Raw genomic sequence first — 72,089 nt, 5'->3', positions numbered from 1 at the left:
CCCAAAATACCCCAAAAACCAAAACAAAACCTCCCAGCAAGTCACATAACCTGAAACAGATATGGGGAAAGCAGTAAATAGGGGATCAGGGCTATAACTCTCAAAACGACTGACCGGGTTATTACATCCTCTACCTCTTAAAACAATCGTTCATCCTCGAACGAGCATAGAGACATACCTGAAGTGGTGAATAGATGAGGATAATGGCTGCGCATATCCTGGTCAGTCTCCTAAGTCGCCTCCTCGACTGGCTGACCCCTCTACTGAACCTTTAGGGAAGCAATGTTCTTTGACCTCAGCTTTCGAACCTGCCTGTCCAAAATAGCTACTGGCTCCTCAATATAAGATAGATCCTTATCCAACTGGACGGAGCTGTAATCCAGCATATGGGACGGATCACCGTGATACTTCCGGAGCATAGAAACATGGAATATCGAATGAACTCCTGCTAGATTGGGAGGCAAGGCAAGCTCATAAGCAGCCTCTCCAACTCGCCGTAACACCTCAAATAAACCGATGAACCTTGGGCTCAGCTTGCCCTTCTTCCTGAACCTCATAATGCCCTTCATAGGCAAAACCTAGAGCAAGACCCGCTCTCCAACCGTGAAAGCAACATCGCGAACCTTCCGATCCACATAACTCTTCTGTCTGGACTGGGCTGTGTGAAGTCGGTCCTGAATCACCTTCACGTTATCCAGGGCATCCTGAACTAAGTTTGTGCCCAATAATCTAGCCTTGTCCGGCTCAAACTAACCCACTGGAGATCGACACCTCCTACCATATAGAGCTTCATACGGTGCCATCTGGATGCTCGACTAATAATTGTTGTTGTAGGCAAACTCCGCAAGTGGAAAGAACTGATCCCAAGAACCTCCAAAATCTATAACACACGCACATAGCATATCCTCTAATATCTTAATAGTGTGCTCGGACTGCTCGTCCGTCTGAGGGTGAAATGTTGTGCTCAACTCAACCCGGGTACCTAACTCCTGTTGTACAGCCTTCCAGAACCATGATGTAAACTGTGTACCCCGGTTGGAGATGATAGATACTGGTACGCCATGAAGCCTGATGATCTCGCGGAGGAAAATTCGAGCTAGCAACTCGGAAAAATAGGTAGTCATCACATGAATGAAATGAGCAGACTTGGTCAGCCTATCCGTAATCACCCAAACTATGTCAAACTTCCGCTGAGTCTGTGGGAGTCCAAGAACGAAATCCATAGTGATCCACACCCATTTCCACTCCAGAATATCTATCTTCTGAAGCAATCCACCTGGCCGCTGATGCTATACTTAACCTGCTGGCAATTTAGACACCGAGCCACAAACTATACTATGTCCTTCTTCATCCTCCTCCACCGGTAATGCTGCCTCAAGTCCTGGTACATCTTTGCGGCACCCGGATGAATGGAGTACCACGCGCTGTGAGCCTCTTGGAGAATCAACTCATGCAACCCATCTATATTGGGCACACATAGCCTGCCCTGCATCCTTAATGCACCATCATCTTCAATAGTGACCTCTTTAGCATCACTGTGCTGAACCGTGTCCTTAAGGACAAGCAGATGAGGGTCATCATACAGATGCTCCCTGATACGATCATAAACAGAAGACCGAGAGACCACACAAGCCAATACTCGACTCGGTTCAGAAATATCCAATCTCACAAACTAGCTGGCTAAGGCTTGAACATCCAACGCCAATGGCCTCTCTTCTACTAGTAGATATGCTAAACTCCCCAAACTTTGTGACCGATGACTCAAAGCATCGGCCACCACATTGGCCTTCCCTGGATGGTACAAAATGGTGATATCGTAATCCTTAAGCAGCTCCAACCACCTCCGCTCATGCAAGTTAAGACCCTTCTGCTTGAATAGATGCTGCAAACTTCAGTGATTGTGTAGATCTCACAAGGGACACCATACAAGTAGTGCCGCCAAATCTTCAAGGCATGAACAATAGCTGCTAACTCAAGGTAGTGGACAGGATAGTTCTTTTCATTCACCTTCAGATGTCTAGATGCATAGGCAATCACCCTACCATCCTGCATCAACACTGTACCGAGACTGATCCGCGATGCATCACAATGTACAATATAAGACCCTGAACCTGTAGGAAATACCAATATTGGCCTGTAGTCAAAGCTGTCTTGAGCTTATGAAAGCTCTCCTCACACTCCTCTATCCACCTGAATGGAGCACCCTTCTAGGTCAGCCTGGTCATAGGTGCTGCAATAGATGAGAATCCCTCTACAAAACGACGGTAATACCCCGCCAAACCAAGAAAACTCCGGATCTCCATAGCTGATGATGGTCTAGGCCAACTCTGCACTGCTTCCACCTTCTTCGGATCCACTTGGATCCCATCACTCGATATTACATGACCAAGAATGCCATTGAGTATATCTAGAACTCACACTTTGAAAATTTCGCATATAACTTCTTTTCTCTCAAGGTATGATGCACTGTCATCAGGTGCTGCTCATGATCCTTACGAGTCCGGGAGTACATTAGAATGTCATCAATAAATACAATGATGAATGAGCCAAAATAGGGCCGGAACATACTGTGCATAAAGTGCATAAAAGCTGTTGGGGCATTGGTCAGCCCAAATGACATCACAAGGAACTCGTAGTGACCATACCGAGTCCTGAAAGCAGTCTTCAGGATATCTGGCTCCCAAATCTTCAACTAATGATAGCTTGAATGTAAGTCAATCTTGGAAAATACTCTGGCACCCTGTAACCGATCAAATAAGTCATCAATACGAGGTAATGGATACCTGTTCTTCACTATAACTTTGTTCAACTTGTGGTAATCAATACATATCCGCATAGAACCATCCTTCTTCTTCACTAATAAGACATGAGCACCCCAAAGTGATACACTAGGCCGAATGAAGCCCTTATCAAGCAACTCCTGTAACTGCTCCTTCAATTCCTTCAACTCAGGAGAAGCCATACGATATGGAGGAATAGAGAGGGGCTGAGTGCCCGGCAACAAATCAATGCCAAAATTAATATCTCTATCGAGTGGCATGCCCGAAAGCTGGAAATACATCTGGAAAGTCGCTCACTACTGGGACTGACTCAACTGTAGGGGCATCAATACTGACATCTCTCATATAAGCTAGATACGCGTCACACCCCTTCTCAACCATTTGTTGAGCTTTAAGAAATGAAATAACTCTACTGGGAGTATACTCTAAGGTACCCCTCCACTCTAATCGCGGTAAATCTGGGATAGCCAGCGTCACGGTCTTAGCGTGACAATCAAGAACAACATAATGGGCGATAACCAGTCCATGCCCAAGATAACATCAAAGTCTACCATACTGAGTAATAATAAATCAGCTCTGGTCTCAAAACCACTAAGAGCAATCAAACACGCCCGATACACGCAGACCACAATAATAGAATTTCCCACAGGAGTAGACACATAAACAGGGGAGCTCAAAGAATCCCGAGTTACACCTAAATACGGGGAAAAATAAGAGGACACATAGGAATATGTAGAGCCTGGGTCAAATAATAGTGATGCATCTCTATGAAAGACCGGAACAATACCTGTAATGACAGAGTCGGAAGCAACTGCCTATGTACGAGCCGAAGAGCATAATATCTGGCATGGCCTCCCCCTCTAGGGCGACCTCGACCTCCCCGACCTCAACCTCGAGCTGGCTGAGCAGGTGGGGCAGTAACTGGTGCTGGAATCATAGCCTGAGGAAATGGTGGAGCACGTAGTGGCTGGGAAGTCTGTGGAGGTGCACCCTCCTAAGTCTGGGGCAATCCCTCACCATATGGCGAGTGTCGCCACACTCAAAACAACCCCTCGGAGGGCGTGGCTGTTGTGACTGACTCGAGCCAGGTCTGCTGGACTGGCCGCTAAAAGCACCCCGAGCAGGAGGTACATTAGATACTGGCGGTGCATAATAAGGCTCCGGGGGCCTAGCAGGGGCTGGAACACCACTGGCAGCTGGAAGAGCTGAATGAACGGGGTGACTCACATAACCCCAACAATGTCAAACTGCAGCTGGGGCACGAGTATCGCTATAAGTGCCAGACTCACGAGACTTATTGGCCTGCCTCTCCTCTCTATCCCGGGCAAGCATGCCCTCCAATCTACTGACAATACTCACAACCTGCTGATAAGATATATCCATCTCCAACTCCCTGTCCATACTAATTCGGATACTGGGGTGGAGTCCCTCAATAAACTATCAAACCCTCTCTCGAACTGTGGCAACCAAGGCCGGTGCATGTCGGGCCAAATCATTGAAGCGTACTCCATACTCTGACACAGTCGTAGCACCTTGGCGCAGCTGCTCAAACTCTGCGCGTCATGAGTCCTTGAGGCTCTGAGGGACATACTCTCTCAAAAATATGTCCGAGAACTGAGTCCATGTAAGTGAAGCTGCCGCATCCGGACTACTCAACTTATAAGCACGCCACCACTGATAGGCTGCTTCTCTAAGCTGGAAGGTGGTAAAAGAAACCCCACTCGTCTCCGTTACGCCCATAGGCATCCTTTGATACTCCTCCAGAAAACTCTAGGCATCCTTTGACGCCAATCCACTGAAGGTAGGAGGGTGGTACATCTTGTACCTCTCAAGTCTGAGCTGCTCCGCCTTAGAAACTGCTGTCCTAGTCTCGTGCTAAACCGAAGCTACCGATTGCATAGGGATGAACTCTGGGGCCTGGTCAACTTAGACCCTCGGCTCAGGAGTACAGGCTGCGGGAGTCTGTGCCCCTCCCCCGGCCTGAGATATGGCAGGAGTTAGCAGGATCAATCCAGCCTGGGCTAAGGTACTGAACATGCTCATGAACTGGGCTAGAGTCTCTTGAAAGGCTGGTGCACCAATAGGCACCTCCGATGCCTGCCCTCCAACTGGAGCTGCCGGGGGATCCAGTGTCGCAGCGCGCACGGGTGCTCTGGCTGCACTGCATGGTCGTCCTCGGCCTTTACCCCTGCCCCGGTCTCTTGCGGCTCTAGCAGGGGGCGCGGGTGCCTGTTCATCAGATCCTCCGGTACGGGTCCTCACCATCTGTGAGAAAGAATAGAATACAGAAGTTTAGAATTTTTTTATGTCAACAAATTTTGCACGACAAGGAATCAAAGAAGTATAATTTTTCCTAACAGTTCCATAGCCTCCCGAAGATAAGTACAGGCGTCTCCGTACCAATCCGCGAGACTCTAATAAACCGGTTTGTGACTCACGACACCTATGAACTTAGAGCTCTGATACCAAATTGTCATGACCCAAACATCCCTCCGTGACATGTCGTGACGACACCTAGTCTTTACGACTAGGTAAGCCTAACAGATTGTGAAAATATCAATAATGGAAGCAAAACTAAACAGCTAACTGTATTAGATATTGAATAACCAATAATACTGCCGCTCGGCATATACAATAACCAAAATACTAGACGTACACAGTTTTTCCAAAACTCGGAACATCGTGAATCACAAACTACAGAATGAAACCTAGTATCTCTATGCATCAGAGTCTAAGAAAAGAAATACAGAAGATAATGGACATGGGGAAGAGTAGAAAGGGACTCCGAGGTCTGCGGACGCAAAAGATGTACCTTGAAGTCTCCAAAGCTATCTCGACTCACTGATAATGCGGCTGGTAATGAGTACCTGGATCTGCACACGAAAACACGTACAGAAAAGTAACATGAGTACACCACAATTGGTACCCAGTAAGTGTCAAGCCTAACCTCGGTCGAGTAGTGACGAGGTCAGGTCAGGCCCACTGGTATATAATAAATAAGTAGGAGAATATAACAATATAATAAGAGACTGGAATTTAAACAAAGAGAACATAGCAAAGTAGCAACGGAGAACACAGGGATAAACAACAGGGGATCTCCCGAGATACTGTCTCGTAGTTCCAAAATAAAAATGCAAGGAGATCTCCCGAGGTACCGCCTCGTAGTCTCAAAAGTAAATATGCAGGGAGAACTCCCGAGGAACCGCCTTGTAGTCTCAAAAGTAAATATACAGGGAGAACTCCCGAGAAACCTCCTCGTAGTCTCAAAAGTAAATATGCTGAGAGAACTCCCGAGGAACTGCCTCGTAGTCTCAAAAGTAAATATGCAGGGGGATCTTCTGAGATACCGTCCCGTAGTTCCAAAATAAATATGCAACTCAAACAAATGAATATAACAATTACAACAAGAAACCTACAATTTAGACTAAGTACAAGTCAAGAAAGAAGCAGGACTTACTAAACATGCTGATAAGAGTTCAAATAGGTAATTAGAACACGTAGACATGCTATTCTAAGCTAACAGGATAACTACACATGCTAGTATACTCAGATAAGATGAAAACAGGTTATTACTCAGTAAAAATCATGTTTTCTACAAATAGCCTGCGTACGCACTCGTCAACTTGTGTACACGGTGCTCACATATCATAACAACACCAAATCCCAAGGGGATTTCCCCCACGCAAGGTTAGGCAAGCCACTTACCTCGAACCAAGCTCAATCAATCAGTAAGAATGCCCTTTCCTCGATTATCCGACTCCGAATAACCCAAATCTAGCAAAAGCAATTACATATCATAAATACAACTATAATATACTAATCTAATTAATGAAATCAAGACTTTATAAAAATTCCGAAATTCGTCCTAAAAAGTCGACCCGGGCCCATGTCTCGGAATCGGGCAAAAGTCACAAAATATGAACACCCATTTACTTACGAGTTGACTCATACCAAAATTATCCAAATCCGATATCAAAATCCAAATCAAAACTCATAAACTTGGTTGAAGAATTTCTCCCATATTTCCCAATATTTTCAACCCAAATCCAAAATTAAAGGATGGAATTAATGATAGATTAGTGGGATATAACCAAAAACAATTGAAGAATCATTACCCAATCGATGTCTCTGAAAATCCCTCTAAATCTCATCCAAATCCGAGCTCCCTATCTCAAGTTTTGCTAAAAATGGCTTAACCCTCGATTTTGGAATGTTATATTCCGCCCAGGTGCTCACACTACGCGATCGCGGAATTTCCCACGCGATCGCGTAGAACAAAATTCCAAATGGGGTAGAATCGAGTCTATTTGCTATGTGATATATGTGTTGGGGGCAGCATGTATGCAAGGTAACGGGTGTATATGTGTTGGCAATAGGATAAGCATGCAGGTATAATTAGCCTTACTTGTGCCATGTTATCTTTTGTATTTTGTCTTCCATGCTTTTTATAGATTGTTTAATTCTTTAATTACTCGTATTCATGTTATTTCTTACGTTTATATTATTGTGATATTGGGTGTTGAGATCGTGAAAATTGTTGATTGGTTATTGGCACTAATTGTTGAAAGATTCTCATATGACGAGTTGTTGAAATACTATTGTTGATGTTGAATTTTCTTCCCACCTTGCTTGGTATAATGTTTGTGATTTCTTTGTGAGGAATAGTGAAATGTGCGAAGAGTGTTGTAATGCCTTAATTAGATATTGATATTATTGCTTGAGTGAATGTGAGGATAAAGCACGAAGGGTGATGTCGTGCACTTGCTTTTATCTTTATATGTGAGGATGAGAGTAAAAGCACGAAGGGTGATGTCATACACTTGGTTTTATATTATTATGTGAGGATGAGAGTAAAAGTACAAAGGGTGATGCCGTGCAATTTTGTTGATTTCATTGCTCTTTACTTTAACATTTGAAATGTGGACTTTGTTTTGTGGTTTCGTTATTTACTTTTGAAAAAGGCTTAATCAGCGATACCTTACTTCATGTTTCCATTTTATACCCTTTACTTGTGTACTTGTTATCCCTTTTACTTGTCATTATTCCGTTGCAATAATTGATTCTTCATATATTATTTCACTATTTCTTGATATATAACTGCACGGATTTATTGTAGGTGTATTGTCTTAGGCTCGTCACTACCTCGTCGGGGTTAGGATTGACACTTACGGAGTACACTAGGTCGGTTGTACTCATTATACACTTCTGCACATCTTTTGCAGATTTGGATATCGGTACCACCAGAGTCCCGAAAGGTGCTTAGCAGATACCAGGCAGGCTATTCGAGGTAGATCTAAATTCCATTCGTAGGTCTTGAGTCATCTTCTTATTTCCATTGTACTGTTTTCATTCTTCGGACAATGTTGTATTTTCTTTTAAAACAGTGTATGTAGTAAACTCTAGAAGCTCATGTACTTATGACTCCACATCTTGGTATGATTTGCGTTAGATATTAATTTTGTCACGCCCCGAAATCGGGGAGCACGACCGGCGCTCAACCAAGTGAACCCGGCCGAGAAAGCCTGTTAGATTTCCTTCTACCCAATCTCATCCATGAATAAAGAGGAGATGCACTCCATTAATCAAACACTGAAAAGATTTCATTAACAACTCCCATTTAATTTCCATTAGTAGCTTCTTTCATAATTTCCAAAATATTACAAGTTTATAGATATAATGGAAAACATGTTTGCTAAATACCAACATTTCTAGTTCAATTCCCCACATCAAACACCACCCACAACCTGTCTTCAATTCCCCACATCAAACACCACCCACAACCTGTCTACGGAGCCTCTAATTTCAACCGAAGAGTAGTATGGAAGTGGCGGCAATAAGGCCCCAGCTATACCTCAAAACACAATGTACAATATCAAATGACATCAGGCCCGGAATAGAGTAGGGGTCACCAAAACCTGCTGAATAGAGAGTGACTGCTAACGAGGACCAAAGCTGCCCACTAATGAACTACCTATATCCATTGAAGATGCAGCGCCCCCGGCAAAAGGGACGTTAGTACATATAGAATAGTACTAGTATGTAAATCTAAATGTCCATTTTCAAAATAGAATGCCAATATAAGAAAGGGAAAACCATAGAAACAGCAAGTCACAATCAACAATATCCAAATGCCCAGTTAAAACATAACAATTGTAAAAATGCGAAAATAATATATATATTTTTGGTTGGGAGATCATTAGCACTGATATACCGTTCACAATACCACCATACTTTTAGCATGGAGTTCGATCATGACCCGATCGGCTAGGCCGTCTCATCCGAGACATCAACCACAATCACAATTTTAATTACAATTTTCAGCACAATCACCACCATGTGTGCGGCATGGCGTCCGATCACGACCCGATAGGCTAGGCCATCTCACCATAATGCCATGTGGATCGACATCATCCTTTTCTATCAATCATCTCATCCCAATTAAGGGGAAGTATTTTCATCATATCAATCTCATCCCAAATAAGGGGAATAATCACAATCCACTCCTACACCGGCACGTGTAGTTTTGGGGTTAGGTTATTTCAACTTACCCTTCCTCGGTGACTAACGATACTCCCAAAAATATTTATGATTTGCATACAAAGGAAACAACAATACAAATGCATTTACCTCATAAACTTTCACACCATTTATAGCCTCATTGGAATTTTCATCCACCTACAACATCATTATTTCATATTCCACACTTTCATAACTTTTCTTATCATGGATCAACATCATAAATATCAACAAATAGAATATTCCAAAAATCACAAATTTAGGTTCATTGATAATGAAGACTTTAAACACACTAGATTTCTTCCCAAGGAATGGAGTAAAATGATTGGCAATCGAAGCACAAGTTAAAATCATAAACGAGTAACATATCATATATTCTTGAAACACTTTTCCCAAAAGGGCAATACACAATTTCAACTCATGAATACATAAGAGCTCAAAACACGTTGGAAATACTTACAAAGCATAACATTAGTTGAAACAACCACATTTGGCCACAACTTGAGTACATAAGCTTTTAAGCAAATCTATTTTCAAAGTCAATTTGGAACAATTGAATCAAGGTTCATTTCTTGACCTTTCTCACATCACTTCATTTCATTGGCACCATTGGCCCCAAGTATAATTTCCATTATCGGCGGTGGCCACACATTACATCTTCAACCCATTTCTTTCACTTTCAAGCATCCTTATAGATTATCAACAACAAGGCATTGCAAATCAAGACTTTAGGTACACATCTAAGCAATTGAAGTTTTAGACGCATGTAGTATTCTTTTCAAGTTAAGCATAATGGACATTCATTTGAAATACGGCTCAAAGCCATAACATTTTAATATATATATCATTCTTGAACACATTCCCGAAGGATAACATAATATGATAAGAACATTCGGAACATATTTTGAATACATAATTCTCGACACTTGCTTATTCGGGACAATCGAATTTATTGGGAACAACTCGGAACATGGGAATAAGGAACTTGAGCCAAGGATACTTAAAACTTACGGGAACATCATGAAATTTATTTCTAAAAGAGTAGTTTAGCCAACATACCTCAAATTCGTCCCTTAATGATACTACAATGATCCACTATACTAAGCAACTTCAATCTACAATAACAACATCCAATGAGACCAATATTAGTAACAAATTCCATAATTTAGGCCATTTAGGCACTTTATCAAACACCTAGTAGGCATGAATCTCTACATCTCCTAACCATAGAATTAGTTCATCCAACTACTACCATGTAAGGCCCCGTAAACTGTTTTGCAAAATAATATTAATACAGTTTTGGGTTCAACAATGCATCGAAAAGTAAAGGAAAAATGTTTGGCAGAATTACGCATTTCTGCGGTCCATTATGCGACCACAGAATCACTCTGCGGACCGCATAATGGCCGCAGAGTGAGGAAGTGGTTGGGCCAGTTTGGATGAGTTTTGCGGTCTACTATGCGACCGCATAACCGTTCTGCGGTTCATTATGCGACCGCAGAACAGGTCTGCGGGCTGCATAGTGACCGCAGACATGGACAGTTTTTTGACTGTTTGGTCACCGATTATGCGACCGATATGCGGTCCGCATATTGGTTATGCGATCGTAGAATCTATTTCGTAGCTTTATTTTTAGGGTTTTAAACCCGACCCTATTTCATTAAAACACACCCCATGGACCATTTTAAGCATTTTTTCTTATATTTCTAGAGTGAGAGAGAGAGGGTTCTAGAGGAAGAAGTGATCTTCATCAAGTTCTTTTTCAATTCTCACTTAAATCTTGAAGATTATCAAGAGAGGCACCTAGGTATTCTTCCTAAGAGGTAAGATTCTATCACCCAAACTCTTAATTTCAAAATGTAACTAGAATGGGTCATTAGTAAGGTAATTCATGGGGATGGGAGTGCTTACCTTGCATGCGTGTATCCTTGTAGTATGTGGGAAGATTGTGAGCTAATAATGGTAGAGAGTGGGTTGGTAAATGATGGAATCTTCCACAAAAGAGCCTTAAAACATTGATGCACACCTAGTGTTTGATAATATGCTCAAATGAGCTAAAACGGTGTTCATCTTCCTGATTTTGGTTCAATTTTGTTATATTGCTAAAATAGATTGAAGTTGCTAATATTCCAAAACGTCTTAGAGTTTTAAGAAGCTCAATTGAGGTATGTTGGCTAAACCCCCTTCTTCTTAAAATCGAATTCCATAGTGTTCATATAATCGGAGAAAGTTCTTGATCATTATCGAATTTGCTTTTCCTAATGTGGTTGTGTTGGAGGATGTTTGTTCAATGTTTATGCTAAATTCTTGATCATGTCATCTTTCCATTTTAGAATATGTTCAAAATGTGGAATATGTGTTAATGATGTTAATACTTCATGTCAAGATTGAAATAAAGGTTGTTATGCCAAATTGTATGAAAAGCCTCTATGTGTCTAAGATTCCCAAATAGCTCATACATGAATTTAATGTCTTGAATGGGGAGCCTTACTTATTTTGATAATGATATTAAATGTGGGAAAAGGGGGTCTGGAACTATGAAATACGGCCAAGTACCAAGAATGACTTTGTAATCATAATCACTAGTGTCAATGAATCGAAAGTACATGAAAGAAGTACGATGTGAGATGATTGACTGAAAAAGGTAATGTCTCAAACGAGATGGCCTAGCCGATCGGGCCGAGATCGGACTCCGTGTAAGAGCACAGTGGTATTATGAATGAAATTGTGGTAATGTCTCCAACGAGATGGCCTAGCCGATTGGGCCGAGATTGGATTCCGTGTAAGAACACGGTGGTATTATGAATGAATTTGTGGTAATGTCTCCAACGAGATGGCCTAGCCGATCTGGCCAAGATCGGACTCCGTGTAAGAACACGGTGGTATTGTGAATGGAATTGTGGTAATGTCTCCAATAAGGCCGCCTAGCCGATCGGAGATTGGACTCAGTGTAAGAATACGGAGGTATTGTGAATTGTGGAACATCAGTACTAAAGGTCACCCAACCTAGTAATATGGAAATTGTCTTGAAAATGTATATGATCCTTAACTTGTTATTTTATTATTTATTTGAAGCCCTTATTGAATTCTTGACTGTTCCTCTTATTTTATTATTCATTCTACTGAGTTGGTGTTTAGCTATACATACTAGTACTATTCGACAGTACTAACTTCCCTTTTACCGGGGGCGCTGCATCTTTAAATGGATGCAGGTGGTTACATAGCAGACAATGCGGATCTCAGATAGTGTTGCATCCTCTTCTCAGCGGACTCAGTGAGCCCCATTTCATTCCGGGGTCATGTATTGTACCTTTTGTTTATATTATGGTCACTTTTTTAGGTATAGCCGGGGCCTTGTTGCCGGCACCATCTTTACTCTCTTTTGTATCTTTAGAGGCTCTGTAGACACTATGTGGGTTGTATGAGGGTGTTGGGAATGTTAAACAAGTTATATTGTGTTGATCACTTGTTCCACTTGAACTTTAAGAAATGTGTATTTTGGGGCTTAAAAGCGCAATGATTGATGAAATAATTTAGGGTTGTATGAATGAGATTCTTATTGAATAATTAATGAAATCACATCTCTTCTTGATCATGGGTTAATTGGGTAGAAAGTATCTAACAGGCTTGCTCGGCCAGGTTCACTCGGTTGAGCGCCGGTCGCACTTCCCAAGGATGGGGCATGACAAACTTGGTATCAGAGCCTAAGGTTTTAAAGTGTCCTAGGATGTCTCAGAGCCGTGTCTGGTAGAGTCCTTCTTATCGGTGTGTTGTCGACCACATCTATAAGTTGGAGGTTACTTGGACATTTAGGAACAATACCCTTCTTTGATATTCTGGATCATGCGATGAAACTAATTGTGCAACTGTTCCTCCTCTAACTCGTGTATTCCTTTAACTTTCAGTATATGGCACCTAAGAAGAGAGCAGGAATTGGACAAGGAGCCATTGCCACCCTAGGAGTGGAAGTTGACCCTTTATTTGATGATGCGGGTGAACACTCGAGGGGTAAGGATAATCCCCCGACTACTACACTACCTGATTCCACTACACAGGCCCATGACACACCACTTCCTACACCTACTGAGGGTGCGACGGTTCCTCCACCTAGCATTCTGATTCTACCTCCAGCCTCAGCTTCCGACTCTGGTATTTCTGATGGGGATCTTAGGGGAGCTATCCAGATGCTGACTCAGATTGTGGCTTATCAGGCCCAAAGGTCGAATGTTGCACCCACATCCTTTAGCCAGCAAGGGAATTCTACTAGTTCTAGGGTTAATAGATTTCTGTAGTTGGATCCTCCGGTGTTCACGGGTGCTAATCTCGAGGAGGACCCACAGGACTTCATTGATGAGATGCATAAGACTCTCCGGGTTATGCGCGCTACTGAGATGGAGGGAGTGGAGTTGGCCGCCTACCAACTGAAAGGGGTGGCATATTCTTGGTATGAGCTGTGGGAGGACTCTTGGAGGAGGGGAGCCCTCTAGTGAGATGGAGTGAGTTTGCGGATGCCTTTATAGACCATTTCTTGCCTACCGAGACTCAGGCAGCCCGTGCCATAGAGTTTGAGAATCTTAAACAAGGGAGTAGAAGTGTATGGGAGTATCACATGGAGTTCGCGCGCATGTCAAAATATGCCATTCTTATGTTGCCTACTGTGGAGGCTAGAGTGTGTCGGTTTGTGCAGGGCCTTAGCCCCTAGATTATCAATGAGGCTGCTACAGCTGCCTTGAATTCAGACATGAACTATGGGAAAATGGTAGCATTTACTCAAGCTACAGAGTACCGCAAGTTGAAGAACAGAAGGGAGCGAGAGGGTACCAGCAAGGCCCGATCCGCGGGCAACTTTGGGGAGTCATTTGGTGGGGGAAGATCAGCTTTCAAGGGAGGGTCATCAGGGCCAACCCAGTCTCATGCTAGTCTTCAGCTAGTGCACCACTAGCAGGGCACAGTCAGTAGTAGAGGAGTCACTTCAGGCCCAATTAGGGTAGCAGGGGACCCCACCATCAGGGCCGATCAGGAGGGAGATTCCCGCAGCAGCAGAGGCCCCCATGCCCCAGGTGTGGAAGGATGCACTCGGGGATTTGCTACATAGACTTACCTATATGTTACGGGTGCGGATTGAGGGATATTATTCAGAGGGACTTTCGTTCATCCTGCAAGGGTATGGGCAGGGGCACAACACATCCATCCAGTTCTGCAGTTGCTACATCTTCAGCACCCTCTCCAGCTCGAGGCACTCCGGCACCAGTAGGGCGTGGTGCAGATAGGGATGGTGCGCAGAGTTCAGGAGGACCCAGCCATTTCTATGCTATGAGCGGTCGCCAGAATGCAGAGGCTTCTCCAGATGTCGTCACAAGTATATTGACTGTCCAAACTCATGATGTATATGCTCTTATTGATCCCGGTTCCACCTTGTCCTATGTTACCCCTTTTGTTGCTATGGAATTTGGGATAGAACCGGAATAACTTCCTGAGTCGTTCTCTGTATCTACTCCGATTGGCCAGTCTATTGTGGCCGCATGAGTTTATAAGGGTTGTGTTGTCACGGTGCATGGTCAGGACACCGTGGCCGATCTCATTGAATTGGGGATGGTTGATTTTGATGTAATTATGGGAATGGATTGGCTTTATTCATATTTTGCTAAGCTCGACTGCCGAACTAGAACTGTGAGGTTTGAATTTCCAAGTGAGCCAACTGTTGAGTGGAAGGGGGATAATGTGGTGCCAAAGGGTAGGTTTATTTCTTACCTTAAGGATACCAAAATGAGTAATAATGGGTGTATCTATCATTTGGTCCGGGTTACGGACACCACTATTGAGGCACCTACACTCGAATTTGTGCCAGTTGTGAATGAATTTCCAGAGGTCTTTCCTGATGAGCTCCCTGGGATTCCGTCAGATAGGGAGATTGATTTTGGGATTGATGTGGTGCCAGGCACGCAGCCTATATCTATTCTGCCCTACAGAATTGCACCAGCAGAATTGAAGGAAATAAAGGAATAATGGAAGGATTTGTTAGAGAAAGGTTTCATCTGATCGAGTGTGCCGCCATGGGGCGCACCGGTTCTCTTTGTGAGGAAGAAAGATGGATCACTAAGGATGTGTATTGACTACTAGCATCTCAACAAAGTCACAATCAAAAATAAATACCCACTACCAAGAATAGATGATTTGTTTGATCAGTTACAGGGTGCTAGATACTTCTCCAAAATTGATTTACGATCCGAGTATCACCAATTGAAGATCAGGGAGCAGGATATTTCGAAAATAGCTTTTAGGACCCAGTATGGGCATTTTGAATTTCTGGTGATGTCTTTTGGTCTAACAAACGCCCCAATGGCTTTCATGGATCTTATGAATCGGGTTTTCAAGCCTTTCCTCGACTCCTTTATGATAGTGTTCATTGACAATATTCTGATGTATTTATGAGGTTGGGAGGACCATGACGATTATCTCAGGGCAGTGTTGCAGACTCTTCATCAGCACCAATTATATGCAAAATTTTCAAAGTGTGAATTTTGGCCCGAATCTGTCACATTCTTGGGTCATGTTGTCTCTAAAGAATGAATAAAGGTTGATCCTCTAAAGGTTTCAGCAGTAAAGAATTGGCCTAGACCTATAACGCCCACCGAAATTCTTAGTTTCTTGGGCTTAGGAGGGTATTACAGGAAGTTTGTGGAGGGGTTCTCTACTCTTGCCTCTCCGTTGACTAAATTAACTCAAAAAGCAGTTAAGTTCCAATGGTCTGATGCTCTTGAAAGGAGCTTCTAGGAGTTGAAATCGAGATTGACTACATCATCGGTGTTGACCTTGGCAGAGGGTATAGATGAATTTGTGGTATTTTGTGATGCTTCAAAGATTGGGCTTGGGTGTGTGTTAATTCAACATGACAAAGTTATAGCATATGCTTCTAGGCAACTAAAGAATCATGAAAAGAATTATCCAACACATGACTTAGAACTTGCAGTGGTGGTTTTTGCATTAAAAATTTGGCGTCACTATTTGTATGGGGTCAATGTGGATGTATTCACGGACCACAAGAATCTTCAATATATTTTGAAACAAAAGGAGTTGAATCTGAGGCAGAGAAGATGGCTTGAGTTACTCAAGGATTACGACATCGATATCTATATTACCCGGGGAAATCCAATGTTGTGGCGGATGCTCTTAGCTGGAAATCCACGGGTAGTTTAGCACACTTGGAGGTATATTAAAGGCCATTGGCCAAGGAAGTCCATAGATTGGCTAGTTTGGGAGTTCGTCTTACGGACTCTAATGAAGGAGGGGTAATTGTACAAAATAGGGCTGAATCATCGCTTGCTGTGAAAGTAAAAACGAAGCAATACAACGATCCATTTTTGGTGCAATTGAAGGAGGGGATTCAAAAACATAAGACTACGGTTTTTTCTCTTAGCATGGATGATGGTACACTAAGGTACCAAGGGCGACTATGTGTTGCGAATATAGATGGTTTCTAGGAAAGAATCATGATCGAAGCTCACTCTTCAAGGTATTCCGTGCATCCAGGTTCTACGAAGATGTATCATGACCTCAAGGAAGTCTATTGGTGGAATGACATGAAAAAGAATGTGGCGGACTTTGTGGCAAGGTGCCTGAACTGTCAGCAAGTGAAGGCCGAACATCAACAGACTGGTGGGTTGGCACAGAACATAGAAATTCCAATGTGGAGGTGGGAGATGATTAATATGTATTTTGTGGTAGGATTACCACGCACTCTGTGCAAGTTTGACTCAATTTGGATGATCGTGGATAGACTCACGAAATCAGCACACTTCTTGCCAGTTAAATCTACCGACACAACGGAACAATATGCTTAGTTGTATATCAAGAAAATAGTCAGGCTACATGGCACTCCAGTTTCTATCATTTCCGATAGAGGGGCACAGTCCACGGCTAATATTTGGAGGAAATTTCAGCAAGGTTTGGGTACTCAGGTGAATCTTAGTACAACTTTCTATCCACAGACCGATGGGAAAGCAAAGCGGACTATTCAGACGCTCGAGGACATGTTGCGTGCTTGTGTTCTTGATTTCAAGGGTAGCTGGGATGATCATTTGCCACTCATAGAGTTTGCTTATAACAACAACTTTCATGCAAGTATCCAAATGGCACCGTTTGAGGCATTATATGGTAGGAGATATAGATCACACATTGGGTGGTTCGAGATTGGGGAAGCAGAGTTGATAGGGCCAGATCTTATACATCAGGCTATGGAAAAAGTTAAGATCATAAAGGAGCGGTTGAAAACTTCTCAGAGTCGTCAGAAATCCTATTCGGATGTTCGTCGTAGAGACTTGGACTTCAAAGAAGATGATTAGGTATTCTTGAAGGTTTCCCCCATTAAGGGTATTATGCGGTTTGGAAAAAAGGGGAAATTGAGTCCGAGGTATATCAGGCCGTACAAAATCATTCAGAGGATCGGTGAGGTGGCGTACAAGCTTGAGCTACCACCTGAGATGTCATTAGTACACCCGGTGTTTCATGTGTCTATGTTGAAGAAATTTGTTGGAGATCCAACACTCATTGTTCCGGTTGAAACCATTGAGGTTAATGAAGAATTGTCATATGAAGAGATTCCAGTTGCCATTCTTGATAGGCAGATTCAAAAGTTGTGGAATAAAGAAATTGCCTCCGTGAAAGTGTTATGGCGAAACTAGCAGGTTAAAGAGGCCACGTGGGAGGCCGAAGAGGAGATGAAGAAGAAGTATCCTCACTTGTTTGAATAGTTGTGTAATCCTTTCTTTTACGAACCTGTCACCTAAGAATTTTGTATCACTTGTTCAGTTAATGTAAAGATGCTCCTTTTGATTATATGTTGTTTACATGAGGCCACGGTTGGTGTGGTTATGAGTTATGCTCTGTCATTGGGTTCTATACATGTTTGTAAGATGTGTTTCTGGGGCTCTTTGACAGGTGGATAGGCCTAGTTACAAACGAAACTCTGGCAAAATTTTTGAGAATTTAGGGAGTTAGACGAATTTGGTGCTGCTAGTGTGTAGTATTAAAACTAAGTTGCATAAGATGCTAATAACTAATTTTTACCCTCATTCGAGGACGAATGATCCTAAGTGGGGGAAAATGTAAGGCCCCATAAATAGTTTTGCAAAATAATGTTAATAAAGTTTTGTGGTGCTGAATTGGTTTTACGTGTTGGGTTGAACAATGCATCGGAAAGTAAAGGAAAATGTTTGGCAGAATTATGCATTTCTGTGGTCCATTATGCGATCGCATAATCACTCTGCGGACCGCATAATGGCCAAGAAATTGAGTAAAATGATTGGCAATCGAAGCACAAGTTAAAATCATAAATGAGTAACATATCATATATTCTTGAAACACTTTTCCCCAAAAGGGCAATACCCAATTTCAACTCATGAATACATAAGAGCTCAAAACACGTTGGAAATACTTACAAAGCATAACATTAGTTGAAACAACCACATTTGGCCACAACTTGAGTACATAAACTTTTAAGCAAATCTATTTTCGAAGTCAATTTGGAACAATTGAATCAAGGCTCATTTCTTGACCATTCTCACATCACTTCATTTCATTGGCACCATTGGCCCCAAGTATAATTTCCATTATCGGCGGTGGCCACACATTACATCTTCAACCCATTTCTTTCACTTTCAAGCATCCTTATAGATTATCAACAACAAGGCATTGCAAATCAAGACTTTAGGTACACATCTAAGCAATTGAAGTTTTAGACGCATGTAGTATTCTTTTCAAGTTAAGCATAATGGACATTCATTTGAAACACGGCTCAAAGCCATAACATTTTAATATATATATCATTCTTGAATACATTCCCGAAGGATAACATAATGTGATAGGAACATTCGGAACATATTTTGAATACATAATTCTCGACACTTGCTTATTCGGGACAATCGAATTTATTGGGAACAACTCGGAATATGGGAATAAGGAACTTGAGCCAAGGATACTTGAAACTTACGGGAACATCATGAAATTTATTTCTAAAAGAGTAGTTTAGCCAACATACCTCAAATTCGTCCCTTAATGATACTACAATGATCCACTATACTAAGCAACTTCAATATACAATAACAACATCCAATGGAACCAATATTAGTAACAAATTCCATAATTTAGGCCATTTAGGCACTTTATCAAACACCTAGTAGGCATGAATCTCTACATCTCCTAACCATAGAATTAGTTCATCCAACTACTACCATGTAAGGTCCCGTAAAATCTTTTGTAAAATAATGCTAATAAAGTTTCGTGGTGCCGAATTAGTTTTACGTGTTGTGCATTATAGAAATTTTTCGCGGCGAGCATGCTCGCGATGGTTCAGACCTTTTTGGTTGAACAACGCATCGAAAAGTAAAGGAAAATGTTTTGCAGAATTACGCGTTTCTGCGGTCTATTATGCGACCGCAGAATCACTCTGCAGACCGCATAATGGCCACAGAGTGAGGCAGTAATTGGGCCAGTTTGGATGAGTTTTGCGGTCGACTATGCGACCGCATAACCGTTCTGAGGTTCATTATGCGACCGCAGAACAGGTTTGCGGGCCGCATAGTGACCACAGACACGGACAATTTTTTTGGCTATTTTGTCACCGATTATGCGACCGATATGCGGTCCGCATATTGGTTTTGCGATCGCATATGAGATCGTAGAATCTATTTCGTAGCTTTACTTTTGGGGTTTTAAACCCGACCCTATTTCGTTAAAATACACCCCATGGACCATTTTAAGCATATTTTCTGATATTTCTAGAGTGAGAGAAAGAGGGTCCTAGAGGGAGAAGTGATCTTCATCAAGTTGTTCTTCAACTCTCACTTAAATCTTGAAGATTATCAAGCGAGGCACCTAGGTCTTTTTCCTAAGAGGTAAAATTCTATCACTCAAACTCTTAATTTCAAAATGTAAATAGAATGGGTCATTAGTAAGGTAATTCATGGGGATGGGAGTGCTTACCTTGCATGCATGTATCCTTGTAGTATGTGGGAAGATTGTGAGCTAATAATGGTAGAGAGTGGGTTAGGAAATGATGGAATCTTCCACAAAAGAGCCTTAAAACATTGATGCACGCCTAGTGTTTGATAATATGCTCAAATGAGCTAAAACCATGTTCATCTTCCTAATTTTTGGTTCAATTTTGTTATATTGCTAAAATAGATTGAAGTTGATAATATTCTAGAACGTCTTAGAGTTTTAAGAAGCTCAATTGAGGTATGTTGGCTAAACCCCCTTCTTCTTAGAATCGAATCACGCAGTGTTCATGTAATCGGAGTAAGTTCTTGATCATTATCGAATTGGCTTTTCCTAATGTGGTTGTGTTGGAGGATGTTTGTTCAATGTTTATGCTAAATGCTTCATCATATCATCTTGCCATTTGAGAATATGTTTAAAATATGGAATATGTGTTAGGGATGTTAAGACTTCATGTAATGATTGAAATAAAGGTTGTTATGCCAAATTATATGAAAAGCCTCTATGTGCCTAAGATTCCCAAATAGCTCATACGTGAATTTAATGTCTTGAATGGGGAGCCTTACTGATTTTTATAATGATATTGAATGTGGGGAAAGGGGGTCTGGAACTATGAAATAAGGCCAAGTGCCAAGAATGACTTTGTAATCGTAATCACTAGTATCAATGAATCGAAAGTACATGAAAGAAGTACGATGTGAGATGATTGACTGAAAAAGGTAATGTCTCAAACGAGATGGCCTAGCCGATCGGGCCGAGATCAGACTCTATATAAGAACCCAGTGGTATGATTAATGAAATTGAGGTAATGTCTCCAACGAGATGGCCTAGCCGATTAGGCCGAGATCGGACTCCGTGTAAGAACACGGTGGTATTGTGAATGAAATTGTGGTAACGTCTCCAATGAGGCGGACTAGCCGATCGGGCCGAGATCGGACTCCGTGTAAGAACACAGAGGTATTGTGAATTGTGGAACATCGGTACTAAAGGTCACCCAACCTAGTAATATGGAAATTGTCTTGAAAATGTATATCATCCTTAACTTATTGTTTTATTATTTATTTGAAGCCCTTATTGAATTCTTGATTGTTCCTCTTATTTTATTATTCATTCTATTGAGTTGGTGTTTAGCTATACATACTAGTGCTATTCGATGGTACTAACGTCCCTTTTGCAGGTGGTTACATAGCAGACAGTGCAGATCTCAGATAGTGCTGCATCCTCTTCTTAGCAGACTCGGTGAGCCCCATTTCATTCTGGGGTCAAGTATTGTACCTTTTGTTTATATTATGGTCACTTTTTGAGGTATAGCCGGGGCCTTGTTGCCGACACCATCTTTACTCTCTTTTTTATCTTTAGAGGCTCCATAGACACTATGTGGGTTGTATAAGGGTATTGGGAATGTTAAACAAGTCATGTTGTGTTGATCACTTGTTCCACTTGAACTTTAAGAAATGTGTATTTTGGGGCTTAAAAGCACAATGATTGATGAAATGATTTAGGGTTGTATGAATGAGATTCCTACTATATAATTAATGAAACCACGTCTTTTCTTGATCATGGGTTAATTGGGTAGAAAGTATCTAATAGGCTTGCTCGGTCGGGTTCACTCGGTTGAGCGCCGGTCGCACTTTCCGGGGATGGGGCGTGACATACCATTTACCAACAATTTATCCCACCATCATTTTTAAACAATTCATAACTTCCAACATCACATACATGACCATCTATCCATACCTAACCAAAAAACTTCCATCAAATAATCACCTTTCAATCTCTATAATGGTTATGTATTTAAATTGGGAACTTATGGCTTCCAATCACCATATCATAAGTTCCAATACTTAATTCGTACTCATATTCCCATAATATATCCATACATGTAAGTCTAAGGGTGTAGGATTACCTTTTGGAAGAAATATTGCAAAACCCCCCTTTGAGTTCTTGAAGAAATTTCTTAAAGATCTATGTATTTTATGGAAGATTGAGTTAGTTTTAGGGTGGAATTGATGGAATGAAACACCAAATTTGTAGAGATTACTCACCTTGAAGATGGGGGGAGTTGGAGGTCTTGAGAGAGTGGAGGAAAATCCCAAAATTTGGCCAAGAGGAATGGGGAAAAATGAACCCTAAAATTGTATCTATATGCCCAGATTTCTGGGTTTCGGATGCTTCCCCGGATGCTATGGTAGCACTTCACTGCCAGCCCTTCTTTTGGACGCGGCCCCGGATGCTTTGCATCAGCAATTCACTCCTCTGCCAGTTTTTGGGAATTTGGTCTTAACTTCTTCTAGAAATGTCCAAATGATGAACGGTTTGAAGCGTTAGAAAGTAGACTCGAAGTTCTTTTATTTGATAGGTAGATCATCACATAACTCCATATATATATATATATATATATATATATATATATATATATATATATATATATATATATATATATATATATGGACCTATCCGAAATTCATTCTTGGCCCGAGTCCAAAATTACCATCCGGACCTAACGGAACCATCAAAACTTCATTCCGAGGTCAAATACAAAAAAATCAAACTTGGTCAACCCTTTCTCATTTAAGTTTCCAACATAAAATTCATTCTTCCGAACTAATCCCGAAATACCTGAAAATCAACACGGATGATTCACACACGTCATAATACATCATATGAAGCTATTCAAGATTTTAAATAGTTGAAAGGAGTATAAATGTTTAAAATAACAAGTCGGGTCGTTATAAATTTTAGACATATTATGTATATCTCTGAGTTGCTTTTAAACTATGTTATTACTCTGTTGCGAGTTATTTATTGCAGCCTTTCATATTTATATGTTATGTGTTGGTTTTCTTAGACAGTGGTGTAAGGCACCATCACAACCCCGGTTGGTTAGGATTTTGGGTCGTGACAATAATTGGTCAGATTGTTATAGTGACTTGTGTGCCCTACTTGCTGTATTTTATTATATTTATATAGCCCATGCTAATCTTGTCCTCCGATTAGAGAGTTGTCAGCAAATCTTTCTGGGTATTCTTTGGTGGTACTAACCCTATTTGGACCTTGCCACGTCGTGTAGGCATTGAGTTTGTAGGTGACGAGGCTCGTGGCTAGGAGCAAATCTAATTGATTGAGTTGGTGAATGATTGACTCTTCCCAATGCTGTTGGTATCTTTTTTAGGTCATTAATTATCGTTTGACTTTTATATCATTCCAAGGATACACACCGAAGATTCATGCACTCAGGTTCTTTAGGTAGATGCTCATGACTTGCCATAGCGAGTTTGGATCTTTATATTCCTATTCATAGATATTATTAAACTGTTTTTAGATTTACATTATTCAAGGATTATCATACTTTAATATGATCAGTTTGCTCAGCAGTACCTTTCAGTTAGTTAAAACTTAGAACATGGCTTGCTTGGCAGGTAAGGTAGTTTGAGCGGCATCACTTCCCACCCCAGTTTCAGGACGTGACATCTTTCTTCTCAAGGTATTTTGCTCTTTAATTTCAAGTTGGTTTATAAATTTCTACTCAAATTTTTTCAAAGTCTGATTAGTGTTTTTAGTGAAGCAGTTTGATTAGTTTTTAGTCAATTGTTGATTCAAATTAGCTTCTAAGATTAAGTAGTTATATATACCTTCCACTTTATTTTATAATTCTTTGCAATTTCTATAATCTTTATGTATTACCTTATTTTAAATTTTATTTTATTTTATTAATTTATAAAATATTAAAAATTAAAGATCCATGGGGCTTACGTCTAGCGGCGCGTGGCTTACACCTCGTCTCGTATCAGATAGAATGCTCGCCTCGCTTCCGTTCCTTTTAAAACACCGATTATAAGTTACATTATATTAGTTAATTTTAATACATCTAGTTTTTAATATGAACTTGAGAAATTAAAATTTAAAAAAAAAATAAAAATTAAACCTCTGGATAAGAGCCATTACTCCATTACTTAAATGACTAAGTTATTCCGTATTGACTATAATATACTAACGCATATGTAAGAAATAAAAAATAGAAGTCTAAAGTTTCAAAGCATAACCTTTTCATCTAGCAGAACAACCTCAATTGAAAAAGGACTATTAGGTTTGTCGCAATCTGGATTTTTTCAAAGCCTGAAAATATGAACCTTCAATTTCTAGTTCATTGACTTGGTCTTAATTTCGCTAATGAAATTACGTTCAACCGCCAATTAAGTCCTATGCTAATTGAGTAGAAATGTAAATCAAAATAAAGACACTGATGCAGAGTAAATGTAACGACCCAGTCGATCATTTTAAGTATTGTAGCCCCGATCCACCATTTATTACTTATTCTATATTCGTTTGTTGTTATGTGACTTGCCGGGGTGGTTAGTTTGATTCCGGGGATGTTTCGGAATGAACTAGGACACTTAGTACCAAGGTTGGAAGCCTAAGTTGTAAGAGTTGACCGAATGTTGACTTATGAGTAGACGACTTCAGAATGGAGTTTTGATAGTTCGGATAGCTCCGTATGGTGATTTTGGACTTAGGAGTGTGTCCAGATATCGATTTGGAGGCACGTAGGTAATTTTGGCTTGAATTGACGAAAGTTGGAAAAGTTGAAGTTTGGAGAGTTAAGAAGTTTGACCGAGAGTTGACTTTATTATTACCGGGCTCAAAATTTAGTTCTAAAAGTTGGAATAGGTCTGTTGTGTCTTTTATGACTTGTGTGCAAAATTTGAGGTCAATCGGAGATGGTTTGATAGGTTTCGGCATTGATTGTAGAAGTTGGAAATCTATTAGTTTTAATAGGCTTGAATTGGGGTGTGATTCATATTTTTGATATTATGTGATATGATTTAAAGCCTCGACTAAGTCCGTATGATGTTTTAGGTTGGGTTGGTATGTTTCGAAGGGGCCCCGGAGGCCTCGGGTGTGTTTCAGATTGAAATCCGATTGAAATTTGGACTTGTGTAGATGTTGGTGTGATCAGTTCTGGTGCCACCGCACCTGTGTGAATTTGGCCGCAGGTGTGGAGCTGCAGAAACGGCCATGGGGTCGTAGGTGAGGTCCTGTGTGTTTTGGGTAGAAGTCATATGTGCGAGGGGTTTCCGCATCTGCGAGCCCGCAGATGCGAAGAGGTCTCTACAGATGCGGATTTTGGTCGGATGCTTAGGGGTCACAAAATCGGAAGACATCCGCAGTTGTGCTCCCGCAGGAGTGGAGCTTGGACCGCAGGAGCAGACCCGTAGAAGCAGGGTTTGAGCCACAAAAGCGGCTGGTCTGGGAGTTTAATGAAAAGGCGCAGAAGCGGTGCCGCAGGTGCGGCTGGGGAGTCCGCAGAAGCAGAACTACTGGCAGAATACATTAAGATGAGGGTTAGAGTATTTTCTTCATTTTGGACTTTGCAAGTTCGGCTAATGGCGATATTTGAGCGGGGTTTCACTAGATTTCAAGATGTAAGCAAATTTTGGTCATTTTTATTCATTAATATTGAATACCCATTGAATTGCTCACCTAGATTAGGTGTTTTTGGGGTGAAATTTGGGGAACTTTGGACTAGGGATTGGAGAGTGAGATTTAGAGGTTTGAAGGTCGATTTGTGGTCAGAATTGGATAATTTTGATATGGTTGGGCTCGTTATTGAATGAGGGTTTGAATTTTATAAATTTTATCAGGTTCTGAGATATGGCCCCGGGGGTTGACTTTTTGACTTTGGTTAAAGAACATAGCGTTATCGTATGGAATCGATTCTTGCAGCTTGTATTGATTTTATTAAGTTATTTGTGGCTAGATTTGAGTCGTTTGGAGGAGGACTCATGAGGAAAGGTCTTGTTGGAGTTGTGATTTGTGTGGTTTGAGGTAAGTAACACTTCTAAACTTGGCACTGAGGGTATGAATCCCTGAACTATGTGTTATGTGGTTGGTGTTGAGGTGAAGCACATGCTAGGTGATGGGCGTGTGGGCGTGCACCATGAAAATTATGACTCGGTCGATTCCGTGGTACTGTGTAGTTATCAAACCGTATTGCTATTCGTGTAATCCCTACATGTTAGAGTAATTGAGCTGCGATCCATGTTAGAAATCATATTTAGGCTATATGCTTATTCCGTTGGGACCCGCTGAGGTCATTTATGTTGTTGAATTTGTAAGGCCCCATAAAATTTTGCTAAGGAATTTAAGGGTTCGTGGTGTTGAGGTAGGCTTACGTGTTTGAAGAATGCACTGAGGAGTTGATGAAATATTTTGGCAAAAGAAGCCAATTCTGTGGTCTGTTTCGCGACTGCAAAACCATTTTGCGGGCCGCATAATGGTTGCAGAGTCGAGCAGGGAGTTATTGTATTTTGAAAGTTGTTTTGCGCCCATTCTGCGGTCGCATAATTCATTTTGAGGCCGCATAAGTGGTAGCCCAGATTTTTGAGGACCATTTTGCGGTCCAGTTTGCGGACCGCAGACCTGTTCAGCGGTCAGTTATGTGACCGCAAACCTGATTTCGGAGGGTCCATTTTGTGTTTATTATAACCCGACCCCATCTTAATAAATAGACTTTGGGAATTATTTTGGGGCAATTATATGATGATTTTAGAGAGAGGTGAGAGTATTTTAGGGAGAGAAGGAGGAAAGCTAGCATTCTAATCATACAATCTTGCGCCAATCTTCAAGAATCAAGAATCCATTCACTAGACCATCATCTACCCGGGTAAGACCTTGTCCTAAAACCTTCATGCAATTGTTTTAGGTTTAATTAGGTTATGGAGTTGGAATTACGCCATGCATGTATCAATAACTTGTAGTATGTGAGGTTAACAAACTAGTTTGAGTAATTTCTTGTTCAAATTGGTTGAGGGAGGAAGGGATTACCATTGTAGAGCTTTATAGTCTATTTTGCATACTAGGTGTTTGACAAAATTCCTAAGAGAGTTACACCATGTTAATCTTTCTAATTATTATCAGATTTTGACTACCCTCTTATAGATTATTATTTCTAGAAGCATTGGGACGTTGTAGTAACTTAAGGAAAGCTCAAACAAGGTATGTTGGCTAAACTACTCTCTTAGAATCGAATCCCATAATATTCTCGTAAGTTTCAAGTATGGTTGGCTCAAGTTCCTAATTCCTATGTTCCGGGTTATCCCTTATAAACTTGACTATTCCGAATGAGCCTTATGTCAAAAGATATATGTCCAAATTATGGGTTGCGTATTTAAATGTTTTGGCTTTGAGTCGTATTTCAAATGAAAGCTAGTATGTCAAATTGTGTGAGAAAAACTCGATATGTTTAAAACTCTTAATTGCTCATATGTGTACCTAAGGTCTTGATTTAAGATATCTTGTTGTTGATAATCTATAAAGATGCTTAAAATAAAATAAGTGAATTGGGGATATAGAGTGTGGCCAACGTGCCAAGAATAAAAATTATACTTATGGCTAGTGGTGCAAATGAAATAAGATGATGTGAGAAAGATTATGAAATGAGATTTGATTCAATTGTTCCAAAATTATTTCAAGAAAAAGAATTGCCTAAAAGCTTATGTACTCAAGTCATGCCCATATGTGGCTGTTTCAAAAAATGCTATGCTTGGTAAGTATTTTCAATGTGTTTTACGTTCTTACATATTCGTGAGTGGAAATTGTGTATTGTCCTATTTGGAAAAAAGTATTTCAAGAATAAGTGGTGTGCTACTTGTTTATGATTTTAACTTGAGCGTCGATTACCAATCATTTTACTCCGTTTCTTGGAAAGAAATCTATTGTGCTTAAATTCTTCAATTCCAATGAACTTAAAGTCGTGATTTACGGAATATTATATATGTAGATATTGATGATGATTATCCATGAGAGAAAAGATTTGAAATTGTGGAATTTGAAATACGGCCATAGTTCCTTGAATAAAGAATCTCGTGAATGGCCAAAAGAACCAAGGACATATTGTTGTTGTGATTGGTTAGAAATACTAGTGGAGATTTATACAATGTGAAATATGATGACGTAAATATATTTGTGATTTTGTTTCCCTTGTGTGTAAGCCAAAAATATTTTTGGGAGTATCATTAGTAAACTGAGGAAGGGTGAGTCATAAGGCCCATACCCGAACCTACACGTGCCGGTGTAGGAGTAGATTGTGATTATTCTCCTTATTTGGGATACGATTATTCCCCTTAATTGGGATGAGATTGAAAATAGCTGTGATTTGAATAATTCAACCCACACGGCATATGTGGGAAGGCGGCCTAGCTGATTGGGTGGTGATCGGATGCCATGTTGCACACATTGTGGTACTACTCTTGGTAACACCTTTCTTTCGCACTACATGTCAAACCACATTGTTCGTGGGGAGATGGACTAGCCGATCGGGCATGATCGGACTCCGTGCTAAAAATACGGTGGTATATCGGTACTAATGATTTCCCAACAAAAATATATATATTATTTTCGTATTTTAAAAATGGTTATGTTTTAACTGGGCATTTGGATATTGTTGATTGTGACTTACTGCTTCTCTGGTTTTCCCTTTCTTATATTGACATTCTATTTTGAAAGAGAACAATTAGCTTTATATACTAGTACTATTCCATATGTACTAACGTCCCTTTTTCCGGAGGCGCTGCATTTTCAATGGATGCAGGTGGTTCATCAGCGGACAACTTTATTTCTCGTTAGCAGTTACTCCTTATTCAAGAGGTTTTGGTGAGCCCTACTCTATTCCGGGCCTGATATCATTTGATGTTCTACTTGTGTTTTGAGGTATAGCCGGGGCCTTATTGCCGGCATTTCCATATTACTCTTCAGTTGTACTTAGAGGCTCCGTAGACAGGTTGTAAGTGGTGTTTGATGTGGGAAAATTAAACTAGAAATGTTGGTATTTGGCTAACATATTTTTTTTCATTATATCTATAAACTTGTAATATTTTGGAAATTATGAATGAAGCTACTAATGGAAATGAAATAGGAGTTGTTAATGAAATCCTTTCAGTGTTTGATTAATGGAGTACACCTCCTATTTATTCATGGGTGAGTTACGTAGAAGGAGATTTAACAGGCTTGCTCGGTCGGGTTCACTCTGTTGAGCGCCGGTCGCGCTCCCCGAGTTCGGGGCATGACAAAATTATTTGCTTAAACTACAATTATATACTCAGTCGCATTCATCATTTGCATATCATATCTCAGTCTCTGTTATCATTTATTGTTACATCATGTTATCATTGTTTGGATTGATTGGCATGAGATTTGTGAACCCGAGAGACTGGAGAGATTGATGACTGAGGTTGGTCCTAAGGGCCGGATTATGAGTGATATTTATCAGATCAGGATGCATGCCGCAACAAGTTTTATTAATTCATTATGGGATCGGGTTGCACGTCACAGCTGGTTTTATTGATTCATTATAGGGTCGGGATTCACACCGTAGCAAGTTTTATTTATTCATGATGGGATCGGGCTGCACGCTGCAGCAGGCCATGTTGGCTTATATTAGCGCTTGGGCAGGATCCGCCCTACTAGAGTCTGACATACCAGTAATGAGCGAAGGTACCGTACACTGCCGAGTGATTGAGTGTGCTGAGTGATTAAGAGTGATGAGTGGGGAGTGTGAGACAGTGAAATTGAGTACTCTGAGAGTGTGAGCACATGAGTTTATCACTGTGATGCATTACATGTGACATGCACATTTGACATGTACACATAGAGATATAACATTACTCATATCAGTTATACTTAGCGTATTTTATCAGTGTTGAGCTTAAACTGTTAAACTTAAAAGCATGTCTACATTTATGTACTTTATGAGAATTGATTATGGGATTTCATTGAGTTATTACTTTCATTTACCTGTTATATCTATACTGTTATTATCTGGATTTCGACAGTACCTTTCTGAGCTCGTCACTGCTTTCAACCCAAGGTTAGTCTTGTTACTCATTGAGTGCATTGGGTCGGTTGTACTCATACTACACTCTGCACTTCGTGTGCATATCTAGGTACATCTGGACCTGGTGGTTTCTATACTTGGGGAAGTATCTACTTGGAGACTATTGAGGTAGCTACTATGGTATCCGCAGACCTCGACTCTCCTTCTTTTCAGTTTATTTAGCACTATTCTATCTTTCCAAACAGTTGTATTAGAATTTTTGACTGTGTTGACACTTAGTAGCTCATGTACTCGGTGACACCCTGATTTTGGGGGATTTTGTAGTTGAGTCACAATTGTCTTATCAGTTATTTATGAGATTGTTCATTGTTAAACTTATTACAATATACATTCATTTAAAATGTGTAGTTATTTTGTGATTTTTGGCTTGCCTAGTTCTGTGATAGGCGCTATCATGACATGTTGAGATTTGAATCGTGACAAGTTGGTATCAGAGCCTATGTTACATAGGTCTCACGAGTCAGGCGCAGGTTTAGTAGAGTCTTGTGGATCTTTCGCACGACGGGTATTTTGGAGACTTGTGGAGTCTCACTTACTACTTTTTAGCTGTCGGGGGCACCTTTCAGATGGTGGGAGACCTATGAGTTGAGCAGGCCAGCCGACGCTGCACCACTTACGTGGCATGAGTTCTCAATTCTCTTCTTAGAGAAGTTTGTTCCACAGACCCGCATGGAGGAGTTGTGTAGGAAATTTGAGCAGCTACGCCAGGAGGGTATGTAAGTGACCCAGTATGAGATGAGATTTTCATAGTTATCTTGTCACGCGATCTGGTTGGTTCCTATAGAGAGAGAGAGAGAGAGAGAGAGGATTCGAAGGTTCATTGATGGCGTTAGCTATGGACTGCGCTTCATCATGACTCGGGAGATTGCATCAGGTGCATTCGACGAGGTGGTTGATATTGCTAGGCGGCTAGAGCAGGTTTGTAGTCAGGAGCGTGAGGAGAGGGAGGCCAAGAGGCCTCGTGTTTCGGGTGGTTTCAGTGGTGTTTCTTCTGGAGGACAGTCCCACCAAAGCCGGGGTCGCCCTTATAGGCCCGCTCAGGTGGCTCATCCGGTTCATCATGCTGCATCAGCTAGCCATGGTTCATACAATGCTCGTTTGGGTCAGTCATCTCTCAGTGACCTCCCAGATCAGAGTTCATCTCGTGCTCCATCAGTTCAGGGTTCATATGTATCAGGTCCTTCTAGTTGTTATTCTGGTTCTCAGGGTCCGATTCAATGCCAGCCGCCATTGTCGGAGCGGAGTTTCTTTGAGTGTGGAGAGTTTGGTCATATGAAGAGGCATTGTCCCCATCTTTTTGGAAGGTCCAGTTCAGAAGAGAGGTCAGGCTATGATTTCTGTACCAGTTACTTCACCACCCGCTCAGCCAGCTCGGGGTGGGGCTCAGGAAGCTAGAGATCTCCCTAGAGGGGGAGGCCGATCAGGTGGCAGTCAAGCTCGATGCTATGCTTTACCTGCTAGGACAGAGGTCGTTGCTTCAGACGCAATGATCACATGTATTGTTTCAGTGTGCCACAGGGATGCTTCCATATTATTTTACTCTGGTTCCACTTATTTATATGTATCATCATATTTTTCTCGTTATTTGGATATGCCCCATGAGTCCTTAGTTTTGCCTGTTCATGTATCTACGCCGGTGAGCGATTCTATTATTGTGGTCCGCGTGTATCGGTCATGTGTGGTGACCATTGGGGGATTGGAGACGAGAGTTGATATCTTATTGCTTAGTATAGTTGATTTTGATGTCATTCTTCGCATGGATTGGTTGTTCCCATGTCATGTTATTCTAGATTGTCACGCTAAGACCGTGAAGTTGGTGATGCCGGGGTTACCTAGGATCGAGTGGAAAGGTTATCTGGACTATGTTACTAGTAGGGTGATTTCATATCTGAACGCCAACGGATGGTTGGGAAGGGGTGTTTGTCATATTTGGATTTTGTGAGGGATGTTGGTATTGATACTCTTACCATTAATTCTGTTCCGGTAGTGTGAGACTTTCCGGATGTGTTTCCTGCAGACCTGTCGTGCATGGCACCCGACAGGGACATTGATTTTGGTATTGGCTTGGTGCCGGGAACTCAACCCATTTCTATTCCTCCGTATCATATGGCACCAACAGAGTTGAAGGAATTGAAAGAGAAGCTATAGGAGCTTCTTGATAAGGGGTTCATTAGGCCTAGTGTATCGCCTTCGGGTGCACCAGTTCTGCTTGTGAAGAAGAAGGATGGTACTATGCGGACGTGCATTGACTATAGGTAGTTGAACAAAGTTACAATTAAGAACAAGCATCTTTTGCCGCACATTGATAACTTATTTGATCAGCTTCAGGGAGCTAGAGTGCTCTCTAAGATTGATTTAAGGTCTAGGTATCACCAGTTGAAGATTTGGGACTCTGATATGCTGAAGATGGCATTCAGGACATGCTATGGTCACTGCGAGTTTCTTGTGATCTCTTTTGGGCTGACCAATGCCGCAACAATATTCATGCATCTGATGAACAGTGTATTCCAGCCATATCATGATTCGTTTGTCATAGTATTTATTGATGATATCCCGGTGTACTCACGTAGCAAGGAGGAGCATGCACATCATCTGAGGATTGTACTACAGACGTCGAGTGAGGGGATCAAAGTAGATCCTAAGAAAATTGAGGCAGTTCAAAGTTGGCCCAGACCGTCTTCGGCTGCTGAGATTCGGAGTTTTCTTAGCTTGACCGAGTATTTTCGCCACTTCGTGGAGGGTTTCTCATCCATTGCAGCACCTTTGACCAGGTTGACCCAGAAGGGTGCCCAATTCAGGTGGTCTGATGAGTGTGAGGAGAGATTTCATAAGCTCAAGACTGCCTTGACCATAGATCCAGTTCTAGTTTTGCCTTCAGCATTGGGTTCTTATATAAATGTATTGTGATGCTTCTCGGATTGGTATTGGGTATGTCTTGATGCGGGATTGTAGAGTGATTGCTTATGCTTCATGCCAGTTGAAACCCCATGAGAAGAACTACCCCATTCATGATTTAGAGTTGACAGCCATCGTCCATCCATTGAAGATGTGGAGGCATAATCTCTATGGCATGTCGTGTGAGGTATTTACGGATCATCGTAGTCTGCAGCACTTGTACAAGAAAAGGGATCTAAATTTGAGGCAGCGGAGATGGTTCAAGCTGTTAAAAGACTATGATATTTTCATTTTGTATCATCCTGGGAAGGCCAATATAGTGGCCGATGGCTTGAGTAGAAAGGCGGTGAGTATGGGCAGCCTTGCATATATTCCTGTTGGTGAGATAACGCTTGCATCAGATGTTCGGGCGTTAGCAATTCAGTTCGTAAGGTTAGATGTTTTGGAGCCAGGTCGGGTTCTAGCTTGCGCGCTTTCTCGATCTTCTTTATATGATCGCATCAGAGAGCGTCAGTATGACGACCCCCATTTGCTTGTTTTTAAGGACACGATTCAGCACGGTGATGCCAAGGAGGTTTCTATTGTAGATGATGCAGTGTTGCAGATGCAGGGTCGAATTTGTGTGTCCAATGTAGATGGGCTCACTACAAGAAATTTGACTTTTAGCGGCGACTATAGTCGCTACACATTCTACGAAGGTCGCCACTAAAGGTGTATAGTAGCGACATTTGGGTTGCTGCAAGTACAACCGTAACTGAATATTTTTTGCGACGACTATCGAAAGTCGCCACAAAATCTATGCATTAGTAACGACTTTTGTCGCCACAGATAGTAAATAAATACGCTACAAAAATGTTTCACAAAATAGATTTTGGGGCAGGTCGCCACTAATGATATTCAGTGGCGACCATTATCGCTACAAATACTATTGTAGCTTCAGCAGCAGCTCTACTCGCCACAAATACATGAGCTTTAGCTGCGACTTTTTTTTTTCCAATGGACAGTATGCTAATACATTCCCGTTGTTAACCTAGTTTTCATTTATTTGTTACATCTATAAATTCTTATAACCCATTAACATGCTAATAGACAACTAAAAAACAAACAATCAAATATCAAATAGAATTGCATGAACTTTTTATTGCTAAAAAGTGTAATACAAATAAGATATACAATACTTCACATTACATTTTCATTTTTTATATACAGAATAATAAAAAAAACTAAATGCCTTCAAACTACTGTCTTCAAACTCATCCTAGTCCTTGTCCACATTCAATGCCGGTTGTTGAACAACGTGTCGACAACCAAAACTCACAGATAAGCAATATGTTATGTATAATTTTACCATCCTTACAAATGGTATATAAACTATGGTCGTTACCATATATAAACAGTCTATAAAGCACACATGGACATCAATTGCAAATTCACGCCAACTCTCTTAACTTCATGCTCTTTATCCTTCAAAGTATTCTTAATCTCCCTCAAGTTTCTGTACTGAAAGAGCCAGGAAGTACGAATTATGATTAGCCAACAATACAATAACCCAGTAAAATCCCACAAGTAAAAGAGTAAACAATTATGATTAGCCAAATATTCATAATTCAACTAAACTATTACAACACGTATTGGGATATACATCATGTGGGTCAAGACTCCGGATAACACCATCAACTTTATTCATCAAATTAAACTTACTTCAAAATAGAATATTTTGCAATTGAGCCTAAAATAGCTAGGACTATACATTTTCTTTTTCTTGTTAATTAATTACATGGACATTTGCTATGTTGGACAAAAATAACCTAGTTGTTCAAAAATAAAAGGAGCATGGATGACAAAATAAAATCTGAAACAAGTTCACAGATCATGTTAACTCTAGCTTACCAAACTAAGTATGGCCAATAAATCAAAATATTCCCATTGTAACAAGAATATTATAAGAATCTAAAAAGTATGAAAAGTTAACTGTCTATATCTGAACTACATGCATTTGCTGAATTTTGAGAATATTCTTCCCCACTTCACTGGTACATGTTATATACTACCTACAAGTAAAATGTAGGTAGATAATCCATAACATTTGTTCTTTTGTGGATTCTTCCAAAGCAATAAGCAATTCAAGAAGATAAGCAATTTAGAGACTGCGCTTCGAATATGATTAGTGTTCACTTGAGAACTTAATGATTGGATAACAACTTTTTCATACTTGAGACCTAATTAAAGAAGATAAGGTTCTAATTAGTATAGGACCTGAATTTATTCTTATTCGGTAACTAAGCTTTTATTACCTCGGTCACTGCTTTAGTTTGTCGAGATGTGAGATGCACTAAACCAAAAGATAGTACAAATGAGCGTAATTTTAAAAAAGCATGAGTTTTATTGTACACTTAATTTTCTTGAATTCGTACAAATTTATTTGAATAAGTCATATAAACTAATTAGATATTACACGATTTCAAGGTGACTTCCAAGCATTGATAGGTGGAAGTATCTAATGTATTTGTCGATCCTTCACCTAGAGCTGATAGATACACGTGCATGAATATTGAGGCTATGATAAAAAATTCTATAATACCGAGTAAATGAATCAATACTAATACATGAACACAAATGTAGATACAATCAGCTCAAGCGCTTTTAAGAACTAACAAGAGAGGCAACTTAAGTAATCCAAAAATTCTTTAAAAGGTAGAGATATCAAGAGAATATTGTACCTTGACACACTTCAGTCATATTCTTACAGCTGCCATATTTACTACTACAATACTTATGAAGTATATGATAATGTTGATATCGATGCATATATCGAGATTAATGCATTGTTTACAGCTAGGGGTCGCATCACTTCGATATCAATATCTAAGGACCAGGGATCTCTCCTGCACATATTGAGCTTAGTACACATTGCACCAGTTATGTATTAAAATTTTCTCTCTGTACAGTCAACATTCTAAAGCGCGTTTAATTTCTCAACAATTTTTTTGTTCGATTATCAGGCAACTATAATATACTTTGGAGAGTATATGTATTACAACTGATGTATTTAAAGAAATACTAGATCTTTAGCCTCTGCATCTGGTATTCTTGTTATGGCAACTTTAAGACTCCACGGAACAAAGTAATCAAAAAGTTTATCATTGATTCACATGGTTCAAGAATTTAAATTACAACCAGATTATAATATAAGAATTACATTAGATGTTTTTTAAGAAGTGCTAAAGTTGACTGATGAAAAAGTTGGGTTCTTGAGTGCTAAGGAGGTTCTTTTTCTTTTCAACATATTCTTTTGTAGTATCTCACATATCATCCAACTAATTCAAATTAGAGTTTCTCCTTCTCTCAAATGATTATTTTTTCTCTACTCAAGTTAATATTAAATCATACGTTCAAGAATCAAGACTACGTGAGTTGATTCTTTAGGAGGCCCGCAGTTCGCGGTATTTCATTCATCCGGGTGCCGCAAAGATGTATCAGGACCTGAGGCAACACTATTGGTGAAGAAGAATGAAGAAGGATATAGTGGAGTTTATAGCTCGGTGCTTGAACTGTCAGCAGGTGAAGTACGAGCATCAGAGACCTGACGGTTTGCTTCAGAGGCTTGAGATTCCTGTATGGAAATGGGAGTGTATCACCATGGACTTCGTTGTTGAACTCTCACGGACTTTGAAGAAATTTGATGCTATTTGGGTGATTGTGGACCGGTTGACTATGTCCGCGTACTTCATTCCAGTTGGGACAACCTATTCTTCGGATCAGTTGTCTGTGATCTATATTTGCAAAATTATTCGCCTTCACGGTGTGCCGGTGTCCATTATTTCAGATCGGGGCACGCAGTTTTGGAGAGCAGTGTAGCGAGAGTTAGGCACACGGGTTTAGTCGAGTACATCATTCCACCCTCAGATGGATGGATAGTTCGAACGTACCATTTATTGCTTATTCTATGTTCGTTTGTTATTATGTGACTTGCCAGGGTGGTTGGTTTGGTTTCGGAGATGTTTCAAAATGAATGGGGATACTTAGTCCCAAGGTTGAAAGCCTAAGTTGTAAGAGTTGACCGGATATTGATTTATTTATAGACGACTCCCGAATAAAATTTTAATGATTTCGATAGCTCAGTATGGTGATTTAGGACTTATGAGGGTGTCCAGATATCGATTTGGAGGTTCATAGGTGGTTTTGGCTTGAATTTGACGAAAGTTTGAACAGTTAAAGTTTGGAGAGTTGAGAAGTTGATTTTGTTGTTACCGGGATCGGATTTTGGTTCCAAATATTTGAATTGGTCCGTTGTGTCATTTATGACTTGTGTGCAAAATTTGAGGTCAATCATAGATGTTATGTGATGTGATATAAAGCCTCGACTAAGTTCGTATGATGTTTTAGGATGGGTTGGTATGTTTGGATGGGATCTTGGAGGCCTCGGGCGTGTTTCGAAGTAAAATCAGATTGAAATTTGGACTTGTGTAGATGCTGGTGTGATCAGTTCTGGTGCCACCGCACCTGCGTGAAGTTGGCCACAGGTGCGGAGCCGCAGAATCGGCCATGGTGTCACAGGTGCAATTCTGTGTGTGTTGGGCAGAGGTCGCGAGTGCGAGGGGTTTTCCGCATCTGCGAGCCCGCAGATGCGACGAGGTCTCTGCAGATGCAGATTTTTGTCGGAGGCTCAGGGGTCGCAAAAACGGAAGGCATCCACAGGTGAGCTCCCGCAGGAGCGAACCCGCATAAGTAGGGTTTGAACCGCAGAAGAGGCTGGTCGGGGAGTTTAATAAAAATACGCAGAAGCGGTGCCGTAGGTGCGGCTGGGGAGTCCGCAGAAACTGAACTGTTGGCAGAATACATAAAGATAAGGGTTAGAGTATTTTCTTCATTTTTGGGTTTTGCAAGCTCGGCTAGTGGCGATTTTTGAGAGGGGTTTCACTAGATTTCAAGAGGTAAGCAACTTTTGGTCATTTTTATTCATTAATATTAAATACCCATTGAATTTCTCACCTTATAATTATATACACAATCACATTCATCATTTGCATATCATATCTTAGTCTATGTTATTATTTATTGTTACATCACGTTATCATTGTTTGGACTGATTGGCATAAGATTTGTGAGTCTGAGAGATTGGATAGATTGATGAATGAGTTGGGGCTTGAGGGCCGGATTATGAGTGATATTTATGGGATCGGGCTGCACACCGAAGCATGTTTTAAAGATTCATTATGTGATCGGACTGCACATCGCAACATGTTTTATTGATTCATTCTGGGATCGAGCTGCACACCGCATCAGGTTTTATTGATTCATGATGGGATCGAGTTGCACGCCGCAGCAGGCCATGTTGGCTTATATTAGCGCTTGGGCAGGATCCGCCCCTCTAGAGTCTGACATACCAGTAGTGAGCGCAGGTACCGTACATTGCTGAGTGATTGAGAGTGATGAGTGGGGAGTGTGAGACAATGAAATTGAGTACTCTGAGAGTGTGAGCACATGAGTTTATCGCTGTGATGCATTACATGTGACATGCACATTTGACATGTAGACATAGAGATATAATATTCCTCATATCAGTTATACTTAGCGTAATCAGTGTTGAGCTTAAACTTTTAAACTTGAAAACATGTCTACATTTATGTACTTTATGAGAATTGATTATCGGATTTCATTGAGTTATTACTATCATTTACATGTTATATCTAATGTTATTATCTTGATTTCGACGGTACCTTTCTGAGCTCGTCACTGCTTTCAGCCCAAGGTTAGTCTTGTTACTCATTGAGTGCATTAGGTTGGTTGTACTCATACTACACTCTGCACTTCGTGTGCATATCTTGGTACATCTAGACCTGGTGGTTTCTATACTTGGGGCAGTATCTGCTTGGAGACTATTGAGGTAGCTGCTATGGTGTCTGCAGACCTTGACTCTCCTTCTTTTCAGTTTATTTAGCACTGTTCTATCTTTCCAAACAGTTGTATTAGAAGTTTTGACTGTGTTGACACTTAGTAGCTCATGTACTCGGTGACACCCTGATTTTGGGGGATTTTGTAGTTGAGTCATAGTTGTCTTATCAGTTATTTATGTGCTTTTTCACTGTTAAACTTATTACAACATGCTTTCATTTTAAAATGTGCAGTAATTTTGTGATTTTCGGCTTGCCTAGTTCTGTGATAGGCGCCATCACGACATGTTGAGGTTTGGGTCGTGACAATAAGGTGGTTTACATTAGAAACAAAGTGTCGGGAATAAAAAAGAGTCAACAGTGTCAGTATACTCATATGCATTACTCTATAGTTTCTGTGGATATTCATTCTAGAACTTTTATTAGATAATAATTCCAGAACTGAAGAAAATTCAGAATTGATTAAATTTCCTGTGTGTTGGAATATTCTCAAGAATTTAAAGAGTTTCAACCAAGACCTTAAAATATGTTTCAACAAAGAACAACAAAGTCTTTTGTAACTCAACTTAATGCATAATACAATTTAGTGTGGTGTTGATAGATGAAAGATTTGATTTTGTAACTCAATTTTTAGTAGTGTATTTCTAATTTTATTGAACAAATTTCATTTTCCTTCTTTTACCGTCAATTGTTTTTATTTTTTTAATAGATTGAAGAAGCATGTCCCATCAAATAATTCCTCCATTCGAGTTTATGTGAATGATGTTGGGCATATTTCGATATGTATTGATGTTACTTTATTTATGTTTTAATCGTTTTTTGATGCTATTTGATCCTTAAAATGCCCAACATGGTTTAATTATTGGTTTTATGACTAATTGGGTTGTGTGTGATGAATAAGGGTATTTGGAGTGCAAAAATATGAAGAAAAGGTGCTCTAGGTAGAGGAAGAAGGGTTGGATGCGTCGCATCCAATCTAGAGAGAAAAAATTAGATTTCGTGCACCCTTAGCAGTGAAGTCGGCCCATAGCATCCGCCATAGCATCCGCACCTGGGCAAAGCTGAGAAGGAGGAACAAAGGGTTGATGCGACACATCCACCATAGCATGCGAAGCTGAGAAGTGGAGGACGAGGTGGATGCGACGCATCCACCCCAACATCAATCCCTGTAGCCAAGTCGGATTAGGAATAGGAGAATTTTGGCCCACGACTTTTGTATGCAATATATAAGCCAAAAATGCCTCTTTTAGGGCATCTAACATACGAGGAAGAGAAAACAAGCCACGAAAAAGCTGGGGAACCACGGAATTCATCTTGAGTTCTTATTTTTCCTTCTTTTATTGATTATTATGCACTCTTGTGAATTATTTGATGATTGCATGAACATGAGTGGCTAAGAACCCTATTGTTCTAGGGTCATGGGTATACATGAATGTTGATGTTTGAAGTTTAATTTGACAAAGTTTATTTTATCATATTGGGTTGTTTATTTAATTCTGTTTTTAATTATTTTGTTGAGTAGCTAACAGTGAAATACTATCTACGAATCTAGAGTTGAACTCGAAAGTGGGAACTCTAGATTGCATATAGTAGAGTCTAGAGCAAAGTTTTAAACACGGGCATCGGGGAACAGATTCGCAATTGGGATAGACATATACCTAATTGCCTTGCTCGGTTGCAATACAGGAACTGTAAATACATGCTTATTAATATTAATTCCATAGACATATAGGTATTAAGTTAGCTTGAATAGGCGAGTAAGGGTTCGACAGATTCTTATGAGTAATATCAACCCTGTCAACCAACAATCCAGATAAATCAATTAGTTATTTTAAGCTAAGAATGCAACATGATTGTTAGATAACCCGTGACCCTGGAATATTATCTCCCATTGATTGTTATTTAAAACTATTTAAGTGTTGTGTTGATTTCTAGTATTTCATTACTTGATAGTCTTTAGGCAGTAAATTAGACAATTATCTATTTTATAAGAAATCGCTTGAATCGATAAGCTATTTGAGTTTGAATTAGTCAAAAGTTAATCATAAGTCTTCGTGGGAACGATACTTTATTCACTACTCTATTACTTGATGACCACGTATACTTGCGTGAGTGTGTTTGGTCTCAACAAGTTTTTGGCGCCGTTGCCGGGGACTTAGAAATTAGCTACTTGACTGAGTTAAGCTTTTATTACTTATTAGTTCAAGTTTTAATTTTCAGTTTGCCTTGTTTGTGTTTACGCAGGATCTTCTCTTGAATGCGGAGGAGTAGAAGTGCAAACAACCTCCTTCCTTTTGATCCAGAGATTGAACGAACACTTCATAGAGTGAGGAGGAAAGTCGAAGCTAGAACGAGAATAGAAAGAGAGTTGGACATCGTAGTTCAACCATAACCAATAGAGATGGCAGGTAATGAGGAGCATCCAATGATAGAAGCCGCAAGGCCCAATCTTGCTAATATGACTCAGGCTATCGTAAAGCCTGATATCACGGGGCATCTTGAACTCAAACAGTACATGGTACAGCTGATTCAGTCCACAGGGCAATATGTGGGTCTATCTCATGAAGACCCGCAGAAGCACATTCAGAACTTCTTGGAAATTACGGATACTTACAATTATCCGAACGTTTCCAAGGACTATGTCAGGCTGACACTATTTCCCTTTTCATTGTTGGGGGAAGCTAAGGAATGGTTGCAAAAGGAGCCTGCGAACTCAATCCACACTTGGGATGATTTAGCAAGGAAATTCCTAATCAAGTTTTTCCCTACTAAGAAGACAAAATCGCTGAGGAGCCAAATTCTTGGGTTCCAACAACGGGATGGCGAGACACTCCGTCAAGCTTGGGAAAGATACAAGAAGCTACTCAGAGACTGCCCACATCATTGTCAGACTGATGAGGTATTGGGTCACACTTTTGTTGATGGGCTAGACGAGGCATCAAAGATGAATCTTGATTCAGCTTGTGGGGGTAGTTGCATGGCAAGGCCGTATAGTGAAATACAACTCTTGCTAAATAACTTCACTGCTAATGACTATAATTGGCAAGGAGATGGGGACGCAAAAAGAGCAATTAAACAGAAGGCAGCCGGGGTGATTGAGCTTGATGACGTCTCAGCTATGAGAGCAGATATTGCAAAGCTGGCAAATTAGATGAACAGAATGACAATGCAACAAACACAACAGATGCAACATGTATAGCAAATGTCTATTTGCTGCGAACTATGTGGTAACAGTCATATGAGTGACATGTGCCTCACGAATCCTGAATCTATATACTATGTGGGGCAACAAAACAGAGGTCCGATGAATCAACATGCACAATATGGGAACACTTACAATCCAAATTGGAGGAATCATCCTAACTTCTCATGGGGCAGAAATTAATAGAATCAGAATCAGTATAGGCCTCAAGGAAATTTAAATCAGCCTCAGAAGCCACCCCAACAAACAGAAGAAAGTACGAATGACTTGCTAAAAAAGTTGTTACTTGACAATCAACATCTCAGGACCGATTTCAGAAATCTTGAGAGGCAAATGGGGCAGTTGGCAGCAAATCAAAATACTAGACCTACAGGCTCTCTTCCCAGTGATACAGAGAAGAACCCTCAAGTTAATGCATTTACACTCAGAAACGGGAGAGAACTAGAGGAAGTGCCAAAGAAGAGAAAGGACAAACCTATACCTGAGGGAGAGCTGACCCCTAAGGCAATACACGAGTCAAAGAAAAATGATGCAAGTTCAGAGCGAATGGAGGCTGCAAGGCCACCACCACCTTTCCCCCAGAGATTGCAGAAAAAGAATGACGATCGCATGTTTAACAAATTTCTCTCTCTGTTGAGTCAGGTTCAATTAAATATTCCATTAGTGGATGTACTTCGTGAAATTCTAAAGTATGCTAAGTACATAAAAGATATAGTGGCTCACAAGAGGAAATTGACTGAGTTCGAGACAGTTGCACTTACTGAGGAGTGCACTTCAAGGGTCTAAAACAAGCTTCCTCAAAAGCTTAAGGATCCTGGCAGCTTCACCATTCTAGTGCGAATCGGTAATAATGATGTGGGTCGTGCTCTTTATGATTTGGGTGCGAGCATAAATCTGACGCCATTGTCCTTGTTTAAGCAATTGGGTCTGGGAGCTCCAAGACCAACCACTGTGATGTTGCAATTAGCTGATAGGTCCATAGCCTACCCTGAAGGAGTGATTGAAGATGTGCTGCTGCAAATTGGGAAATTTATCTTCCCAGTTGACTTCATTATTCTAGATTTTGAGGCTGATGAACAAGTTCCAATCATATTGGGACGACCTCTCTTGGCTACTGGTGATGCAATAATTAAAGTGAGAGAAGGGAAAATGATTATGAGGGTGGACAACGAGGAAGCAGTTTTCAATGTCTACAAAGCAATCCAACTTCCCCGCCACTATGAGGAGCTCTCTATGATATCTGTTGTGGAGGTGGATGAGCAACTTCTTGACACGAGTGTATATCTAGATGACTCTCTAGAAAAAGCAATCATGTTGTTTGATAGCTTGATGATTGATGATGAGGTTGAGGAGATGATGCATATCCTAGATGCATCATGTGCTTACATGTAAGGAATACACCCATTTGAGCCCCTGAATAGGCCAAGTGGCCCCCCTCCAAAGCCGTCAATTGAAAAAGCTCCAAAATTGGAGCTTAAACCCCTACCCCTCACCTTCAATATGCTTATTTGGGTAGTTCTGACACTTTACCTGTTATTGTTTCTTCTCACTTGTCTAAATTGTAGGAAGAAAAGCTATTAAGGGTGCTACGTGAGCACAAGCGAGCAATTGGGTGGACAATGTCTGACATTAAAGGCATTAGTCCAGCTTTCTGCATGCATAAAATCCTCATGGAGGATGGACACAAGCCAAGTGTAGAGCAACAACGCCGACTAAATCCAATCATGAAAGAGGAGGTAAGAAAAGAAGTGATTAAGTGGCTTGATGCAGGTATTGTATTTCCAATCTCTGATAGCAAATGGGTAAGCCCCATTCAATGTGTGCCGAAGAAAGGGGGGATGACTGTAGTAGTTAATGAAAATAATGACTTAATTCCTACAAGAACTGTCATTGGATGGAGAATTTGCATAGATTATAGAAAATTGAACAATGCCACCCGGAAAGACCACTTTCCCCTCCCCTTTATTGACCAAATGCTTGATAGGTTAGCTGGCCAGGAATATTACTGTTTCCTGGATGGTTATTCGGGGTATAATCAGATTGCTATAGCCCCAGAGGACCAAGAGAAAACTACATTTACATGTCCTTATGGCACGTATGCGTTCAAGAGAATGCCCTTTGGTCTTTGTAATGCACTTGCGACTTTTCAAAGGTGTATGATGGCTATTTTTACTGACATGGTTGAAAGATTTGTAGAAGCATTCATGGATGATTTTTTTGTGTTTGGATGTTCTTTTGATGATTGTTTAATGAACCTTGATAAAGTGCTTGCTAGGTGTGAAGAGACGAACTTGGTGCTAAACTGGAAAAAATGCCATTTCATGGTACGTGAAGGTATAGTTTTGGGGCACAAGGTGTCCCAAAGTGGTTTGCAGGTGGACAAAGCGAAGGTGGAGGCGATTGAAAAATTGCCCCCACCGACATCCGTCAAAGGCATTCGCAGTTTCTTGGGCCATGCAGGTTTTTATCGTCGTTTCATTAAAGATTTTTCGAAAATTTCTTATCCTTTGTGCAGGCTTCTTGAGAAAGAAGTGCCCTTCAAGTTTGATGATGCCTGTCTGAGAGCATTTGAGGAGCTGAAGGAAAAGTTGGTGACTACACCAATTATCATTGGCCCAGATTGGGCGCAATCATTTGAGTTGATGTACGATGCAAGTGACATAGCAATCGGAGCTGTTTTTGGGGCAAAGGAGGGATAAAATCTTTCACCCCATTTATTCTGCAAGCAAAACTATGAATCCAGCTCAGATGAATTATACAGTTACTGAAAAGGAGTTGCTTGCAGTGGTGTGGGCGTTTGACAAGTTTAGATCCTATCTAGTGGGAACCAAAGTCATCATTTACACAGATCATTCAGCTATCAGATACTTGTTTGAAAAGAAAGACGCCAAGCCGAGGCTGATTCGTTGGGTCCTCCTCTTGCAAGAATTTGACTTAGAGATCCGAGATCGAAAAGGGACAGAAAATCAAGTGGCTGATCACTTGTCCAGATTAGAAAGTCGGAACCATGTAGCTGAAGGAGGGTCAATCAAAGAAACATTTCCTGATGAGCAGTTATTAGCAGTCACCTCAGGTGAAGCCCCATGGTATGCAGATTATGTGAATTTTATTGCAAGTGGGGTGACGCCACTAGAATTGACACCTGACAATAGAAGAAGATTCTTACATGATGTGAGACTCTACATGTGGGATGAGCCATTCTTATATAGGCAGTGCACAGATCAGTTGGTGCGAAGGTGTGTTCCTGAGGAAGAGATGAATGCTATACTGCATGATTGCCATGCTTCGCCTTATGGAGGTCATCACGGCGGGGATAGAACCGCCCAAAAAGTGCTACAATCAGGTTTCTATTGGACAAAATTGTTCAAGGATGCACATGCCTTAGTTAAAAATTGTGACAAATGCCAAAGAATAGGAACTATCACACGGAAGCACGAGATGCCCTTGCAAAATATTCTGGTAGTAGAGCTTTTTGATGTTTGGGGGATTGATTTCATGGGACCGTTCCCATATCCTATGGGCACAATTACATCTTAGTAGTGGTCGACTATGTTTCTAAGTGGGTGGAAGCCATTGTTCTTCCTACTAATGACGCAAAGGTAGTGGTAAGCTTTGTAAAGAAGCACATCTTCACACGTTTTGGGACTCCAAGAGTGTTGATAAGCGACGGGGAACTCACTTTTGTAACAATTTGCTGAATAATGTTCTTGCAAAGTATGGAGTTAAGCATAAGGTTTCCACGGCCTATCATCCCCAAATGAGTGGTCAAGTAGAAGTTTCCAACAGAGAGGTAAAGCAGATTTTGGAGAAAACTGTAAGTGGGAATAGAAAGGACTGGGCCGGAAAGTTGGATGATGCATTATGGGCATATCGCATTGCATTCAAGACCCCCATAGGTACTTCTCCGAACAGGTTGGTTTATGGGAAGGCGTGCCACTTGCCTGTTGAGCTTGAACACAAAGCCTACTGGGCGATTAAAAAGCTAAATATGGAGATGGACTTGGCCGGTGAGAAGAGATTGCTACAACTCAACGAGCTTGATGCATTTCAATTGCATGCGTATGAAGATGCCAAATTATATAAAGAAAAGACAAAGAGGTGGCATGATAAGCATATCCAACATCGTGAGTTTGAGCCAGGTCAAGAGGTTCTCTTGTTTAATTCGAGGCTAAAGCTTTTTCCCAGAAAGCTTAAATCTCGATGGTCGGGTCCGTTTGAAGTGGTTAGTGTGAAACCACATGGGGCGGTAGAATTACGTGATACGAGTTCCAATGCGACATTCTTGGTAAATGGCCAGAGAGTAAAACACTATTGGGGTGGTGACATTGCACGTCACAAGACCTCGATAGATTTGGTGGAGGCGTGAAGAACGTGTTGCGTCGTGCCGCGACGTTAAATCAGGCGCTTGTTGGGAGGCAACCCAGCTTTACTGATCTTGTATGTATTTATTTAAAAGAAAAAAAATATAAAAAGAAAAATGCGTCGCATCCACCAATTTCAGAGAAAACAAGGTGGATGCGTCGCATCCCCCTCAGCAAAAATTTTGACGGACCAATTGCTCAAGGCAGTGAAGTCTGCCTATCGCGTCCACATCGCGTCCAACCAATTTTTAGAGAAAGCAGTGGGGATGCGTTGTGTCCAAGCTCGCACGCACATGTAAGTGTTATATTTTAACACATCCTATGCCAAAACACAATTCAACATAAATTACATTCTGGCCAGACCCTCCCCTCTCGTCTCACTTGCGACCAAACACATATCCTCTCTTCTCTCGCGTACAGGTATGTATCTTCGCCCCCCATTTTTTTTCTTTTTCTTTACTCTCTTCACTCTCGTCTCTTTTCTCTCTCGCTGGTAGCAATAGAACCCCTGCCCCAAATTCCCCTAGGTTAAGTTTACCAATTTAAAGGTCACACATGTGATTCAAAAAGGTTGAGGTTTGGGGATGTCGTTCCTGTTGGTTGTAATGGTTGCGAGATGATAAACTATAATTCCCTTCATCTCGTTAATTTTGGGAGGGTATTCAAATTACCCCACTGATAGAAGAAACTAGGCACAATTGTTGCATATCACCTGTTCGACGAATTGCCCGAGAGGTAAATTTAGGCGCCGGTAAAGTCTGAGTAACCGAGCAACACTGATATATGCTAGTGAATAAGTATAGGGTCGTGTGTATTGATTGTCAGAATGTTTTTAGCCTATGAAAGATTGTCTAAGGGAATTGAACATCCGGCACATGCTAGACGTCTTGAATTGTAAAGTGTTACTCGATCTGAATTGTGTGAGCTATATGCGTAATGATATGTCGTGAGAATAAGTGTGGGGTCGAGTGAGCTGCTATGTGTAATTGAACATGGTTAGTGAGCGTTGCTCGGATAAACCTCATGTTGTGCATAATGATATCTATATCGCGAAGTGCTTATTTGTAAACTTGAAAAGAGTTATCCCTGCTGAAAGACTTGGGCTATACTTTCATACAGTCATAAATGACACGACTACGCAAATGATTGGAAGTGCTAGATGTTGCAACTGATTTATAGCTGAACTTCACTATTCTCTACGCTCATTGTTGATTTCTTCGCATTGCAGGTACTGAGGCTGGGAAATGGCAGCAACGAGCAAACAGTCCAAGCAACAAGACAAAGATAATAACAAGCAACCTCCCAAAAAGCCCACCGGAAAGGCAACAGGTGCTCCAAATCCACAGAAAAAAAAGGAAGCGGACTGACAAAGAAAAGGAACTGGAGCCTAGGAAGTTAATTGATGATTCAGAGAAAGAAGAGGAGGAACCATTAGTCAGGAGGACAGTGAAAAAGGGTATTACAACAACATCATTAAATCCACCAAGCAAAGGGATAGAGATAAGAGAACCTGTGACATACCAGAGAAAAGCCTCCAAAAAGAGTGATCCGACTGATAAAGGAAAGGAGAAGATTACTGCAGAATCTGAGTCCGAGTCCGATTCGGATAATGACCTTCTACATGTCTACATGAGTGATGAAGATGAGGGTGAACCAATAGACCGAGCTGCTTGGGAGAAGAACTTTGTTAATGAAAAGGCATTCCGAGCTTATAATAAGATACTGGGTTCAAAGAAGTACATTCCAGAAAAGCTGATCAACATCGGAACACTTAAGAAAAAGTACCCAGAGTTTCTAAAATCAATTCGAGAGGTGTAACAATGGAGACCTATCTTGAAGGGTCACGGCAAAGCCAACCTCACTATCGTCAGAGAGCTTTAAGTCAATTGGCGTCAGTCTAGGGGCAGCATTGTGAGAGTACGAGGGGTGGATATTAATGTCTCAGTTGAAGCTTTGAATAACTTCTTAGGGGTGACACGCACACTAACAGATAGGTTTGACTCCATATGCACAGCACCAGATTATGCACATATTCGGTCGGTCCTATGCCCTACCAGGAAGGATGCAAATTGGAAGCATGAGAGTATAGAGTACCATTCTCTGGCCAAGGAATTCATGAGTGCGTTAGCACGTATGGCTCTTAATTTCATATGTAACCGCCTGATGCCATGCCAACACAAAACTGATGTCCCTCGTCACCGCGCACTAGTATTGTATGATTTATTGGAGGGGATACCGCTCAACTTAGGAGCCATCATGCATGACCAAATGCAGCGCACCAGGATGAATTATAAGTGGAGGCTGTTCTTTGCAAATACCCTATCGTCTTTCTTGACAGAGATGGGAGTACTATGGGACAAGGAGAATGGCGACATTGAGGCTAAAGCTCCAGGACCATATGATGTTACTCATGTTCTAGAGCCGAACAAGGGAAGGTCTTCTAAGCTCACCATTCAACAGTTGTTTGAGCAGATGCAAGCAGATATGCAAGAGAACAGGGCTGAGTTGATAGCAACTCGTGTCGAGTTGAGTGCCACCAGGGATGAGTTGAGTCAGACTCGCGCGGATCTAAGCCGAGTTCAGACTGAGCAGGCCACGATGATGAGGGAGGTATCATTACTCCTCCGTGCTCTGGTTCAACATGCAGATATAGACATCTCACAACTACTTGCATCGTCTACTGCTGGACCATCCACTTCTGCTTCTTCTATAGTTCCCGAGGCCCCACACACCATGCCTGCTGAGGCCGATGTCCCACCTACTACAAACTCAGCTCCAGTTGGTGATGATAGGACTGTGACAGCACCCCATATGCGTGAGGATGCTATCGCCAGGCCAGAGGGGGTCTTAATGAATGCCTTGGATGTTGATGCTCTTCCACAGACTGCGGATGAGCATTCCACCTTGACTTGAGGGGAGTTTCTTCTCATCCTACTTTACACTGTTTGTGTGCATTGTGGGCAAAGAACGGTTTTAAATGTGGGGTGGGGGTTATCCTTATGCTTGTGGATGAATGTAATTAACTGTTACAATTTTTGTTGATTTTGATACTATTGAGGGCTGTAATATTCACTGGATTAATGGCCTGTAATAGTTAGTAAATGTCATCTATATGGGGTAACTCTCAGTTCATTGTTATGTAGTCATAGAAAATAAAGGACTTTTCCCGACGACGGACTACCTGGACAGTTCTCTCTAGGGATTAAGGTCCTTAGAAAAAACACAAAAAGATTTTTATTTGATTTTTGAAATTAGTGTTAGTATTAGAAGATTGACAGAAAACTAAAGAAAAGCAGAAAAGTAGTTAGTAAAATTTTTTTTAGGTAATAATAATCTCCTGTGATTTTTCTTTGTGCCTCGGTTCTTTTCCATGGGATGTATTTTGAACCAAGCAGTAATAGTTTTTTAAGAATATATTAGGAATTTAGGAAATAAAAGAAGGAAGAATGATGAACCTAAACACCCTTGACTTGTTTCATAGTAACATACTTATGCTTTGGTATGAGTAGTATCTCCCCTATATTGTGATGTTAATCTTGATGCCTTTATATATTAGATAGCATGTTTTGTGACGACTATTTCTCGTTTTCTTGACTCGTGTTCACTTTGCGCTTAATGCTTAATATCTTGTGGCTCGTGAATACTTGCATTGCTTGAGAGTCGGAATGTGGTCGTCCTTAGTAAAACATGTGCCATGTGTGGTGAGGTTTTTGTGTAGTCCATGTATTGTACTTGTGTCTAGAACTTGCCCGGTATGTGAGTTGAAGCGAAATTTGAGGTGATGCTCGGTCTGAAAAATAATTTTAGGCTTTCTTTGATCTTTTTGAGCTTATTGCTTATCACAAATAAAATCTATCCCTAGTTAACCATTTTGAGCCTATTGACTTTTATTTGGTACCCACATTACAAGCCTATACCCTTTTTATTCTTAATTGACATTGTTTTGATCCTTTTACCTCTTAAAGCACTTCAATTGATAGATGAGCGCTAAAAGAAGTAAGAAGGGACTAAGTGTGGGGTGAATTTTGAGTGGAAATAATGAAAGGAAGAAAGGTGCACTTGTTTTGTAAAATACTACAACACTAGAAAAAAAAAAGAGAAAGAAAAATATAGATGAATAAATTATTGTCTTGTTCTTGCTAGTGGGTATGAATTTAAGTAGTGCTTAAAGAAACAGAAAATATTATTGGGGGTGATATTATTTGTGAAATTGAAGTGGTGTTGAAGAATTTGTGCTTAAGTTATTTGACGATGTGTTAAAGTGCTTAGGAGGTTGAGTCACTATTCCTAGAATATATCCTACCCGTCCCTTAGCCCACATTACAACCATGAAAAAGTCCTAATTGATTTTAGATTGAGCGAGCTTACATTAGTAGAGATTTACATTAAGGGCAAGCCTATGGTACCAATTGCATGCATGTGACTTCTTTTATGAGAGAGCGATTTTCTTTGATATATGTGAGTCATTAAAATATATTTGATCATGAGATTCGAATGTGTGGATTGAACTCGCTCTCTTGTTCTTGTTGTGAGGGCACATGGTTTCACGAGGGATAGGTAACGTTATTAGACTTCTCTATGATGTTGGGTGTTCAAGCCATGAGTGCATTGTGACATTGAGTCGGTTTTTGGGGTTAGGATTATTGTGAGCATGTTGTCTTTGTTCGAATATTTTTGAAGAATGGCATAAGTAAAGGGAAGTGTATGTGATACATATTCTAGAGCCTAATTGTCGCAAATAACCATGGTCATAAGTGTAGTGTGCTTTGAATGATAAGAGCTTAATTTTGTTTCGTCTAATATAGTGATGGTTTGTTCGAGGACGAACAAAGGTTTAAGTGTGGGGTGGTAATGTTGGGAATATTTCGATATGTGTTGATGTTACTTTACCCATGTTTTAACCGCTTTTTGATGCTATTTGATCCTTAAAATGCCCAACATGGTTTAATTATTGGTTGTATGACTAATTGAGTTGTGTGTGATGAATTAGGGTATTTGGAGTGCAAAAATATGAAGAAAAGGTGCTCTAGGTAGAGGAAGAAGGGTTGGATGTGTCGCATCCAATTTAGAGAAAAAAAATCAGATTTCGTGCACCCTTAGCAGTGAAGTCGGCCCATAGCATCCGCCATAGCATCCGCACCTGGGCAAAGCTGAGAAGGAGGAACAAAGGGTGGATGCAACGCATCCACCATAGCATGCGAAGCTGAGAAGTGGAGGATGAGGTGGATGCGACGCATCCACCCCAGCATCAATCCCTATAGCCAAGTCGGATTAGGAATAGGAGAATATTGGCCCACGACTTTTGTACGCAATATATAAGCCAAAAATGCCTATTTTAGGGCATCTAACATACGGGGAAGAGAAAACAAGCCACGATAAAGCTGGGGAACCACGGAATTCATCTTGAGTTCTTATTTTTCCTTCTTTTATTGATTATTATGCACTCTTGTGAATTATTTGATGATTGCATAAACATGAGTGGCTAAGAACCCTATTGTTCTAGGGTCATGGGTATACATGAATGTTGATGTTTGAAGTTTAATTTAACAAAGTTGATTTTATCATATTGGGTTATTTATTTAATTCTGTTTTTAATTATTTTGCTGAGTAGCTAACAGTGAAATACTATATATGAATCTAGAGTTGAACTCGAAAGTGGGAACTCTAGATTGCATATAGAATTAAATAGAGTAAAGTCTTAAACCCGGGCATCGGGGAACAGATTCGCAATTGGGATAGACATATACCTAATTGCCTTGCTCGGTTGCAATACAGGAATTATAAATGCGTGTTTGTTAATCTTAATTCCATAGACATATAAGTATTAAGTTAGCTTGAATAGGCGAGTAAGGGTTCGACAGATTCTTATGAGTAATATCAACCCTGTCAACCAACAATCTAGATAAATCAATTAGTTATTTTAAGCTAAGAATGCAACATGATTGTTAGATAACCCGTGACCCTGGAATATTATCTCCCATTAATTGTTATTTAAAACTATTTAAGTGTTGTGTTGATTTCTAGTATTTTATTACTTGATAGTCTTTAGGTAGTAAATTAGACAATTAGCTATTTTATAAGAAATCACTTGAATCGATAAGCTATTTGAGTTTGAATTAGTCAAAAGTTAATCATAAGTTTTCGTGGGAACGATACTTTATTCACTACTCTATTACTTGATGACCACGTATACTTGCGTGAGTGTGTTTGGTCTCAACAAGTTTTTGCATTCCACTTCAGATAGACCTATAACTGCTACTAATTAGGAATTTTGTTTAAATAAAAAATCATATAAGTTGTTCAGGTTGTGGCCGTGTCCGACGACAAAGAAAACATATCTTCATAAAAGCATATCAAACAAAGCGACATCAATCAGTAGGAGAGCAATAATATGCTTCTAATGTAGCTACTCATCTATGATAATATGGTGCAGTGAACTTACAACGAAAAAGACTGAGTAGCTTCAATCCAGAATTCCGGATTGATATACGCACAAAGGAGAAAGAATTACTGATTTTAAAAGTATAAAACTGATTTCAAAAGACAGTGAAATTATGTTACTGAGAATCCACTGCAGAAGAGTTGGTGGGTTAGGAGTTAGAATGGTGGTGTGAGATCGTGGGAATGAAGCGCCAAATCTGTAGGAATTGATATTTTTTAGGTCAAAGATGCGCGATGAGTTATATTATGTGTTGGTTTCCGAATATAATTTCAAAATTACTGTTCCTTAAAACAATATAGATATTTCATTATTTTGAAATTTAAATTCAAAAATAAACTAATTTTACCTAACAACTAATTTTGTCATAAAATTGGCACATGACATTTTCTTCACGTGACACTTGGTAAATTTTCATTGCTGACTTCTTTTCTTTTGATAATAGATAGATGTGGCTCATGTATTTAAAGACAAAATGTAATTTTTGTTACTAAAAGTAAACAATTGACATATTTTGTGTTGTAACTAATAATTTTGTAGCTAAATATCGTATTTTTTGTATAAATTATACATAGTTATACAATATGCATACAGTGAGATTATTATATTGTGTATACTCAGTGGAAATGGTACGTAGTGGAAGTGAGGTGGCCGACAATACTTTTTTGCAGAGATGTATACATTGCTTTCTATTCATTTCTTTTTTTTTTGGCAGTTTGTTGGCTTTATTGTAGTGATAGAATGGTGGCTAAGTTGAATAAAGTGGATGGGGGATGAGTAATTGTCGTAAAGTAAATGTGAAAATAAATTTTCCAGCGTTGATGGAGGGAATAAAGTAATGATTGAGCTGTGGTGGCTATTGAATGTTCTCTGACTGAAAAAAGGGTATTGCTGGTAAAAATGATGAAGAAGGAAGGGATAAAAGGGATTTTGTTGCGTTTGAGATAAAGATCGACACCAGAAGATATATTTTTGGGACTACAGTATTTTAGGACCAACCGACTATAACTTGTGTTAGCCGGCCAGCCAAAAATGTAAAACTCTCTTTATTTTCAGGTTGACTTAAAATCATACATTGCATTTGGTCCACATGCGAAAGGTGAGGTTTGATAAGTGGTGATTTTACCAAACTTATTCTAGTATCTTTTATTTGGTTTTTGTATTTTTTATGTATAAAATAAGGCTATTTATTGTGTAAGATGCTATTATTTCAGGTGTGTTGAATATTAGTTGGTGTAAGAGTAAAAGAAGGTCGAATGTGCAAAGAGAGAAGACAAATGGAAGAAATGCACTCAGATATTGCACCCGCGATTCCGAATCCACGTCGGCAAACAATAACTATGGTCCTTTGATCCGCATTTGCCGTGTGTGAAATCATACTCCTCCACATCTGGGGAATAATTTCACGCACCTGCAATACCTTGACCAAGTCAGACTTCCGCACATGCAATGCAAAATTTTGTAGGAGCGGCTTCGAGCTTCTGTTCTAGACAGAATTGTTAATTCACATTTTCAGATCCCAAATCAAATAAGACTCGACCCAGCTTATTTTGGAAGGCTAGCAAAAAATACAAGTCTTGGAGCTAAATTTCTTACACCACACTAGGGATTGAAGATTTGAAAACCTTGAATGAGCAATTTCTCAAATTTTTACTCATTTCTTTAATTTCTTGTCATGTATTGAATATCTAAGCGTGTAATACTCTATTTCACTACTTGAGTCTTATTTATAAAAAAATTCATTATCAAAGTTTGGATTAGATCTCTTGTTATGCTTATGTATTGACTATTTTTTATTCTTAATAAAGTGAATTTATTATTTCTTTAATTATTCTTATTCTTTAATATTTCCAAGGAGATTAACTAACCATAGGACTTACTCATTTACTGTAACGACCCGACCGATCGTTTTGAGCTTTAACGTTCTATTCAGTAGTTCGAGATTTTGAGTGGCTTCATATTGTGTATTACGACTTGCGTGCAAGGTCGGAATTGATTTTCGGATATTTCGGGATGTATTTGGATGAGTGATTCTCACTTTAGAAGCTAAGTTGAAAATGTTCATCGATATTTGACTTTTATGAAAAAGATCCCGGAACGGTATTTTGATGACTCCGGTAGGTTCGTATATTGATTTTGGACTTGGGCGTATACCCGGAATCAAATTCGAAGATCCCTAGATTGATTTGTCTTGTTTTGCTGAAAGTTGGCAATTTAAAGGTTTAGAATTTTGAAAAGTTTGACCGTAGGCTGATTTTATAGCTCTCGGGATCAGATTTTGATTTTGGACTTTGAATAGGTCCGTTTTATTATTTGGAACTTGTCTACAAAGTTTGACGTCATTTCGAGTTGATTTGATAGGAATCAGACGCGCGGTTGTGTTTTTTGAAGTTTGTGAGTTTCGTGTTAATTTCATGTGTTTTGGAGGTCCGATTCATGGTTTCGGATGTTATTTTGATGATTTGATTGCGCGAGCGAGTTTATGTTATATTTTTATACTTGTGTTGAAGTATGGTTTAGAGACCGGGGGGCTCGGGTGAGTTTTTGACGCATTTCAGAGTGCCTAGAAGAGTTTTAGTTTTGCTGGTTTTGAACATGTGCTGGAGGTCTCGCAAATGCAATAATTTGTTTGCATTTACAACACTCGCATTTGCGAGGTGGGAGATCGCATTTGCGAGAATGGTTGGAGTCAAAATTCGCTTTTGCGATCAGGGCTTGGGCTAGGTTGAGTCGCATTTGCGATTAATTTGATCGCTTTTGCAATGTGTTCACCGTACGCATTTGCGAACAACTCGTCACATTTGCGACGTCACCAGGACTATGAGGGATTTCTTTTTTGTGATAATTCTTCACATTTTCGGGGTTCACATTTGCAACACATGTGACTGAACATAAAAGCTGAGGGACATGATTTTAGTCTGATTTACATATCTTTGAACCCTAGACTCGGCAGCAGGCAATTTTAAAGAGGGATTTTCATCTACAACTATTGGATAAGTGATTTTGATCAATTTCCAAATATTTTACATGATTATATATGAGATTTAACATCAAATTTGTGAGAATCCACGTGAAAATTTGAGAAACTTTGTCTATGTTTTGAAAAATAAAAATTTAGGATTTGAGAGTCGAATTGGACTCGGATTTTGAAATAAAATACATATATGGACTCGTGGGGTTAGGGGTAGTCGGAATCTACCCTCGGACCCTGGTTTTGATCGGGCGGGCTCGGGATTGACTTTTGAGGAGTTGTGCAAAGATCATAGCTTTAATTACTGGAATTGATTTCTCTTGCATTATTTGATGTTATTAGCTCGATTTTGGTTAGATTTGAGCCGAGCGGAGTTGAATTATAAAGGAAAAGCTATTTTTGAGTATTGATTGAAGACTTTTGAGGTAATTATCTTGCCTAACTTTGTGTAGGGGAACTACCCCGTAGGGATCGGTTTGTTTGCACTATTTGAACTACGTGAAAGACATTTACTCAAGATGTTAAATGTGTACACGACCTTATCTGTGGAAATTTGACCGTTTTAGGCTCTTATGTTTCTTATGCACTAAATTGAGGTTGCTCTATCATGTTATGTCTTCCATTGTTAAATTCACTCTTGTATGCCTTATTTGAAGTTGTTGATTCATGCCAAATATACTCATACATTCTTTAATTTGAGTTGTTGCATCTTTATTGTTATATGTTATCTCTATTATTGTTGAACTAATCTTGCTTGAAGTCATCATTAGTTGTTATGTCTTTCATTGTTGAGCTCATCCTCCCGTTTCATTGTATTGTTGAAATATTTGTGTTGATTTACTTGTCGTACCCTCGTGTTATTGTTGTTCTTACTGTACTTGGTGTTGTTGAGCTGTGGGCTATGTGTGGTTGTGGTATTGGAATTTTTGTTATGGAAACATTGTGGTATATGAGCACATATGGTGCGAGTTGTTATATTGTGTTGTTATATTTTTGGCACATGTGGGATTGTTTAGAGGATTGTCGGGGTGTTTGCACGTGAGTTGTCCGTGCTATTGTTATTATTCATATTTGCACATGCAACATGACAAGGCGGGCTATATATTTTTGGTTTGCGCATGTGGCGAGACAAGGTGGGATAATTATTATGTTTGTGTGGCGAGACAAGTCCAACATTTACTTTATTGTTGCGCACGCGGCGAGATAAGGGGTCTATGTCGAGGATGATTTGTGATGGCCTAGGGGCATTATCATTGATGATATTTGTGTGGTGGTGTGACTATCTTGTGTGAGTTATGCATATTACGGGTTTTGTTGTATTATTTCCAATGTGCCATTCGGTGTCTCCGATCTTACTTGTTGACTCGAGTTGTGATAGTACACTTCCACAAGAATACACCGTAATTTGTCACTTATATCAGTCCAGGAGTATGAACCTTTATGTTTATTGATCATTTACATGTATTTTTGTATGCATGCCTTCTGTGCGTGAGTTGTACTATTGGCACATGAGTTGTCCGTGCGGATATGAGATATTGTTACTATTAGAACGTGAGTTATCCGTGCAAATATGCAGTATTAATGGTATTGGGATGTCATCCGTACAGCACATGAGTTGTCCGTGCGGTTGTGATTGGTAATGTCGGCACGAGATGCCAAGTGATTAGGGTTCGTGATTTTTGACCCATGATTTGTGATTATAAGTTGTGGTACATCAGGGTAATTCTTGTATAAAACTTGTGTAAGAATGGTTGATTAATTGGTTTTCATATGTTTTTCTTACTTGGTTTCACTAGTACTTTAATTGTGTTCTCATTTCTTGAGGCGTTATCATATGTTTACCCCTTGTTGCTAATTGTTGCTTCTACTTTCCAATTGCTAGTGTTGTTTTGTTACTCTTTCCATGTTTAACCTTATATTGATGTCGTTCCTCTGTTAGCTTTATATCCATACATGCACAGGTTATTATGTCTAGTAGGTGTGCAGATCTAGGTACCTCAGAGCGTGATGGTCATTAGATAGTTGATCGTGTATTGCTGCGGAGACTTCAAAGTACACCTGCCATCACGTTCGTAGGCCTCAGAGTCACCTTTTGGAGTTTTACATTGCTAATGTTTACTTCTATTCCAAACAGTGATGTATTTGATATTCTTAGTTACTCTTAGAAAGACTTATAACTTGTAATACCAGTTTTGGGATATTGTACATCTATTGAGGGTTGTTGGATTTATATTTCAATTGTTGGTTCATGTTTAATAGTTGATTGGTTAAAATCTTTTATTAATTCAATAACTGTTAGGCTTACCTAGTCCTAGAGACTAGGTGCCATCACGACTCCTAAGGAGGGATTTTGGGTCGTGACATTTACTTTGATTTAAACTTAGAAAAGTCAAACTCCTGGTTGGAAAAGATTAATTAACAAGAATTTGAGGTATTAACCCTCATCTATAGATTCGGCATAGGAATAGGAACGAACTACTTTTAGCTAAATTCGGGTGTATGTAATGCTCCTAATTACTGTAGGAACATTTTGCTTAGTTGTCTTATTAGTCTCCGAGAGAAACTAATATTGAATTATTAATCGAGACTAATTAACATAAACCCGCCCTTATTTATAAAATTGTAAAATACATTTGATCGTTACTTGGGAGTAATGTGCCTTTTATCTATTCTTGTAGCCATAAATTATTTTACTTGATTTCTTGGTAGTTTACTTTTTCGCATTAGTTATAATTTTCTTAAAACTCTTGTCAAGTGCTTGCCTTGGCATACTAAGTGATAAATCTCTTACTTGCTTAAACTTTTACATATTGTTTTTTTGTGTTATTTGATCCCTACTCATAGTTGGGTTAATTATATAGAATATGACCATGTACATTATGTCTTTGAGGAGAGGATTTGATTGTTATTAATTTCGGCGCCGTTGGCCGGGAATAAATTGACATATTTGGGTTAGTTTAGGAAGTAAGGTTACTTGCTTTAGTCCAAACTTATAAATATTTGTGTAATTAATTTTTTTTGTTTATTTATTTTCTTAGTTTTTTTTTTTTGTAAATATCATCATATAATAAAAATTAATGGGATGATAGTGTAACGATTTGATCGGTAGTTTTGTGTATTTTAGCCCCATTTTCCATTTTGAAGCTTCCCGTATGTGTATATTATAACACCCCGAATAGTTTCGAAGTACTTAAGTGTAAAGCCCGGTAAAGTTTGCAAAGAAAATAATGTTTCATGGTGCCGGACTAGGCTTACGTATTTGAGGATTGTAGATTTCGAAGTACTCGCAAGCTCGCCGCGGCTCGGACTTTTTGGGTTGAACAATGCACCGGAAAGTAAAGGAAAATTTTTAGCAGAAAAAGTGCATTTCTGGGGTCCATTATGCGACCGCATAACCACTCTACGGACCGCAAAATGGCCGCAGAGTGAGGCAGTTAATTGGGTAAGTTGGAAGCAACTAAGCGGTCGACTATGTGACCGCATAACTGTTATGGGTGCATTATGCGACCGCATAACTGTTATGGGGTGCATTATGCGACCGCATAACAGTTATGTGGACCACATAATGACCGCATACACAGACAGTTCTTTTGGCTATTTTGGAACCAATTATGCGACCGATATGCGATCCGCATATCAGTTATGCGATCGCATATGCGATCGCATACCTTGTTCCGGAGCTCCAGTTTTGAGTTTTTAAAACCTGACCCTATTTTGTTAAATACACTCTTTGGTCCATTTTTGAGACATAATATGATATTTAGAGTGAGAGAGAGTGACCTAGAGTGAGAAGGTATTCTTTAATAATGTTTCTTCAATTCTTGCTCAAGTTTTAGAGGATTAAGAAGGGAAGCTCACTAGGTCTTAATCCTAGAGGTAAGATTCTACACCCTTAACCCTAATTTTGAAATTTTCTGAAAATGGGTAACTAGCAAGATAATTTTTGGGCATGAGAGTTGTTTATTTTCCATGCATGTGTTATCAAAGGGTGTAGGAAGATTGTTGAGCTAAAAATGGTAAAGATTAGGTTGTGGGATGATGGAATTCTCCATAAAAGGGACCTTGGAACCTTAATGCACACTTAGTGTTTGATAAAATGCTCAAATGAGCTCGAACCATGATCACCTTCTTATTTTCATTCAATTTGTTATATTTCTACAATAGATTGAAGTTGCTAAGAATTCTGGAACATTTAGAGTGTAAGGAAGCTCAAGTGAGGTATGTTGGACAATGGTATATCGATACTAAATACCTCCCAATGTGAGATATGGAAATTAATTTGAACACTGTCTTGATCCTAAATTGAGATTTGATGTTAATTAAGGCTTTCATTGATATTATGATAATCGTATTTGTATTATTTGTCATTCTATTGAGAGGGTGTTTAGTTATATATACTAGTGCTATTCAACAGTACTAACGTCCATTTTGCCGGGGGCGCTGAATCTTTCAATGGATGCAGGTGGTTCCACAGCAGGAGATATTTGTCAGTGATAGCAATGCACCTTCTTTCCAGCTAATTTGGTAAGCCTCACTTCATTCCGGGGTCATAAATCTTTTGTACTTTGTGTATTCTGTTTGAGGTATAGCCGGGGCCTTGTTGCCGGCATTATCATTGTACTCTTCTTTATCTATAGAGGCTCCGTAGACATAGTGTGGGTTGTGTATTGGTGCTGGGAAAGACAAACTATGCTATGTTGTGGTTGTATTAGTTGTCCATTTGAGACTTTAAAAATGGTGAAACTTATGGTAAAAAATTGGTAATTGCAGACATGACCACTTTATTGTTTAATTAAGGAAAACCTATATTTTCTTTATTCATGAATGAGTTTGGGTAGAAGGAATCTAACAGGCTTGCTCAGTTTGGTTCACTCGGTTGAGCGTCGGTCGCGCTCCTCAGTTTTGGGGCATGACAAACTTGGTATCAGAGCCTAAGGTTTTAAAGTGTCCTAGGATGTCTCAGAGCCGTGTCTAGTAGAGTCCTTATTATCAGTATGTTGTCGACCACATCTATAATTAGGATGCTACATGGGCATTTAGGAATAATCCCCTTCTTTCATGTTCTTAATCATGCGATAAAGCTTGTTGTAAGATTGTTCCTCCTTTAACTCCCGAGTTGCTCTAATATTCAGTACATGGCGCCTAAGAAGAAGGCAAGAACTGGCCAAAGAGCCAATGTCACCCCAGGAGTGACAGTTGATCATATAATTGATGATGCGGGCGAGCACCCGAAGAGTGAGAATATTCCTCCAGTTACTACACTGCCTGACTCTACTACAACTGATCAGACCGCACCTGTCCCTACACCTACTGAAGGTACAATAGTCCCTCCAACTGATATACCAGTTCTACCTCCAGTTCCAGCTTCCGATTCTGGTGTTTCTGATGTTGATATTAGGGGAGCCATACATATGTTGGCTCAAATAGTGGCTTCCCAGACCCAGAGGTCAAATGTTGCACCCACTTCTTCTAGTCAGCCAGGGGATTCTACTGGTTCCAAGGTGAGCAGGTTTCTCCAGTTGGATCCTCCAGTGTTCACGGGTACTAACCTAGAGGAAGATCCCCCAGATTTCACTGATGAGATGCATAAGACTCTCATAGTTATGCGTGCTACTGAAACAGAGGCAGTGGAATTGGCCTTCTACCGCCTGAAAGAGGTGGCATATTCTTGGTTTGAACTATGGGAGGAGTCCCGTGAAGAAGGGAGCCCTCCAGCGAGGTGGGGTGAGTTTGCTGATGCCTTCATTGATCATTTCTTGCATGCCGAGACTAAGGCAGCCCGTGCTGCTGAGTTTGAGAACTTGAGGCAAGGTAGCCTGAGTGTGTGGGATTACCATATGAGATTCGCGTACCTGTCTAAATATGCTATTTACATGCTGCCCACTATGGAGGCTAGAGTTCGACGATTTGTGTAGGGCCTTAGTCCCTTGGTAATTAATGAGGCCGCTACAGCAGCCTTGAATTTTGATATGAACTATGGAAAGATGGTGGCATTCGCCCTGGCCAAAGAGACCCGCAAATTAAGGAACACAATGGAGCGAGAGGGTAGTAATAAGGTGGAAAGTCAACATTCAGAGGAGGGTCGTCAAGGCCATCATAGTCCTTTGCTCAGTCTTTGGCTAGTGCACCGCCATCAGGGCCTAGTCAGCAGCAGTGGAGCCATTTCAGGCTCAGTCAGGGCAACATAGGATCCAATCAGCAACGTCGTCATGGTGGTAGATTCCAGCAGCAGAGGAAGCCCCCATGCCCTAGGTGTGGAAAGATGCACCTGGGAATATGCTACATGGACTTACCCATATGCTACGGATACGGATTGAGGGGTCACATTCATAGGGATTGTCATTCATCCCGCTAGGGTGCGGGCAGGGGCATGGCACAGCCAGCCAGTTCTATAGCTACTACATCCGTAACACCTCCTCCAGCTCGAGGCACCCCAACACCCGCAGGGCGTGGTGCAGCTAGGGGCGGAGCTCAGAGTTCGGGAGGATCCAGCCATTTCTATGCTATGAGGGGTCACCAGAATTCAGAGGCTTCTCTAGATGTTGTCACGGGTATATTGACTGTCCAATCTCATGAAGTATATGCTCTTATTGATCCCGGTTCCACTTTGTCATATGTTACATCTTATGTTGCTATGGAATTTGGGATAGAACCAGAACAGCTTTATGAGCCGTTCTCTATATCTACTCCGGTTGGTGAGCCTATTTTAGCCACACGGGTTTATAGGGATTGCGTTGTTACGTTGCGTGGTCGGGACACCATGGCCGATCTTATTGAATTGAGAATGGTCGATTTTGATGTGATAATGGGGATGGATTGGCTTTATTCTTGTTTTGCCAGGCTTGATTGCCGAACCAGAACTGTTAGGTTCGAATTTCCAAATGAGCCATTTATTGAGTGGAAGGGTGATGATGTAGTGCCGAAGGGTAGGTTTATTTCTTACCTAAAGGACACGAAAATGATCAACAAGGGATGTATTTACCATTTGGTTCGGGTTACGGACACCAATGTTGAGGCACCTACACTTGAGTCTGTGCCTGTTGTGAATGAATTTCCGGGAGTCTTTTCGGATGAACTCCCTGGGATCCCACCAGACAGGGAGATTGATTTTGGGATTGATATGATGCCAGACACGCATCCTATATCTATTCCACCCTACAGAATGGCACCGTCAGAACTGAAGGAGCTAAAGGAACAATTGAGAGATTTGTTAGAAAAGGGTTTTATCCGGCCAAGTGTGTCGCCTTGGGGCGCACTGGTCCTTTTTGTGAGAAAGAAAGATGGGTCACTAAGAATGTGTATTGACTATCGGCAACTTAATAAGGTAACAATAAAAAATAAGTACCCACTGCCAAGGATAGATGACTTGTTTGATCAATTGCAAGGTGCCAGGTACTTCTCCAAAATCGATTTTATGATCAGGGTATCACCAATTGAAAATTAGGGAGCGGGATATTCTGAAAATAGCTTTTAGAACCTTGTATGGGCATTTTGAGTTTCTAGTAATGTCTTTTGGGCAAACAAATGCTCCAGCAGCCTTCATGGATCTTATGAATCACGTTTTTAGGCCATTCCTCGACTCCTTTGTGATAGTGTTCATTGACGATATTCTTGTATATTCACGAAGTCAAGAGGACCATGCTGACCATCTCAGGGTAGTTCTGCAAACCCTACATCAGCACCAGTTATATGCAAAGTTTTCAAAGTGTGAATTTTGGCTTGAATCAGTTATATTCTTGGGTCATGTAGTTTCTAGTGAGGGAATTAAGGTTGATCCTCAGAAAATTTCAGCTGTCAAGAATTGTCCGAGGCCTACAACCCTAATAGAGATTCGCAGTTTCTTAGGCTTAGCTGGATATTACAGAAAGTTTGTGGAGGGGTTTTATACTCTTTCCTCTCCATTGACTAAATTGACGCAGAAGGCAATTAAGTTCCAATGGTCAGATGCTTGTGAAAAGAGTTTCCACGAATTGAAAGCAAGATTGACTATGGCACCAGTGTTGACTCTACCAGAGGGTATAGATGGATTTGTGGTATATTGTGATGCTTCAAGAATCGGGCTTGGATGTGTATTAATGCAACATGGGAAGGTGATAGCTTATGCTTCTAGGAAACTAAAGAATCATGAAAAGAACTATCTAACACATGATTTAGAAATTGCGGCAGTGGTATTTGCATTGAAAATTTGGCGTAATTATTTATATGGGGTCCATGTGGATATATTCACGGACCATAAGAGCCTTCAATATATTTTCAAACATAAGGAATTCAATCTGAGGCAGAAAAGATGGCTTGAATTACTCAAGGATTATGACATTGATATTTTATACCATCCGAGGAAGGCTAATGTTGTGGCGGATGCTCTTAGACGAATATCTATGGGTAGCTTAGCACACTTGGAGGCATATCAAAGGACATTGGCCAAAGAAGTTCACCGATTGGCTAGTTTAGGAGTTCGTCTTGCGGACTCTAGTGAAGGAGGGGTAATTGTGCAAAATAGGGCTGAATCATCGCTTGTTGTGGAAGTCAAAGAGAAGCAATATAACGATCCATTGTTGGTGAAATTAAAAGAGGGGATTCATAAACATAAGACCATGGCCTTTTCTCTTAGCATGAATGATGGTACACTAAGGTACCAAAGGCGACTCTGTGTTCCAAATATGGATGGTCTCCGGGGAAGAATTATGATTGAAGCTCACACTTCTAGGTATTCCGTGCATCCAGGTTCTACAAAAATGTATCATGATCTTAAAGAAGTCTATTAGTGGAATGATATTAAGAGGAATGTGGAAGACTTTGTGGCAAGATGTCCGAATTGTCAGCAAGTGAAGGCCGAACACCAAAGGCCTAGTGGGTTGGCACAAAACATAGAAATTCCAATATGAAAGTGGGAAATGATTAATCTGGATTTGTGGTAGGATTACCGTGCACTTCGTGTAAGTTTGACTCAATTTGGGTAATTGTGGATCGGCTCACGAAGTCATCACACTTTTGGCCGGTTAAGTCTACTGACACTGCGGAGTAGTAGGCTAAGCTGTATATCAAAGAAATAGTCAGGTTGCATGGCACCCCAGTTTCCATCATTTCTGATCGGGGAGCACAATTCACTGCTAATTTTTGGATGAAATTTCAGCAAGGTTTGGGTACTCAGGTGAATCTTAGTATAGCCTTTCACCCGCACACTGACGGGCAGGCAGAACAGACTATTCAGACACTTAAGGATATGTTGCGTGCTTGCGTTCTAGACTTCAAAGGTAGTTGGGATGATCATTTACCACTAATAGAATTTGCCTACAACAATAGCTATCACGCTAGCATTCAAATGGAACCGTTCGAGGCTTTATATGGTAGGATATGTCGATCTCCCATTGGGTGGTTCAAAATTGGGGAAGCAGAGTTGATAGGGCCAGACCTCGTGCATTAGGCCATGGAAAAAGTTAAAATCATTAAGGACCGGTTGAAGACTACTCAGAGTTACCAGAAATCATATTCGGATGTTCGTCGTAGGGATCTGGAGTTCAAATAAGATGATTGGGTATTCTTGAAAGTTTCCCCCATGAAAGGAGTAATGCGATTTTGTAAGAAAAGGAAATTGAGTCCGAGGTATGTCAGACCGTACAAAATCATTCAGAGGATCGGTGAGGTGGCGTACAAGGTTGAGCTACCACCTGAGATGTCATTAGTACACCCGGTGTTTCATGTGTCTATGTTGAATAAAGTATTTGGAAATATGACACTCATTGTTCCGGTTGAGACCATTGAGGTAAATGAGAAATTGACTTACGAAGAGATTCCGGTTTCTATTATTGATCGGCAAGTCCGAAAATTGAGAAATAAAGAAATTGCCTCCGTGAAAATGTTTGGCGAAACCAACAGGTTGAAGAGGCTACTTGGGAGGCCGAGGAAGGAATGAAGAAAAAGTATCCTTATTTGTTTGAATGACCATTTATTTAAAATTGTGATCTAGGAAAAAATTATAAGACTTACTTTTTATGAGTTTTATATCATGTGAACAATTGGAATTAAGGGTGTTCCTTTCTGGATATATATTGCTTATGAGACCACATTTGGTATTGTTTTGTATTATGTTATGTCGTTGGAATACGTATATGTTGTTAGGATGTGTTTCTGGGACTCTCTTACAGGTGGATAGGCCTAGTTACAAGGGAAACTCTGGCGAAATGTTTGGCGATTTTGGGAGTTAGTCAAATTTGGGGCTGCTCGAATGTGGTATGAAACAAACTAAGTTGCATAAGATGCTAATGACGGATTTTTACCCTCATTCGAGGACGAAGGATCCTAAGAGGGGGAGAATGTTACACCCCGGAAAATTTCTAAGTACTTAAGTGTAAAGCCCGGTAAAGTTTGCAAAGAAAATAATGTTTCATGGTATCGGACTAGGCTTACGTGTTTGAGGATTATAGATTTTGAAAGACTCGCAAGCTCGCCACGGCTCAGACTTTTTGGGTTGAACAATGCACTGAAAAGTAAAGGAATATTTTTGGCTGAAAAAGTGCATTTCTGCGGTCTATTATGCTACCGCAGGACCACCCTACAGACCGCATAATGGCCGCAGAGCGAGGCAGTTTATTGGGTCAGTTGGAAGCAACTATGCGGTCGACTATGCGACCACATAACTGTTATGCGGCGCATTATGCGTCCACATAATAGTTATACGGACCGCTTAGTGACCGCATACACAGATAGTTCTTTTAGCTATTTTGTAACCAATTATGCGACCGATATGCGGTCCGCATATGGGTTATGCGATAGCATACCTTGTTCCAGAGCTCCATTTTTGAATTTTTAAAACCCGACCCTATTTCGTTACATACACTCTTTGGGCCATTTTTGAGACATAATCTGATATTTTAGAGTGAGAGAGAGTGCCCTAGATTGAGAAGGTGTTCTTCAATAATTTTTCTTCAATTCTTGCTCAAATTTTGGAGGATTAAGAAGGGAAGCTCACTAGGTCTTAATCATAGAGGTAAGATACTACACCCTAAACCCTAATTTTGAAATTTTCTGAAAATGGGTAACTAGCAAGATAATTTTTGGGCATGAGAGTTGTTTATTTTACACGCATGTATTATCAAAGGGTGTAGGAGGATTGTTGAGCTAAAAATGGTAAAGATTGGGTTGTGGGATGATGGAATTCTCCATAAAAGGGACCTTGGAACCTTAATGCACACTTAGTATTTTATAAAATGCTCAAATGAGCTCGAACCATGATCACCTTCCTAATTTTGATTCAATTTGTTATATTTCTACAATAAATTGAAGTTGCTAAGAATTTCGGGACATTTAGAGTGTAAGGAAGCTCAAGTGAGGTATGTTGGCTAAACTCTCCTCTAAGAATTGAATCCCACGATAATCATATAAATTATGTAAGTCCCGAGTGATTCATTATGAAATTGGCTATTCCGAGTAAGATTGGGTTGAACGATATATGTTCAACAAGCATCACATATGCTCTATTCATATTATGTTAGCAATTGAGGATGTGTTAAAATATGGGTTGCGCATTAATAATATTTTGACTTTAAGTCAAGTTCAAATGAAGGCTATTATGCCAAATTTTATGAAATATCTCTATGTGCATTAGACTCTAAATTGTTCACATGTATACTACACACTTTGATTTGAATTGTGATTGTTGTTGATGATGAGGATGATATTTGAAATTAATAATGTGAGCATGAAATACTGAATATGGCCAATGTGCCAAGAATGATCTTATAATTATGGCCACTAGTGCCAATAAAATGAAAAGATGTGAAAGTATTATGAAATGCGATGATTGATATAAAAAGGTTGATGTCTCAAATAAGACGGCTTAGCCGATCGGGTCGTGATCGGACACCATGCCGCACACATGGTGGTGATTGTGCTGGAAATTGTAATTGAAATTGCGATTATGGTCGACGTCCCTAATGGATAGCCTAGCCGATCGAGTCGTGATCAAACTCCGTTTTAAAGACGATGGTATTGATATTGAGAGAAATTGTGGTTGATGTCTCTACTGAGATAGCCTAGCCGATCGGGTCGTGATCAGACTTCGTGCTAAGAGTGCGATGGTACTAGTTTTGTGAATAGTGGTATTGGTATGGTGAATAATGGTACTGGTATTGTGGACATTGGTATATCGATACTAAAAATCTCCCAATGTGAGATATGGAAATTAATTTGAACACTGTCTTGATCCTAAATTGAGGTTTGATGTTAATTAAGGCTTTCATTGATATTATGATAATCTTATTTGTATTATTTGTCATTCTATTGAGAAGCTGTTTAGTTATACATACTAGTGCTATTCAACAGTACTAACGTCCCTTTTGCCGGGGGTGTTGCAACTTTCAATAGATGCAGGTGGTTCCACAGCAGGAGATATTTGTCAGTGATAGCAGTGCACCTTCTTCCTAGCTAACTTGGTGAGCCCCACTTCATTCCGGGGTCATAAATTTTTTGTACTTTGTGTATTCTGTTTGAGGTATAGCCGGGGCCTTGTTGCCGGCATTATCATTGTACTCTTCTTTATCTATAGAGGCTCCGTAGACATAATATGGGTTGTGTATTGGTGCTGGGAAAGACAAACTATGATATGTTGTGGTTGCATTACTTGTCCATTTGAGACTTTAAAAATGGTGAAACTTATGGTAAAAAATTGGTAATTGCAGACATGACCACTTTATTGTTTAATTAAGGAAAACCTATATTTTCTTTATTCATGAATGAGTTTGGGTAGAAGGAATCTAACAGGCTTGCTCAGTTTGGTTCACTCGGTTGAGCGTCGGTCGCGCTCCTCGGTTTTGGGGCGTGACATATATGTGGTTTACGACTTGCGGGGAAGGTTGGTTTTATTTCGGGGAAGTTTTGAAATAATGTGGATCCTTTGGTTCTGAATTTAGAATCTTAAGTTGGAAATATTGACCGATGTTTGACTTTTGTAAAAATGACTCTAGAAGCTCACAGTTCTAGGTATTCCGTGCATCCAGGTTCTACAAAAATGTATCATGATCTTAAGGAAGTCTATTAGTGGAATGATATTAAGAGGAATGTGGCAGAATTTGTGGCAAGATGTCCGAATTGTCAGCAAGTGAAGGCCGAACACCAAAGGCCTGGTGGGTTGGCACAAAACATAGAAATTCTAATGTGGAAGTGGGAAATGATTAATATGGACTTTGTGGTAGGATTACTGCGCACTTCACGCAAGTTTGACTCAATTTGGGTAATTGTGGATCGGCTCACGAAGTCATCACACTTTTGGCCGGTTAAGTCTACCGACATAGCGGAGCAGTAAGCTAAGCTGTATATCAAAGAAATAGTCAGTTTGCATGGCACCCCAGTTTCCATCATTTCTGATCGGGGAGCACAATTCACTGCTAATTTTTGGAAGAAATTTCAGCAAGGTTTGGGTACTCAGGTGAATCTTAGTATAGCCTTTCACCCGCAGACTGACGGGCAGGCCGAACAGACTATTCAAACACTTAAGGATATGTTGCGTGCTTGCGTTCTAGACTTCAAAGGTAGTTGGGATGATCATTTACCACTAATAGAATTTGCCTACAACAATAGCTATCACTCTAGCATTCAAATGGCACCGTTCGAGGCTTTATATGGTAGGATATGTTGATCTCCCATTGGGTGGATCGAAATTGGGGAAGCAGAGTTGATAGGGCCAGACCTCGTGCATCAGGCCATGGAAAAAGTTAAAATCATTAAGGACCGGTTGAAGACTGCTCAGAGTCGCCAGAAATCATATTCAGATGTTCATCATAGGGATTTGGAGTTCAAAGAAGATGATTGGTTATTCTTGAAAGTTTCCCCATGAAAGGAGTAATGCGATTTTGTAAGAAAGGGAAATTGAGTCCGAGGTTTGTCAGACCGTACAAAATAATTCAGAGGATCGGTGAGGTGGCATACAAGGTTGAGCTACCACCTGAGATGTCATTACTACACCTGGTGTTTCATGTGTCTATGTTGAATAAAGTATTTGGAAATATGACACTCATTGTTCCGGTTGAGACCATTGAGGTAAATGAGAAATTGACTTACGAAGAGATTCCAGTTTCTATTATTGATCGACAAGTCCGAAAATTGAGAAATAAAGAAATTGCCTCCGTGAAAATGTTTGGCGAAACCAACAGGTTGAAGAGGCTACTTGGGAGGCCGAGTAAGAAATGAAGAAAGAGTATCCTTATTTGTTTGAATGACCATGTATTTAAAATTATGATTTAGGAAAAAATTATAAGACTTACATTTTATGAATTTTATCATCATGTGAACAATTGGAATTAAGGGTGTTCCTTTCTGGATATATATTGCTTATGAGACCACATTTGGTATTGTTTTGTATTATGTTATGTCGTTGGAATACGTATATGTTGTTAGGATGTGTTCTTGGGGCTCTCTTACAGGTGGATAGGCCTAGTTACAAGGGAAACTCTGGCGAAATGTTTGGCGATTTTGGGAGTTAGTCAAATTTGGGGCTGCTCGAATGTGGTATGAAACAAACTAAGTTGCATAAGATGCTAATGATGGATTTTTACCCTCATTCGAGGACGAATGATCCTAAGAGGGGGAGAATGTTACATCCCGAAAAATTTCTAAGTACTTAAGTGTAAAGCCCGGTAAAGTTTGCAAAGAAAATAATATTTCATGGTGTCGGACTAGGCTTACGTATTTGAGGATTATAGATTTCGAAGTACTCGCAAGCTCGTCACGGCTCGGACTTTTTGGGTTGAACAATGCACTGAAAAGTAAAGGAAAATTTTTGGCAGAAAAAGTGCATTTCTGCGGTCCATTATGCGACTGCAGAACCACTCTGTGGACCGCATAATGGCTGCAGATTGAGGCAGTTAATTGGGTCAGTTGAAAGCAATTATGCAGTCAACTATGCGACCGTATAACTGTTATGCGGCGCATTATGCGTCCGCATAATAGTTATGCGGACCGTATAGTGACCGCATACACAGATAGTTCTTTTGGCTATTTTGTAACCAATTATGCGACCGATATGCGGTACGCATATCGGTTATGCTATCGCATATGCGATCGCATACCTTGTTCCAGAACTCTATTTTTGGATTTTTAAAACCCGACCCTATTTCGTTAAATACACTCTTTGGGCCATTTTTGAGACATAATCTGATATTTTAGAGTGAGAGAGAGTGCCCTAGAGTGAGAAGGTGTTCTTCAATAATTTTCTTCAATTCTTGCTCAAGTTTTGGAGGATTAAGAAGGGAAGCTCACTAGGTCTTAATCCTAGAGGTAAGATTCTACACCCTAAACCCTAATTTTGAAATTTTCTGAAAATGGGTAACTAGCAAAATTATATTTGGGCATGAGAGTTGTTTATTTTACACACATGTATTATCAAAGGGTGTAGGAGGATTGTTGAGCTAAAAATGGTAAGGATTGGGTTGTGGGATGATGGAATTTTCCATAAAAGGGACCTAGGAACCTTAATGCACACTTAGTGTTTGATAAAATGCTCAAATGAGCTCGAACCATGATCACCTTCCTAATTTTGATTCAATTTGTTATATTTCTATAATAGATTGAAGTTGCTAAGAATTCCGGAACATTTAGAGTGTAAGGAAGCTCAAGTGAGGTATGTTGGCTAAACTCTCCTCTAAGAATTGAATCCCACGATAATCATATAAATTATGTAAGTCCCGAGTGATTCATTATGAAATTGGCTATTCCGAGTAAGATTGGGTTGAACGATATATGTTCAACAAGCATCACATATGCTCTATTCATATTATGTTAGCAATTGAGGATGTGTTAAAATATGGGTTGCGCATTAATAATATTTTGACTTTAAGTCAAGTTCAAATGAAGGCTATTATGCCAAATTTTATGAAATATCTCTATGTGCATTAGACACTAAATTGCTCACATGTATACTACACACTTTGATTTGAATTGTATTTGTTGTTGATGATGAGGATGATATTTGAAATTGATAATGTGAGCATGAAATACTGAATATGGCCAACGTGCCAAGAATGATCTTACAATTATGGCCACTAGTGCCAATGAAATGAAAAGATGTGAAAGTATTATGAAATGCGATAATTGATATAAAAAGGTTGATGTCTCAAATAAGACGGCTTAGCCGATAGGGTCGTGATCGGAC

At 40.1% G+C, this 72,089-nt stretch overlaps 1 long non-coding RNA gene across 1 annotated transcript; it reads left to right on the top strand.

The window, feature by feature from the left end:
- The first annotated feature begins 53,572 nt into the window (after positions 1 to 53,572).
- LOC142178492 (uncharacterized) lies at positions 53,573 to 54,734 on the top strand. The gene is made up of 2 exons (XR_012706656.1): positions 53,573 to 54,073; positions 54,189 to 54,734. It is a non-coding gene; the product is annotated as an uncharacterized LOC142178492 (long non-coding RNA).
- The last annotated feature ends 17,355 nt before the right edge of the window (positions 54,735 to 72,089 follow it).

This window comes from Nicotiana tabacum, chromosome 24, assembly GCF_000715075.1.
Source record: "Nicotiana tabacum cultivar K326 chromosome 24, ASM71507v2, whole genome shotgun sequence".
Taxonomy (NCBI): Eukaryota; Viridiplantae; Streptophyta; class Magnoliopsida; order Solanales; family Solanaceae; genus Nicotiana; species Nicotiana tabacum.
Note: the sequence above shows the minus strand (reverse complement) of the source record. Positions and strands in the feature narration are given on the sequence as shown.